This window comes from Pleuronectes platessa, chromosome 19, assembly GCF_947347685.1.
Source record: "Pleuronectes platessa chromosome 19, fPlePla1.1, whole genome shotgun sequence".
Taxonomy (NCBI): Eukaryota; Metazoa; Chordata; class Actinopteri; order Pleuronectiformes; family Pleuronectidae; genus Pleuronectes; species Pleuronectes platessa.
The window spans coordinates 8,778,593-8,839,540 of record NC_070644.1 but is presented as its reverse complement, the minus strand read 5'-3'; the positions used below and the strand labels follow the sequence as shown (position 1 = coordinate 8,839,540).

Sequence of the window (60,948 nt, the reverse complement as noted above, 5' to 3'; positions counted from 1 at the left end):
CGTTTTTCTTCTTTACGTGATAGTACTTTAGCTGATTTAATCACTGAAAAGGATCAATATTTGGATTGATTATCTGTAATCCTATCCCTGATATTGCATAGTACCAGATTCTAAGCAAATTGAATGGTGTGACCTCTTTACATACAGTCTATGTCCCTGCAGAATGATCTGTTGCAGATTTTCATTTTAATTCCTCCATGAGACCCATCGTGTGTGTGACATAATCGTGGCAGAGCTGAATAATCAGTGTGAATGAAAGCTAACGAGGGGCCATGTTTACTTGAGGAGGCAGCAGCACCTCCTCTGGGCTGCAGGCTTCAGTGTGGACGGAGGGGGCGGACAGTCCCCGCCCCCGCGCGGCTCCCATTGGCGGAGCTGTCTGCCACAGCCGGAGGCTCCTGCTCGGGGGGCTCCGCTGATTGGCTGCGCGGGTGTGCGTGTGCAGCCAGCGCAGCCTGTGCGTTTGAACGCGCCGAGCACCGGAGGGGATCATTTCCATGGACCATCTGTCTCGCTGCGGCCGCTGCACAACAAAGAAGGACCCAGGATGGTGTTAGTACATGTTGGATATCTGGTTCTCCCCGTCTTCGGCTCAGTTAGAAATAGAGGTATTTACGAGCTTTTCTATTTCACGTCCTAACCCCGTTAAACCCCGCCGCGTCTCTTCTTCTCTTTCTAAATGTCCTCATGATGTAAACAGAGCTGACACCTGCTAGCGACGAGCGACGAATAATATTAGCCGCGCTGCTAACGGTGGCATCGCGTGTGCGTAGCCGCTTTAAAACGCTCAGACATCTTGTCTGGACCGTGAGTATCGGTGTGTTGCGGTGTTTCGGGGCCTGTTTTCTGGCACCGAATGACCGCAGCTGTCAAACGGCAGCCCCCCGCTTGCTCCGTTTTTTTTAACCCTCCGCTGCCAGCGCGGTCTCCCCCGTGTGCTTCGGGTTCGTGTGTTTACTCGGGACGACACCCGGAGCTCGACACCGCCACATTTACTAGCACCGCTTCATTTGCTATTAAGACCCGCGACTGTGTGTATTTGTGTGTAATCTGGCCGTGCACGCTGCTGACAACATGACAAGGGTTGTTTGCCCCTTTGTGTGGCATCCAGTGTGTTGTTCCCCCCCCCCCCCCCCCCCTCCTCCTCTCCTCCTCTCCTCGTAGTTCTCATGTTAACACGTTTTAACATGATTCTTTTCTATTAACTCATCCTTTTACTCCAGTTTAGTGTCGCAGTGTGCCTCAGGTTTAATACAGAGAGGTTATAAAATGGTGGCAGTTTGCCTCCGATCCTAAAAATACACAATGAAAAACGCTGCAGCAGCGAGAACAGCCTAACGGTAGAACAACCACAGTCGTTCGATTGGACATAACAGCATTAATATCATCCTCCATCGCAGCACTAGGCTATCTGTGTTGATTATGTAATAATAGCAGTAAGAACAAGAATAGACTGATTGTTAAAACTACATGCAGTAGCACCAATGATTTCATTGTGCTTTTATTTGTGTTCTTTTTTCCTGTTCCATAGTATCGAGGCTGGCTCTACATTCCGCATTTCTCAGACCTTTGTCCCCCTCCATTGTGTAGCTAACGATCATCTGCTGCTGTCTGCCGTAGCCTCTGCCTGTTCTCTGCATCTAGCTGTATTGTGAACCCCCTTCTTCCTCATTTCCTCTTTTCCATCTGAAGACGACATTGGCATTAAAACAAACCAAACCGAGTTCCCACTCATACCGTATCCTTCTGTGTAACCGACTAAAGAATAACACCTTCTGTAGTAAGCAGTTTGTCTCTATTTAAACTGTCATGTTGCTCTTTAGTGAATAACCCATTGTAGCGTTTAGACTTTTTACTACAGACTGTCATTGTGATTCTCCCATTCAGTGTGGATAGACTACATTCTGCTGTAAATTTCTGTAAAGTGGATACATTTTGATCCCCCCCCCTCCCTTATTTGATCACAGCCAGGCTTGATCAAACCCTTTGGATATTTGTGTCCATCCCCTGTTTTGCCAAGTACCAGCTTTTGTCATCTACAAAATTGCTCGTATGATCACCTACTCTAAACCAATTTTTTACCGATAATCCCGCTTTTTTCTAACATTCACCAATTGGCTTGTTCTCGCAGCGCTGAAATTACAGTGATTTGTGTGGTGTTATTTTCACCTCTGATGGTCCACTGCACCTGCTGTAGTGCAAAGCGTCCAAACGGCTGGTCACCATCCTATCCATGTGTGAAAGCCTTTGTTCATGCGAGCTGAATTGATTCTGTCAGTCACAATAAATTGGCGAGACTCAGGTCTAACTCATCTTGCCATTTTGAAACCCCCCCCCCCCCTCACCACTATCATTCACAGCCCCCTCTTAAGTCTTCTCCTCAGACACTTCCAGAATGCTATCCATTTTACAGGGATGTGTATATCCTGCACTTCTGTAGAACTCCTTTTAGAATCAAAATGTCTTTTTATTCTTTGGTTGTGGTTCTTTCTATCTTATGTTCTTGTATTAGATCCTAATGCATGGTCATTTTATACTTTTGTTTTTCCACATTGAACAGCAGATTCCAATGTAATCTTTGTGTAGAGATGCCCCTGCTGTACTGAAATGTGCTGTAAGCATACACATCTACTCATTGGATGCTGCTTCTGTTCTGTTAACCCTACAGAGAGCATGGTCGGGCCTTGCCTTTGGTCTTTATTTGCATGATATTATTCTGGTTATATTACTCTTATTATTACTATTATCACACAGTGCCACACATACTAATATTTTCCAATAAAGACTGTAGTTTTCTTCCTAACCTTCAGTGTGCTTTTTGCTGATTTCCATGTGTTCCTCCCTTCCTCCTTCCACACCGTGCTGTCACTGAGACGGTCCCCTCACTCTCTATGTGCTCTCATTCTCTCAGCTGTCTTTGACAGAGTTTCTTCAAGTTGCTGCTCTGCTTACTTTGGAGTTGGGGCAACCAAATTTTCTGTCCATTCAACAACAAAAAAAGAAAAGCATGTTTATACTGAAACACATCGGCATTGATATTTAATGTTACACGCTTTCATTCCCTCTTATTCCATACACTATTATTTATAAAACTCAACAAAGCCTCCCTCACATCCACTCATTGGTGTTTATTGGTGTTGAGTTAACATTGGAACCACTTTGGGCAAAATGGATAACCTTCTTCAACATGGTAATCTTATATTGGGTAAGATATATTCGGTCATATTATTTACTATTGTCAGTTTTCTGCAAAAGTTGCTTAGAGGAATGTCTGATTTCTAAATAAGATCAAATCAAGGTTAACATGTTGAATACGCTGCTTTGTAATTTATAGCATTGCCTAAATGGAATAATAAAACCAAAGATGTTAAAGGTTTATAAGCCACGGTATATAAATAGCTTGGCAAATGAATCGTCTGAAGGTATATATCAACAATTTGAGGTACTGACTGATTAATAGCTGATTTCAAACAACCCTGGAAGTCTGTCTACCGTTAACACCAGGCTACCTTCTTCAGTAGCTTGTGCAGTTCTTTCTTAATGTGTTATTAAAGGAATAGTTCTACATTTTGGGAACTTTGCTTATTTGCTGTCTGGCAAAGAGACGAAAAGGTTGATACTTCTCTTGTATCTCTATTGTAAATGAGAAGCTATACAGTCCATTAGTTTAGCTTAAACAACTTGATAAGTCATTTGTCCATAGAGAAGGGATAACACATTTATTGCTGAGCTTTGGTGATGCTGATAGGTGGATTTAGTTAGTTTGAAAGATCTAGAGCAGCTCTTTCTTTACTTATATTTATCTGACAGATATCACAACTGACAACCTTTTCATCTGATAACATCTGACAGCAAATATGCAAAATCCCCCAATATGTCCAACTTTTCCTTTCAGAGTCTTCAAATGTGTTGCGTAATGACAAATCCGCTCGGTTCAATCGGTACATTGCAAGTTGTTTGTATGTGAAGCTTTATATCTGTGTAAACTGGTCTGTTTCATCCACTTCCTCTCTCGTTCATGTCGCACAACAGACAACATTAACACACAATCTTAAATCACAGGAAGAAGCAGCCAGGTTGATAATGTGAGATTAAATTCCTATAGTCAAAACTGTGGTGTGTCTGTACCTGGTGACAACAAAAACCTAATGGGACTCGTATTAGATTACAAGTGCAGATAAGACCTAGATAAGACCTGATTATTTATCCCAGGGAGTTAACTGAAAGTGTCAACATAGTGTTTACGGTAGGATCAATGCGCTGTAAAAAAAAGTACTGAATTTTTATGCTAGTCAACAAAATGATTCAGTGTACAAGTTCCATATTTTCCTATATGTTAAGTTTGATCTCTTGGGTTAAGGGGTTTGCGCTCACTGTAAACAAAGCCTTTGCTTCATTGACAAGTGTTAAATCTGGGCAGTACGCGCAGCACAGGCTCGGGTGTTATTCATTTGGACTATTTCACTGCACATTTTAAATTTGAGACTCAGCACTTTGAGGCGTTTTAAAGCGGGGGACTCCTTACTGGCCCGCTCCAGCCACATGAGCCATACATCTGTTCACAATGTCTGAAATAGTCCTGAGTTATTTATGTGCAGAGTCTGGAGACACAAGGTGTGGCTGAGAAGTAGCCATATGTTGCTCTACAACTTCTTGCCAGCGACTGCAGCAACAGACTTTTAAAATAACCCAGCAGCTGTAATACATATGTTAATCCACAGTAGCTGCACGGCTACAGACCTTGTTAGCATCAGATTTTTTGTCTTCCTCCCACCATGCCCTTATGTGACCCATGCACTGTAGAATCAAGGTCAGCGAGTGCAGACATTAGCCAATATGTGTGCATGTTTTCAGTCCAGCTGTACATCGCAGAGGCCGATTCCTTTTAGTACCACTCTGTAATGGTTTGTGTGCGGGGCCGTGATATCAGCAGGTGTGGGGACGGGTTTCAATGAAAAACAGCTAGCACACAGCTCGGAGCATTCCATGATGGAGGACAACCAGACTAGGAAGAAGACAGGATTATGTTTAGAAAAGGAGGTGTGATTGTAAAGCTGCAGCGATGGCAGCGGGAGGGAGGGAGGGTGGGAGGGAGAGGGAGACAGGTTTAATGTCAGACTGCTGCAGTCGCTGGTGGGCGGTGCTTCCGGGCTGTCACTCACACAGGGGACGCCATGCTGCAGCCACACCGTGGGGGAGGGGCTGCCTGTGCAGCAGCTCAGGGGTGAGGAGAGGTGGATGAGAGCATGTGTGTGTCTGTGCAAGGGGTGGGGGTCCGTCCTGCACCAACCAGGCATTTTGTGTCTGTCCGTCAAAGTGAAAGCAGGGACGTATAAAGAGTAAGAGCCCCAGTGCTGCTGGGAGCCCTGCAGTATGTCAAACATTAATGTCAGCGGCTGATTCTGCAGAGGAGCCCACAGACAAATAATTTGACATTTACTTTAAGCTCCACACAGCATCCAGTGTTACCAGGTCACAAGTTTCATACAATAGTGACGCACAGCCTTTTTACCAAATCAAACCAACAGTCTGCCATTTCTGCTCTACTTCCTCAGCCAAATGTTTTCAGTCTGCCAGTGGCTCTCAAGCTTCATTGGCTTCACATGTCCTGAGGCGAAATGTCAACGAAGCAAAACAACAATCATGCATATACAGTATGCCATATTAGGAATAACTGAAGAATAAATGTATAGCGAGACATTTGGGGAAATCGGCTTATTCTCTATTTGTGGGAGAACGAGAGAACATTTGGAAGATCCAATGTTAAATACGAAGCTGCAACCAGAGGCTACTTAGAACAAATACTGGAGCCCGGAGGAAACGGCTCACCCAGCTCACAAAAAAGCTCACAAAATGATATGTATTATTATATTGTTTTTGTTTGATTTATACAAACCCTGGAGTGCACAGCTATTTCTTTGGTGAAAAACAGAGCACCACGTTATCCCCATAAAACAACCAATTGTTGCGTTGTCACTTTGGATTTTGTATGAATTAAATAATACATACTCTGGAGATGCTACGCTGTAGAGAGCAAGGCCTTCTGTTTACCCCTGTTTCCAGTCTTTGTGCTAAGCTAAGCTTTATATTATATATACATATTTATATTAATCATAAGAGTGGTATCAGTGTTCTGATATCGTTCCCTGACAGAATAAATATATAGTCAAAAAGGCAAACTATTCCTATCAATAAATAAAAATAAATAAACATATAATCACTTGTATGTAAGAGATGAGGGATTTTGTTGAGTAACGATTATAATGATTACAGATGGTAATTTGCAAATGTGATCTGAAGCCTGTGAACTAGCTTTAGTTAATGACATTTGTCAGCAAGTGCTTAATTTATCACAAACCATTAGGTAATAACTTAATCCTCCCACTTACTCATATTAGACACAGTGTCATTAGTATGACTGTTAGAAAGTCCACATTTAATCTAACAGACCTTTTTCACAGCAGCCATCTTGACATGAAATAGCAGGTAAACGCAGGTGTCGTATTAAATTAGGCTCGACCTGAACAGATTGTACTTTCATGTGGTGTCTAATTCTAACATAATTCTTCAGTCAACTCTAAATAAGCTATTAATTTGAGCTTGTTAAATGTTACACCTCACAGGCTCGTTTCAGACAATACAGATGTTTTTATGATTCATTTATTCGCTCTAAACAAACATACACAACATTTTTTGTTTACAGCGTCCATATGTTTTCCACATTTAGACGGAACAGCAATGCCACAACTGGAGAAAATGAGACCTTCTGCACAACACAAAAATGACCGTCTGTCATAATAATCGTCTTTTTAAGATGTCAACACAAAATCCTCGTCTTTATCATCTTAATTTAAAGGAAAAGTTCACTATTTTGGCCGATGCTTTTGTTTGCTTTCCAGCAGGGAGCTTGGTGAGTAGATTGATACGACTCTAATGTTGGATTGTTAAACAGAAAGCCACAGTCAGACGCTGATTAGCTTAGCACAAAGACTGGAAACAAGGAGAAATAGTTTATTTGTGCAAAATCTGCCTTTAACACCTCTAAAGAACGATTATTGTATTTATACAAAACCTTGTAGGACCTTAATATAAACCATGTTTACCTCCTACTCCGCTTGAAACAACAACAACAACATGATAGATAGATAGATAGATTACTTTATTCATCCCAGAGGGGAAATTAAGTCGTCATAGCAGCCGGTACATTTGAATACAATAAAATACAATACAATACAATACAATAGAATAAAATATAAAATATAAAATATAAAATATTGCGGTAGAAAGAATAAAAACAGAAACACAAGATAAAATATATACATATAGTAGATTTCCTCCAAAATATTCAACTCAAAGTGATTGGATCTATTTCCAGGCCTTTGAAAAGGCACAACACAGTGGTATTGTAACATCCACTCTGTACAGTCCATCCTCCACACCCTGTGGTCGGCGTCCTGCTTCAGAAACCCAGTAATGTGAAAGCTCGTAATTGGAAGTTGAAGTATGAACTGTGTGTCCCCACCGCACCCTCCTCCCAACCCGCCTCTCGCCGAACTCGGAGTAATTTGCATCGATTGTTCTGTGCAGGGGGGGGAGACTCAGTCTGGACCGCGCTGCACAATCTCACGTCGCCTCCACCTCTGATAGGAGGCTTGATGGGGGAGGGTGAAACCGGAGGCAAGATAATCTCTTGAGCCCACCTCGGTTGTTGTGGTTATCAGACTCAGCGAGGGTTTCAATCAGAACGAGACAGTTTAATCTATGATCCACCAAACTGCAGATATAATATAGAAACTACATGTAATAAAGTGACTGGAGATCACAGGCTGCAGACGACCCCTTCGGTGTTGTAGATCTCAGAACCACCCCGGGCTCTTAGTGAAACTCCCTCCTCCCTGCTGGCTGAATCCTGGGGAGCGGACAGACAGGCCACTGGGTACAATCTGTCCGTGGGTTTAGAAGGTGCTCCACAGGGGTCTTAGTGTGTGTGTGTGTGTGTGTGTGTGTGTGTGTGTGTGTGTGTGTGTGTGTGTGTGTGTGTGTGTGTGTGTGTGTGTGTGTGTGTGTGTGTGTGTGTGTGTGTGTGTGTGTGTGTGTGTGTGTGTGTGTGTGTGTGTGTGTGTGTGCGTGTGTCATCCATCTGTTGGTTTGTCTGCTTTGTCTCTTCCTGTGTCTGTATGTTCTCTCTGTGGGATAAGTTGTATGTTTTTAAATGTATTTGTGTGTGTGTGTGAGAGAGAGGCAGAAATCAAGTGTGTGTGCATGTATTTATGTGTTCTTCATTTGTTCGTCTGCATCTCTGTGTGTTGTTTGTATGGTTGGGAGTAATCTCTGGCTCAATTCTCATCACTCGGATCTATTCCCCACAGGAGCACACTTCACCAGGCATCACAATAGCCATGCTACCTCCTGCCGACACTTTCACCTGGGCGCTCCCCAGGCGCCCATCTCAGCCGAGTTCCCTCTGGGACACACCAGCCAGCCCCCTCAGACGGGCCTGGCCACCCACCTGCCCCCGGCGCACCATCCGCCCCTCACTGCCCTGCCCGCACCCCCCCAGTTCCAGGATGTGCCGGGGCCTCCATTCCTACCTCAGGCCTTACACCAGCAATACCTCATCCAGCAGCAGCTTCTTGAAGCGCAGCACCGCAGGATCCTCCCGCACTCCAGGTAAAACTAGTCTACATGCAAATAACACACACTCACACATTCTGTCTACTCATAGAACCAAGTCTAACGTATCTGTGTTATTCTAGAAGAACCCAGGAGCGTATTCCCCTGAACCCTCACCGACTGCGTTCAGGCTACGAGTTCTCCCCTCCCCTCCATGTTCCACAGCCAATGACACAGCAGCCGCGGTACCTGGCCGAAGGCACTGACTGGTGAGTCCCCGCCGGAGATAAACGAGTGTGAATTATCTTGATGCCTTTGTCTCGGCACCCTTCTGTCTGTCTGTCACATCACCCTAGCATGGGTGACAGTGTTGATTTAGCCGCCTGTCTGTCTGCCCTGCAGGGACCTGAGTGTGGACGCGGGCATCTCTCACCACCAGTACCAGCTCCAGCAGCTCCCTCAGCACTATCAGCATTACCTGGCCTCCCCTCGCATGCACCACTTCCCCAGGAACACATCCTCCGCACAAGTGGTAGGTGGTATTCTGCCCTGCTATCATTTATTTCAAATGTTCTATTTGCTAGTTAGAGCTTTCTCCATTGAGCTGATGCTTTCAAACAAGGATGGTAAATGAACTGTAGAGCTTTAAGGGTCTTGTCAATCAGGAGAAGGTTTGAGGTATCTTTATTATCCCTGAGGGGCAATTAAATGTTTAGCCAACATGAACCATATACTTCAAAGCATATAATAACAAGAAATACATCAAAAATACAAGTACATCACAGTGAGACATTTGAAAGGCTGATGGCCGCAGGGATAAATTACCTTTTAAATCTGTTAGTTCTGCATCTTGGCAGATTGAATCTACGGCCAGATGGAAGAATAAAAACTCAATATGAAATGTTTAAGATTGTTCGGGCCTTCCTTTAAATCTCGACCTTGCTCAGTTGATGAAGGTCATTTAGGGTCGCGTCGCATTTGCAGCACCTAGCGGCAGTTTCTTACTTTTTAGGGTTTTACAAACAGAGGTGCTTGTGTCACACTTTGCATTCTCCAAAACAAGGCAGATACATTCAAAGAACAGCGAGGACCTGTTTTCCTCTGCAGGATTATCAGTGCTGTTAAATGACGAGGAGCTCTCTTTTGCCAGGTCGTGCATGAAATCAGAAACTACCCGTACCCCCAGCTGCACCTGTTGGCCCTGCAAAGTCTGAATCCCTCGAGGCACGCCACTGCTGTGCGAGAGAGTTACGAGGTAAATTTATCCCTGAATACGCTCCGTACACTTTCCTCCCTCGGTCGATCCAAACCAGAACATCCTTGTTACTTGAAAACAAACTTTGAAACTCTCGAACCAACATTTTTATTTAGTCTATCAGAGATTTGTACCTTTTTATCTTTTTGTTTTATTGCTTTTGTTGTTTGCATTTATTTGCTCTCACGTAGTGTCATCCATTTCTTTTTATTGTTCTATCCCTTTTATTTGTGTTGTCTGCCTTCACTTGATGCTGTCTTTTTATTACTTTTATGTGAATGCATTTTTGCGATTGAGTTTGTGTGTCTGCTTTGTCTGTCAAAGCACTTTGTAAACCCTGCTTTTAAAGGTGCTATATAAATGAAGTTATTATTATCGATAACAATAAAATGATTATAGAGAAATTCATCGCTCCATACTGTTTTACTCCTGCTGATGAGTAATCTCCCTTAAAGTTCCCTTAGGAAATGAGGTCTAACTCATTTCTAGTGTTTTTAAGCACTTTTAGGGGTGTTGACAAAAACACGGTCCATTTAGTATCGGTTATTTGATTGTAATGTTTTCCCCCAGGAGCTGTTGCAGCTTGAAGACCGGCTGGGGAGTGTAAGCAGAGGAGCTGTTCAGACGACCATCGAGAGATTCACCTTTCCACACAAATACAAGAAGGTTGGACAGATAATAACAGACATGGACATTACTGAATGTTTTCTCATTGGCTTGAATGGCTCCCATTGACTGTTTGTCTCTATATTGTGACCTGATCACAGAGAAAGCCCCTGCATCTGAAGATCGGGGAGGAGGAGGAAACCGATGTGGATGAGAAGTGTACGATCTGTCTGTCTATGCTGGAGGACGCCGAGGACGTCAGGTCAGAAACGTTTTCACGGAAACAACAGTTTTCTTTCAAACTTAAAATGATGCTTGCATTTTGTTTCTCGTGCAGAGATAGATTGCAGAATTGATACTTGGGATGTTAAAGCCAAAGTGTACAAATCTAAATTTTCAGGGGATTATATCTGGAGACTATTTCTTATTTCTGAGCCGTTGTCAGGCAACCAGTCTATGTTGCAGCCAAGAAACAGTCTCGCACAGATAAACTCCCTCCAGTACATTTACACTTCTGTCTTTCTATGGATTAAACAAACACACATCTAAATCGATGAGCTCTACTGGTGCTAGTGGGCATTTTTACAGAGCCAGGCTTGTTTCTCCAGTTTTGGATCTAAACTGATTGCGTCTTTTTCGGTCACTGATTTGTCAGGCTCCTCTCACATGTCCCCCATCCTGAAGCAAACAACCAGCATTTGCCTCAGCTACCTGTGTAGAACGTGACACAATATATTACAAGCACTGCTGTTGTCTTTAACAGCTATCAGCTGTTGTGCAGTTAAATTCAGCGTTTTACAATGATATAACTGCTGAAATGTGTAAGAGACCAGATTTCAAACTCTGGTGTGGACAGAGGTCGTTTCAGTCCAAATAAACAGTTTTCATACGTAATCGAAATGGTATGTATGTATGTAGCATAAGTCACCTCCAAACGATGGCCCTTTTTACAAGCACTGACTAGAGCACATGGATTTACACAGGCAGTTAAACCCGAGCTGGGGTGGGAGAATGTAGGGGATAGAGAAAAGTGCTGTGGGACGAGGAGAGAGTCGGTTTACAACATACGGATCCTCAGCTGTCCGAGAGGCGTGTGGGACTCAGGCCGGACCGAAGTCCTCTCTGCGTGCCTGAAGGAACTAAATTAACTCCCTGCAGGTTTAAGAAGTTCCGTTGCAGAAGCACATAGTTGTCTGCACCGCTGAGACTCATGCTTGTCCCTGTGAATCAACGTTGACCCTGTCTCTTTCTCTTCTCCGTCCTGCAGGAGACTGCCCTGCATGCACCTCTTCCACCAGGGCTGCGTGGACCAATGGCTGGCCACCAGCAGGAAGTGTCCAATCTGCCGCGTTGACATCGAAACACAGCTGAACCCTGAGAGCTGATGAGATTCAGACAGCGCACGCACACACACCCCCCTCCACACACTTGTCAATCACCGTCGTGTGGTTCCACGCTTTCTTCCACCCCATCCCCCCCCACACCCAACTGTCGGGTGCTTTGCCAAATGTCTCCAGACGTCATGTGACATCACCACCCTCCTTCTGACTCATGCTTTACTGAGCCAAGCCAGGATAACTAACTGCACGAGAGGCTGCGACAGAGTCTCTTTTATATAGAAGCACATCCTTCTGGAAGCAAAAGACATGCAAACACACACACACTCACACACACACACAGACACACACAGTCATGTACACAGGGTTTACTTGTAGCTTGCTGCTTGTCAGTTGGGTGTTGTTGCTGTGGTAGTGTTGTACTGTAGGTAGCCCCGGGCTGTGTAGCATGTCCTTAAAGCCATGACTTAATGTCCCGAGAGTGGAATCATAACCCCACAGTGAGCTGGCTACTTTCTCCCTCTCTCATACATGTATTATGAGAGAGTGTATTATACATATACATATATGTATAATACACACACATTTATATATATATATATATATATATATGTATATATATATATATTTCTCTCTTTTCACACACACTTCAACATGAATATTCTGCCACACAAGAAAGCTTACCAGAAACTAAATGCTCTGATGCCATGTTTACCTAAAGATCATTTGTGGTCGTAGTAGAGTAGCAGTAACCAACAAGTGATATCTGGTGCACAGACGCCCTCCTGGTGGGCGAGCGCCAGCCTAGCTGAGTGTTTTACTTCTATCATGCAGCTTTGACATTTTTGCAATACAGTCGTACATTTACCTTTGGGTTGGTGTCATGTGAGATGGTGTCGTGTGAGTAGGTCTCTCTGTCACTGCCGCATAAAACCCAGCCCGGTGACTTGAGTCGTTGCGTGTGTTTTTAACATTTAAAAAAAAAAAGAAAAAATAGGTAGAGAGTATTTTACCAAAATGAATTTTTGTTTTCACAGTGTAGCTTCAACCTGACGACACGTCTGTGCTCGGCCCTGCTGTGAGTGTGTGGATGTGGCAAACTAAAAGTGTGGGTGTTGGAAAAAGTACAAATGTGAGTGTGTGAGTTTAAGGGTTTCAGGCAACAGGTAGACTCACTGTAGGTTAATGGCCACTGGAGCGCTTATACAACACGAAGCCCAAAAAAAAAAAAAAAAACAGGGGGATGAATAAAAGAAAGTATCGTGCACTGCCGAGCGAGGTGGGAGGAAGATTGAGCCGCTTTGGTACCTGCACCTTCATCTTGGCGCCGGGCCAGTGGCAGAACGTCGTGAGCTAAAAAAAATGCATGTTTCATCGTCGAGTCGGGCTGTGAGCTTTGCAAGTGTTACTCCATTTTAAGGGTGCAGAGACGGCTGTGCATGACTTAGTGATTACTTCTCGATACTAACGAAGAAACAAAAAAAAAAACGAACACGGCGTCAGATCCCCTGACTTGTAGCGTGCGTGCATCTCGTCCCCCTTTGGGCGGCGAAACATCGGGATCCTCTTTCGATGGGAACCTTTTGGCCTAAAGAACAAACACATGTGACAGTAGTTACGGTGACAAGTAGTTCTGTTCACTCGGTATTGCATTTGGTTCATATTTAGGTATAGATTCATGCAGTGTTTTCAGCAGAGAGAAGAGCTTGTGTATTGATCTCGTGTATTTGTGTGACAGACCTCCCCTCGTGGTTGCTATGCTGGTTGCTATGCTGTATTGCTAGAACATGTAGAACGTGGTGTGACGGAGGCAGCCTCCCTCTCCCAGTGCACACAGACGTGAGACGACACGGCAGCAGGGGGAACACTCAGGCTGCTCGATCCAGTCTCGCCTGCTTTCACTTCGGTTCACAGGTCCCTGCGTGTTAATTGCTGCTCTGAGGACCCTCGCCGTCCTACGCACTGTGATGATTAAGAATAAGACTTGGCCCAGAGTCTCTTTCAGGCCAAGGACCAATCAAAACAGGATCCACTTCTCCCTGTCTTGTGCACTGCCAGTGTCGACACTGCCTCCTCCTGTAGTGGAGTCATCCGTGATGAAGTTTTCATAGTTTACACAGGGTGTTGTCAGTTGAGATGCCTTAAGTATTTAACAATCATAATTTATTACTAACTGTAGATATTGTGGGTATGTATTTAATTTTGTATAGTTTTTTTTTTCTGGGGGGGGCGACGGAATCATAATTTATTTATTTAGAAATAACACAAAAAATGCTATGAAAAAAAAACAATTACCTCATTTTTGCATTGTTTTAAATAGGAATGCTTTGCATGCAGTTGTACTTTTTGGAACACTGAAACGAAAACAACAAAAAAAACACGATTCACCCTGCTGTTTGACCTCCACAAGCTGGCTGCGCGATGTTTACTGTCCAAGGCTGAGCTACTGAGCCCGCTCTCCCTCTCTCTCGCTCTCTCTCTCTCTGTCTCTCTCTCTCTCGCTCTCTCTATCGCTCTCTCTCTCGCTCTCTCTGTCTCTCTCTCATGTGGTGCTGTGGATCTTGGTTACATTCCATTCAATGCAATTTCTCAGATCCCCCATGCTGTGATGTAGTGGACAAACTGCAATGAAGTGAATTGGTTTTAGTTTGTGACTTCTCTTTTCTTTTGTTTTGCACTCACTTGTTTAAATATGGGAACCCTCTCACTGGCAAAAAGGTAGTTTCGATAATTTCAAATTATCACTAAGAACTCTGGCTTTTTTTTAATTTTATTTTAAATTTTCATTTTTAATGCTCTGCTTCTCACAATGCACTATGGGTCTTAATGATGATCACCTGTGAAGCATGTTCCTTCGCTTTAACACTTTTGTGTCGATCTCGTTTCATTTGAATTTCTCTGGTGTTTCTCTTCAGTTTGTTTTTTCCAGACTAGTTTGTAGACTTACGCATAACAAGTGCCTCGCTCTAAGTGTTAGGAGATATTTCCATATGACTGAAACCATTAACAATCAATCCACGAAGCCACCATGCCTTATTGGTCGCCCGGTTAATTGAAAGAATGGGTCACGAAGGAGCTACGACAACATTTGACAGGTGTCTACAAAAGCCATTTTCCTCAAAAACTTCCAGTCAAAATGTCCAAAATAGCTGTGGGGAAATAGTTTTAAAAAGGCATCTTTCACTGTGGACTTTACAAAAACTCCACTCACCTTTCGCTCCTTCATTTCTCCCTATCTCCCATCTCCTATTCTCTCCATTACTTCTTTTGATTTCACCGTCCATCCCTCCTCTCTGGATCTATCCTCTGTTTCCTTTCACAGTCTAAAAGGAAGGCAAGGATTTTAAAGCACAACCTTTTTCTAAAAATGCATGTTTTCTCAGGTTTCAATATAGTCTCAATGGTTTAATAGTATATGGTGAAAATATATACAAAGAATATAACAGAAAAAAAAACTATTAATTTTGTTGCTGCTTGAATCTGAAAAACAACACTGAAGAGAAAAATCCCAAAAAGTGCCAGTGAAAGGGCTGCCGCCATCCTCGTATGAAAATCTGCTGTTTAGCTGTGACTGCGCAATGTTTTTCAATATAGGATATTTTATCTGAAAATAGAACTATTTATCATTAATATTAAAGCAATAGCGCATTAGTGGTGATGAGTGTGTTAATGAAGAAATGGATGAGCATATTATGGGTAAATGTTAGATTCACATTTGGTGGAATTTTGTACTTTATTTATTATTACTAATAATAATAATAACGGTGATGATTTCAAAAGTTGCATTGCTAAACCCAAACTGTTCTGTTTTTTTAATTTGAATTTAATTTCATGGCTTGTATATTATCCTTTTGTATGTGCTCTTTTTGTAATAAATTGGATAAAATGGACTTGTTTTCGACTCTTTTGTAATGGACTCAACTTCCCCCTAAGATGTGGATGTAATGGGAGCCTTTGATACCTAAGAGGCTACTGATTGGTTGGTGAGAAAAAAGCAAAATGCTAAATTTACGACTTTAACATCACGTTTCTAAGGACGTTTAAACAAAAAAACAACAGGTGTAAAAGTCTCCTCTGACCTATGGACCAAAACTTAGTATGACCACATTAGGTGGTCTCGGTCCAGATCAAAGTGAACCTTGGTTCTGTTCGTTTACTTTGAATAGTTCGGACTTTCGGACAAAGTGCAGGAAGTTGAAACTCAATTAAACAACAGAAGAAAAAGATGGGGGAGAGGCTCAAAGGTTTCCTTGTAGTCCTCACATTCAATGAGATAATGTTTGATGTAATAATTTGGTGAATTCAAACTCGTGCTGCATCTGAAGCTGGTAAAGCTGGTAGTGAAACCATAATGACATTACAGCAGCAACATATTGACAACATGCTGACGCCGGACACACACCCGTCTACAAAACAGTGTCAAGTATAGGTCGACACAACCCATAGGTGATGACAACAGGACGTACATGTGTCACACAAAAGATTGGAGTCCACTCTCTTATTGGAAAAGCAGAACAGGCCGGATCAAATGTGAACAATGTAACAAAAACATGAACCTTGGATTAGACTTTCAGGTTAAAACACTTTTCTAGTTCCAGGGACATAAAGTAACTTTCAGCTGATTATTTTGTTTATTATTGTTTTTCAATTGGTTCACTCTTACCAATCTTAGCTCATGATGTAAATATTTGCCTCAAGGGTTGAGATAACCCCCCGAAATGATTGATATGAATTAAGTTTTAGAAATTTCAAAACTGAAACGGTTGTACTGTCCATTCATTTTCCACTGCTCCCAAGTGGCTTGATAAAAAATCCATAATTGTCGGTTTAAAGCAGCAGGGAAATGCGTCATGAAAGTCTTCTGTGACCACTTTCATGATCTACTGTATATGCAAATTAACAAATACTTCATTTGTGTTAGTTGAGACCAAACAATGTTGTTTTGGACCAGTTTGACTCTAGAGATGTGTCCGATGTCACTGTTTGTGTGTGTGTGTGTGTGTGTGTGTGTGTGTGTGTGTGTGTGTGTGTGTGTGTGTGTGTGTGTGTGTGTGTGTGTGTGTGTGTGTGTGTGTGTGTGTCTCAGTACGAGCGAGCGAGAGAGACGAGTCAGAACTCTCGTGCAGCTGTGAAGAAAGATTTGACCAATTTAAGGAAAGTGTTGATCATTATGATGTTGATATTGTAGCAGTGGAAACAAACAAATCAAAAAGAAGAGAAAATCTACGTTTGATTAGTAGTGAAACTGCAGCGGCTCAGAGGACATCAGCTGAGTCCTTCACATGTGGCCCAGGACGGATTTGTGTTTACACTGTTAAAAGAATGTGGACACACGTGAGTATTACAAAAGAGTTGAATCTTTTATAAAAATCTCTATTGTGACAAAGCAGCTGAGCAAACCATCCCTGAATATCTAAAGAATGGCACTTTCACTTTTCTGACCAAGGGCTATATTTCCATGTATTAAACATCTGACCATAAAAAAGCATGGATGTAAAAATCTGTCTCACTTCCTGAAATATAAAACATTCCAGAGAAAAATCTCTTAAAGTCCTTAAATTTAAACATGAGTGTCGCTCTCTCTGCTGTTGGAGTCTTTGCAAATAATAAATTGTTTTAATATTTCGGGTAGATCACCCTAGTGATTTTTCCATCGGCCCTCTTCGTGTCCAGCCACTTCCCACAGAGGAAGATGGTGGTGACACCGTTGGCCGTGTTGGTGACTTCCACGCGGTCCAGCTGCCAGCCGGGGCTCAAACCAGAGTTGTCGTGCGCCACCCGCACTTTCTGCAGCTCTCCCATGTCCAACATTTCCAACAGGAAGCGGTCCGTGTGCCCTCGTTCAAAAAGGTTGCGAAACTTCTGCCGCAGCTGCCGGCAGCCTGAATCTCCATTGGAGCCGTACACGGTGATGAAGACGTTGGCATCTGTACCTGCTCCTTTCTCGTCGCCTGTGATGACGATGATCTCGTACTTGACTGGGACCAGGCTTCGAGCTTTACTGGCGAAGCTCTCCATTGTCTTTGAGCACTCAAAGGTCAAGAAATCATCCCTTTTTGCAGAGAGAGGGATGAGGGCTTTGCAATTGAAGATGTACCTGAAGGTGAGGAGATAGAAAGAAATAGAATATTATCTGATACCCCCAAACTGTATAAGTAATAACTAGAATTGCACTCAGTAGAGCACATACCTGCACCAAGGCCCAACAGTCCTAACTTCAATCAAGCTGCTCTAATTTTGACACACTTTGAGACATTAGTCCTCTTAATATGCCTTATTTACACAGGGGTGGAAATATAACCTCCCTTGTGGAGATAAAATGTATGACTCTGGCATTAATGAAGACAGTGGATGCTTATATGTCTTACTTGTTTCCCAGTTCTCTTTCAGTGACGACGACGGACACGACATGCCAGTAAAATTCCCCCTTTACTTTCTTTCCATCCTTGGGTGAGTGGCCCAGGCAGATTCCTGCGATATCACCCAGGTTCTTGGACGAAAACTCAAATCTGTCGACATTTCCCCTAAAAAGTGAAGAACATGAGCAGGTTGGGTCAATGAGCAGCTGGTGTCTCACATTGGATTTGCAGAAGTGGGACAATTGCAGGGAGAGAAAGTGCCGGTCTGGGTAATTTCATGCAACAGTTACAGCTCACTGAGTTCCTCTTGCAGCAAGAACCTACCGCAAGAACCTCTTCTTCTTTGACGAGTTCTCCATGACCATCTCTTTGGACCGACCCTTCCTCCCCTCGAGAATAATCCAGGCGTTTTCTTTGGTTTCAGCCTCAGCTGTGTCTCCAGTCGTGACAACAATTTCATATTCTTGAGAGAAAACATGGACGCAGCTACAGTCAATTGTTTCAGACAGGGTATCCTTGGCACAGAAATATACAGGAGGATTTAGACTATATAAATAGTATTTTAAGTTACAATCTATTTGATTTACATGAAATCAGTCCCAATTTGTTTGCCATTTAATATATTATTTCCATTATTGGTGAGTTTCATCACTGGAAACGATGCAGTGTTTTTTTTTTTTTGTCTCATTCATGTTTGCCTCTTTGCTCACAGCTCTCTCTCTTTACATTGAATCAGAGCTGCTTTATGTTTGTGCAACTACTTGACTACAACACTGTGATTGTTTGGCTGCTCCATAAACTGATACACCACCTGCTTCTCTGTTGTATTTCTGACAAATTAGTTTAATAGCTGTATGATATAATGTGTAATCGCAGGTACTATCCTTACTGGTCTTCTCATTGAGGTCTAAGTAGTCGTTGTTAGCACAAGCCAGTTCTCTCATTATCTGTCCATCGTCGTCGTTCTTGGCGAGCCAGCGGTCACACGGGAAACGAAAGGTTTTGTCCATGATCTCATCCTTCACATCGATGTACTCCAAATGCCATCCTGGAGCAGGACCTGGGTGGAGTGACACCGGCATACAAAGGAGATACACTAAGTTAAGATGTCGTTAAGACTGATAAACCAAGAGCAATGCAGGAATCGTTTGGGCAAATCAGTTGTGTCCCTCCTCCGGGCTTTCAAAGAACCAGAGCAGTCCTGAGTAGTTATTGTTGGACAGCTGCTACAATAACCATCAATCGTCCAGGTTTCTTCAAAAGCAAGACAGATGTTACCTCAGACATTAGGACAGGGGGGGGCATATATCTTACGAAGTGTGACTGTTTATGTTTAAGTGGCTGACCTGCGTTGTCGTGCCACACCCGCACTTTGGAGAGCTCTCCCAGGCTGAGGATTTCTGAGAAGCGAAACGTGTCCATCTGTTTGCGCTCGAACTTGTTGGACTTGTTGCATTCTTTCAGCGCCAGCGTCCCCGTGTCTCCGTTCTCTCCAAAAATGATGACCCACACATTAGCATCAGTGCCCGCTCCTGAAAAGATAGAAGAGAGTTGTCCATTTAGAAAATGTACTATTTCTGTCTGACTGGAAGGGTGAGCTTAACTGTGCTTTATTCTTTGTATGACTGAGTACTTTAGATTGATGAAAATAGAAACCTCATTGAATGGACTCGACCTCTCCTCTGTGATTAAAGTGTGGGGATGATAAATTGGCAAAACTCTGCTTCTTGTTGCAGATCGTCTTGAACCACAGGGCATCTCTGCTTTTTCATAGTTGTGTTGAATTCCTGATAAGCCCAAAGGAAACTAAGAAGCTAACAAGCAACCACACAATGTGAAAAGAAAAATGAGGAGTAGAGAGAACTGAACTCCGAGAGCACATGTATGATCCCTCTGTGGTTAATAATTTCATTACAACATCTTTTCTGTGTCTTGGTGTCTGTGCAACATGATATAAAGCCAACACTTTAAGAAAACTTGTAACAACCTTACGTACTTGACATCCAGTGGCTCTTCACACCACTCTGGCTGCATTTTCCCATTTAACTGGACAATGCTATTTTATCGACCAGGTTCTCAGGTCATAGGTGCAGCTGTGTTAAATCAGACCAATAAGTCAAGCCTGAACCTTCCAAACAGCCATTTGCAAATCATTTTAGCAACCAACATGCTAAATCCTCTAAAGAAGGTGACCTAACCTGTCCGCGCAATATGCTCCATGAACTTTGTGTTTATCGCTTGAGGCTTTGATTGTGAACATAGAATGTAATCATGCTTGGTTTAATAATTAGGTTAAACACTTTTAATATTCTGCAAATCCTAGTTTTATGTTTGTTTACATTTAATTTAGAGCAGAGGTCACTGATCGGTTGACCGCAGCTCACATCCAGACCCAGATGCCATCCTATCCAGACCTAGACCTGTATGAGGATTGTCACATTTTGACTGGTTTAGTGGCCCAGGTACCTTTAAAACCAATTGCATGCATTTTAAATCATCTCCTGAGATGCCACTCAGCCAATCCAACACACCGTGAACAGACAAGAGAAGAGAGAATGGACAGTCAGAGGTGAGTCAGCGAAAATACCGAAACTACTGCGTGCTGAAAAAAACAGAAGAGTAGGCTTTGTTTTAAGTGAATACCCCTGATAGCGGTTAATTACCCTAACACATCATAGAGGGTACCTGTGGCTGACATAACCATCAGATTTGTTTTCCTCACCACCAACACAAGAGCAGGTACAATTTGAGTCGCTTACGAGTTTCTTTGGTTGACTACAACCCTACATATACAGATCACTCCTTAAAGATCCCCAGGGAGGCCATTAGCGTTTGCACAGCCTCACCTATGTAATGCATGTCTGCCTGTCTGTTGTGTACGTGTGTCTGTCAGCCTGGCTCATTATTCTTCACAGAGTCTGAGCAGTGGTGCAGAGCTACATCTCAGCCTCCAGAGAGCGGCCCCTTTGAAGTCGGCTCAGACTTCTCGTCTTGCTATCGTGTTGATCAGCGGCTCGACTGAGCTATAGAAAATCCTGTAGGAGGAACAGAGGGAGCGAGGGCTGCATGGAAGGTCTCTGAAGAGGATCGCTTCCTTTACCACGTTGGTCTCAAACAGAAATGATTCCACTCTCTCTCCTCATGGGAAACACAACCCTCTGCACAAGGACAAGTCAAGAGAGGATGAACATCTATGTGTAATAACCGAATTAACGTGGAGAGTGAAGTAATGATATTACAGACAGAGTGGACCTTATTTGTTATTACATGGGTAAGGAATTCACATTGGAGAGGAGAGCACCTGCAGGATGAACCTCAGGTACATCCCTTTGAAAGTGATTCAAAAACAAACAGCTCGGAGGTGATGGAAAGGTGCAGCCAGGAAACTAAACACAGATGACATGTTGCTGTTGAGGTCATTGAGGATCCCCCAGGAAGAGCTGGAGGATGATACTGATGAGAGACAACTCCTGTTCTCCACATCCCTGTACCTGACGCTGACCCAGAGATGGAAGGATGACTAGATTGTGTCTGTATTTTTCTTAGAGCCGGCATCTTTTGTTTTCTTGCCTACTCCACTTTTGTTCAATCACAGTATGTTTGGAACGGATGTGAAAATGTATTTTCAGCCAACAACATATTACCTGCAATGTCACTGGTCTTGACCTGGATGATGTAGGTGGTGAGCTCCACCATCATCTCCTCGTCCACCACAGCGCCCATCTCGCAGATCATCGTCCTCTTTGGTCCATGTGTCCTGGACAGCCAATCCTCATATGTGAACACAGACACCTCCTCTGTGGTCAGGTTACGCATGATCACCTGAATGAACAGAGTCAGTTGTATAGATATAATATTATACTTATTGTAAATATCAGTCAGAATCCTGTCATTGATGTTGGTGAAACTAAAGTCTCATAAAAAGTGTGACACCAAAGGTCCTTATTCAAAACTTATAGGTTTAAAAATATTAGTTTGTTACTATAATGTATTGCAAAGATTAAAAATGATTGCCTCTGCAGTGCAATTTCAGTTCTTATTCCAGACATATTGCATTCACAACAATGTGAGGTCTGTGACCTTTGACCTTTGACCACTGCAATCTTATTAGTTCTTCTTTGAGTCCAAGTGACAACTGGTCAAAATCACTTGTATGGCAAAAAGCAATCTCCTCTGAGTATATTAAAAAGTGTTAGTGTCACATTTTGACATGCACACAAATCCTCGTTTCTCTTAAGATGTGTCACCACTTATTCTGGGAAGCGTCCATTAATATAGACTGGGCTCAGGCACAGTAACTCTGCACTGCATATTCATTTGGGCAGATTAGTATGCTGGCAGTTCGCCTGGTGCACTGTTGTGTCGATTTCAATACACAGACCCAGAAATCCATAAAGACAGCACATCTGCTTGTGATGCTGGACACACATGGCTCTGCCCAGGGTCAAGTCAAGGAGATGTTCACAGCCGCTGAGTCCCAGGCACGGACAGACAGGGCTAGGTATTGTTCCTGACTGCTCTGCAGCTCTGCAGGCTTCCTGCCTTTACCAGAGAGGACATTTGCATAGGAAATACGCTCTGTTTCATCAGAGCGGTTCGCCTGGGACATCGGACTGAATTTGGAGGTGAGCAGGCGATGCCAGAGGAAGCTCATGGGGACACCGTTTTGGGAAACTATTAATACAGTGGATTATATTTTAGGACTACACATAAACAAATTGTGATATATGCACTATCACACATCAGTTCACACTAAAATCTCTCCCTCTCCTGAAAGCAAAGTGCTCTTTACCAAGTCTGTTTGTGTGTATTGTAGACGTGTGGGTGTCTGTGATGCCAGCAACAACAGCATGGTAAAAAAAAGAATGAGTCAATATGATCACTCCAGGGACACTGGGCCCTGCAGTGTGTGTGTGTGTGTGTGTGTGTGTGTGTGTGTGTGTGTCTGTATCTTTGTGGATGGTTGAATTATTGACTATTTTCCTGCAGGCATGGAGAGATGTGTATTTGTCGGTGTGACATAACTAAATGTTCCTGTGACCTACAGCATCAGGACACAAACACAAAACCTGTGACTGCTTTTAACCAGCGATCTGGAGGAAGTTACTGGTGTGCCATTTATGCTCCTGGTTTTATGTTTTATAGAAGAGATCAGTTTTAAACCCGCAGCAACGTCTGTACTTCTTTACATTGACAATTACAAAAGTATCTTCTGTATATTACATCATCAGACGATTCTGCTAAGTTTATCTGCTTAGGGCTTTCCCTTCCCTGTAATCCTTGACACTTTATAGCATGTAAACATCTCCTGAACACACATATGTCTGTCTGCCTCTGCAGCAGGTTGGTTCAGGTGAGCTGACCTTGTCCACGAACCAGTCAGGTCGACTGCCGGAGCCATCGATACGAAGCCTCATCTTCTTCAGCGGGGCAATGTCTTCGATCTCCATGTTGAAAGTGTCGTCCTGACCACGCTCAAACCTGTTGCACAGCACATACATTACACAGTGCATCCTCCTTGATCAAATGAAATTGTCTTTTCATTGATATTGTTTCTGATGATGTCCAGTATTTGGTCACCTGTCCTCGTTCTTCTGTAGCAGCATCTCCTCTGTGCTACCGTTGGCCCCAAACACAGACATGAAGATCTGTGTGTCTGACCCTGCGTTCTGCACGTCCCCCGTCACCACCGTCACCTCATAAATAATCTGATGTGAAAATGGAGAAACTTTATTTTCTCAAACATCCGTCTCCCACAAGCAATTTTACCTTTGAAACATCAGAGAGAGAAAGATGTATTTTTGCAGCTGATAAATATTTATATAAAAATTCGTTTACAATTAAGGAATTATAAGGTTGATGGCAACAAACATACATAGAATAATAATGGACAATATATGGAAAAATGAACTTTTACTGTAACAATGACACGTCCCTTCATTGCTATTTTTTATCTATTTGTAGTTATAAGGCCCATTTAGAAATCCATCAATGTGGGGAGGTATCATTTATAAATAGCCAAAGATGTAAACCAATAAGATTGTGATGTGGTGACTCTCTTATTTGAAATATTATAGAATTCCATTAACATGTTTTTTTCAAGATAATCCACATCAAACCGTTCATTTGAATTAGCATGACTTCTTTCCTACAGAACTAAAAAAAATCATCATCGATAACTTGACCCTCAATACATTAGTCGCCTTTCTGATCAATGACATTATGACCATCATTTTGAATAAAACACAAATATATTTAGCTACAATTCTGGTGTTACAGCCAAATAATAGCAAGTAATACAAGTCATTATTTAATCTAAACAGTCAGAAAGGGGAGGCACATCTGTTCGATCTTAATCCCATTAGAATAATATCACCAATTCAAAATGATCGATTTACTAGATTTTAGAGGTACCAACCGGAAGTTTTAACTTGAGAGTTTGGATGGAAGTTAAATGTTAGTACATCATTTTGTTTCATGTAAATTGTCCCAGAGGTTTCAACAGAGACATGAACTGTGTTCGGTTTATGCTTACACACCTTCTGGGAGATGGAAATGGCCTCTGCATCCAACACGTTGAATATTCTAGCAGTCAACCCATCCCCCCTGTCTTTGGCAAGCCAGCACTTGCAAGCGAATATATATTTGACCCCTTTGGTTGGTACGGCAACAGCCAGCTCATCAACCAGCCAGCAGCTCTCCGGAGTGGCTCCATCGTGGCCGAGCTGCGGGGAGGAGGAGAAACAATCACGTCGAGCAACATGGGTGTATTTTGCTGTGTGTTCGTGTGTGTTTGAGTGTGTGGACCCATGATCCTCGGCGAATCTCTTATAGCAAGCCCCCCCCTCCTCACCTCAACCTTTTTGATCTCGCCCACGTCTAAACCGTGGGACTCAAGGTTCTCCAGAGAGCCGGCCTCAAAGCCCTTCCTCCCATCTGCCAGGTCCAGCCACAACCTCTCTGTCTGGGCGTGATTGGCCCCGACGATGATCACATAAGCCCTGCTGGTGGTGCTCGCATCCCGCTCCAGTCCCGTACAGATGGTGATGTGGTATGGTATGACTGCACAGTAAAAAGGCACATTCACGAGATCAAGAAATGATGTAATAATGTCTGTGCCCGATTTTTAATAAGAGGCATTTTACAGAGCAGATGAAGCAGACATGCAGAGCTGTGGATTCTTGATCTTCCTTACTCGGGAGCTCAACTTCCTCCTCCTTCTTCTTCTTGTTCTTTTTGTTCATGTTACTGTCGACACTCTTCACTGTCAGAGCAGAGTTCTTCTTCTTACTGTTGATGCTCTCTCTTACTCCTTCAAAACCCTAAAAGATACATAACACATACACACAGTGATACAGACAAATCCAAAAACACACACACACATATACATATACAAACACAAATATATATATATATATGTATATAAATGTATGGATATAAACTTATAAAATAAGCTTAAAATTGAATAGGTTTTTCCCTGACCCACATATCCTGCCACTAAGTTTCGTGGTAATCCATCGGCTAGTTTTGGGGTAACCCTGCTAACTAACAATCGAACACACTTCCTTGGTTGAGGTAATAAAATGTAATAAACATGACCTTACTCCTCATATTCTGCATTCTAGTATTAAGTTTTAATATCTTCTTTACCAATTCTACTATGTGTTTATAAAGGCACCTCCAGTCATTTCATTTCATTCATGTTACCTTGACGTAGAAGACTCTCTTGATGCGTCTGTCCTCCCTCTTCCGAGACAGCCAACGCTCACACAGGAAGAGGAAGACCTCCTCCGTGTCCACGTCAACAATCTCCACCTGGTCCAAGTACCAGTCAGCGCTCATCATGCTGTTGTCGTGGCGGATTTTTATCTTGAAAACCTGTCCAAGGTCAACTGCCTCAATAGTAAACTTATCCACCTGAGGAGGGGAAACAGTCGGTGGAATAGCATGCACATCATGATGTTGTTTGTATCTGAGGAGTTTGATAGAATTATTAAAATGTTATAAGTAATAAAGACAGGTTGTGGGTCTTTCTTACACATCCTCGCTCAAACTTGTTGCTGTTTGTCTCAGACTTGCTGAGCTTCCTCTCCCCGGTGTCGCCCAGGTCCCCGTAAATTGTGAGGAAGACGTCGGCGTCGGTGCCGGCTCCGTACACATCGCCTGTCATCACTGACACGTTGTATGTGTGAGCTGTAGTGGAAACAATGAGCAGAGACAAGAACACAGGGGAAATGTTGGAGGAAACTTTCGAAAATAGACATGTCATGAAAGAAACTCATTTCAGGACAGACAGAACCTGAAAGAAAGTTTGTCTCTACCTTTTCTAACTAGAAGGTTGAGACGGGACAACAGAAAACACAGCATTGTGTATTTGTTATTTTATAAATCAAGTTGAATATGATTGTTTTCTGGCGTGCCAGCTTGTTCACATACTCTCTAGAGCTTCCTCCACCTCGACTTCAGTGACTTTCAGGTTTCCGTCTCGTGAAAGCTTCTCAGTAATGATGTCAGAGGGCACCAGCTCTCTCACCGTCTCTCCATCATCCTCCGACTTGGCGAGCCAGCGCTCACATGGGAAGATGACAGTCTCTGAACCCTACAGTGAAACAGAGGGACAGGCTTAAAACTCAACTACCAATTTCATTTGTGTGTTTGTGGCTTAGATTGAAATCTGTGAACAGTGTTGTGTTTTTATCTGAGCCCCTGGGTGAGTGTATGAGAGTCAGAGTGCCGGATTAAACTCATCTATCTGTGAGGAGAACATCTCCACCTACTGACCAAAAGTAGACCCTGTTACCAACGGCTGTAAAGAGGAAGGTGCTGACAGATAAATAAGTCATTCACATCAAATACTTAATGTTAATTATGAGTTAGGTTGCAAGTATTGAGACCAATCAGGGCCTGGAGCTTTTGGGAAGGAGTGATCTTTATATACATTTTTGTATATAGGTGCAAATTTAAGATACTTGTACTTTTTTAATTTGTATTTAGAGCTTATTTATTCAGCAGATCATAGGCAAATATGCATAGGCACGGCGTTGGTTGCTTTAAGGTTTAAGATTTAATAAGATCTTTAAAAATAACGAGCATTATCAAAAGTATATAAAGTTATTCAAATTAGTTGATTTACTACAAAAATGCAAAATGCAATTTTAACATTAATGTTTCAGTGAATAATATATATATATATAAGTATTATTATATAGCACCATATGTTATATAATAGTATTACATCTCTAAGGCAAAATTTCTCAATGTTCACATGTACACATTGTTCTTTTCCGTAATGTAAGGGGATGAGTAGTCCCTCCTCTGTGGACGTTACCTTTCCCTTTCTGAGCAGACGTCTGATCTCCACCCTGTCCAGGTGCCAGCCTGGGTTAACCCCACGGTTGTCATGACCGATACGGATCTTCTCAATTACGTCCCCCACGTCTTCTAGCTGCACAGAAACAAGGAAACGCTACTGAATTATTCATTGTGGAATTTACGAGAGTAAATACAAAAACTGCACTTATGACCTTGGAGTGCACCGATTCAACTTGTTACATGAAAATATGTACTGATACCTCTACAATAAACATTTCCTCAGCTCCTCTCTCAAAGTACATCCTCCTCTCCCTCTTGTTGACACACAGACACTTCTGCTGTGTGCACACTGCATCTCTCCCGTACAGGACGATGAAGACGTCTGCATCTGTGCCAGCTCCAAACACGTCACTCGTGAAGGTTTTGATCTCATAAGGAACAACTACAAAATAAAAATAAAGTAATATCATAAACAATTAAGTGCATCAAATCACACATTTTTCTTAATGTTTGAAATTGTGATATAGACTTCTGTGATTTACATGGTGTGTAAAGCTCTGTCTGAAGATTATTGGGGAAGAGATCCCTGAAAATGGCACCATCATCCTCCCCTTTATCCAGCCAACGGCCGCAGGGGAAGCGTAGTTTCTGTCCCAGAGACGGGGCGTCGATCTCCACCCAGTCAAGGAACCAACCTGCTGATCCTCCTCCTTAAACAGTGACACGAGTGAGTATATTCATCATCATGTGTTAATAACGTGCTAGAGTCGGTCCTACTGTACCACGGTTGTCGTGTCCTATACGCAGCTTCTTCAGCTGTCCGATGTCCACGGCTTCCACGGTGAACTCATCTATCATACCCCGTTCAAACTTATTCTTATGGGTCTTTGATGCCTTTAGGTTTATTATCCCTGTGGATTATCCAATCACAAAGTATTTTAGTTATTTAAATACACAGATATAATTCATTACCATAGTGTAAAGTATTACCTGTGTCGTCCTTGCTGCCGTACAGGATCATATAGACATTGGCGTCTGTTCCAGCGTATTTCTTGTCACCAGTTTTAATCCGTATTGTGTATGTGGTTGACATGGCTGTCATACAAGAAAATAAGAATGAATGAGTCTTTGAACAACCATTGATCAACTGTGGTGATTACCATCCTTATTCATTTCAATTAAAAAAGCTTCCCCCCCTTTCCAGAGGTCAGATTATCTGTGCTAGAATGTTGCTCTAACCTTTCTGTTCCAGACCGAGTGTGGCTTCAGAGTCTTCCTCATCATCATCGCCCTTCTTCATGAAGGCCTCGTCCACAGGAACGAGCTCCCGGGCGAGCTGTCCATCATCCTCATCGGTAGCCAGCCAACGCTTACAAGGAAAAAAGTACCTAAAACACACCATTTCTAATTTATTATAAGCTCCCAGTTTACATAGAGATTAAACCACAACCAGGGCCCCAACTGAAGATTGTTAAATGTTCCTGTGTCCAAAAATACCAAAACTGAAAGAACTTTGAACTGATCGCAAGTCTCATCTGAGGAGCTCTTCTAACCCAGAGTATTTACTACCTACACAGTATGTTGTACCATTTTACACCTTACAGTGGCGCTCTAAGATATTTTATGTGCAAAGGTTATGTCTGCTATATGTTGAAGACGCTGTAAAGTGATGGTGCAGTGCTGCTCTCTTAAAATCATCATGACATACGTGGTGTCATCTTTGTTGTCTACAATCTCCACTCTATCCAGAAACCAGCCGGCACTGGCCTGGCTGTTGTCATGCCGGATTCTCAGCTTCTTCAGGACTCCCAGGTCGACCGCTGCGATGTCAAAAATGTCCTCCTGGGTCACACATGCACAAAACGAGGACAAAGGGTCACAGGTCTTAGGGTAGCAGAGCGTGAGAACCTCATTTTTTTATTATTTGATCTTTATTTATCCTGCAAGGCTCCAAAGATCCAATATCTGTTGGATCATCTTGGATTGATGATAACTTTGTGTTTAATGCTTGAGGCTTTCTGAGTGAACATGACAGAAGTTGTTTGGTCTAAAAAATTGGGTGACATTTTTTTACTATGCTCTAAGTACTCACTTTAGATTTTTTTTTTATTATTCAATTAGACTTACAAGCCTACCAGGTACAGTGCATTCAGTGCATGCATATTGTCACAAACATATTTCACCCTCCAATCGATTGGTTGGAGACTCAGATGATGTCAATCAAAAAAGATTTTCATTGGTTGGCCAGTCCTGATAAGCAAACTGTCTCCTCACTGCAGCTTTAGATGTTCTGCACCAACAGAAACAAAACTGACCTTGTTTTTCTCAAATTTGTTCAGGTTGTTGGACTTCCTGAGCCGTCGCTCCCCTGTGTCACCAGTCTCTCCGTAGATGTTGATGTAAACGTTGGAGTCAGTCCCCGCCCCCCACATGGCCCCAGTGAACAAGTGAACGTCGTATGAGTTCACTGAGAGGAAAAACATTAATCAAAGCAGCAACAATCTCATTTAAACCAATATATATGTGCTGTGAACTGCTACAAGTGGGTCAACACATCACCATTCATGCTCTACTTACTCTCCAGGTCTTCATTGTCCTCTGTTAGCAGCTCAACCACGATCTCTCCATCCTCCTCATCCCTGGCCAGCCAGCGGCCACAAGGGAAGGAAAATGTGTCCACTACTTCCTGCAGCTGCTCAACCATCTCCACCTCCTCCTCCTCTTCTTTCTTCTTCTTTTTCTTGTCCTTCTTCTTGTCCTTCTTGGGCTCCTCCTTCTTCACCTCAACCTGCACCATAGCCATCGTCAGCTGCTTTATGTCCACTTTCTCCAGGAACCAACCATCGCCGATACCCTTCCCATCGTGGTAGATGCGAATCTTGTGGATCTTGCCAACATCATGAGCCTCAATCTGGGTGGGATGAAGCAGTGATCAAACCGGGACCTTAAATCTCCATGGGACATTGACATGATGCCACAGAGGTGCAACACAGACCTTAAAGATTTCAGTAGTGTTACGTTCAAAGTTGTTTGAGCGACTCTTGAGAGTGAGGACTTCAGTTTTTCCCTCATCTCCATAGATCTGACAGAAAACATTGGCGTTGGTGCCACCTGCACGCACGTCCCCTGTGACCACTGTGACTTCATAGTTGATCACTGTTAATGAGGGGGTACAATGTTATGACCAGAAGAAAGACTATGTAGAGAAGAGCAATATACTTCAACTCATAATCAGTTAGTGATTAAAATGATGAAGTCTGACTGTATGTTATGTTTTAAGTTCCCGTTATTTACATTGTTCGATCTCCAGGATCTCGCTGGGATAGATCTCAACCTCCACTTTCCCATCAGCCTCATCTTTGCACAGCCAGCGGTCGCTCGGGAACATGTACTGCTTCCCGTGAACTTGCACTGAGATCTGCACGCTGTCCAGAAACCATCCGGCCCGCAGGCCCTCGTTGGTGTGACCGATCAGGAGACGGTTGATCTGTGAGTAGAGAGGACGTGGACAAATGGATTATAACAGAATTAGGAAACAGAAAATAAATGTCTGAATCACGTGTATTTGTGTCAGAAGAACTTGCCTGTCCAATGTCAAAGGTTTCAATGGTGAAGATGTCAGTACGCCCTGTCTCAAAGTAGTTCCTGAGGTCATTGTCAGAAACCGCCAGTGTCATCTTGTTAGTGTCCCCCTTCTCCCCATAAAGCTTCACAAACACCCTGGAGTCAGAGCTGGCTCCATTCACGTTTCCTGTCTTGATTGCAATATGGTAGCTGACATCTGATGAAGGAGAAATTGGGGGCATGGATGAAATGTATCAAAGCATTAAACGAATGCTGTCCTTTTTTTTAATATTTAACCTCTCTATTAAGACTCACTGAAGAGACGTAGGCCATCTCCATCTGGAACTAACTCACGGACAATTTGTCCATCATCCTCATTACGGTCCAACCACCTGAAGGGAGACACAAAGAAAACAGACAAACATATTTATATATGAGAGTGAAACACAGGATGAGCTTTAGATTGCGTTCAGTCTCTGTCTCTTTAAACAGGACAAACAAACAGGAAGAGTCTCTTTCCAGAAGTAACTCTGCACCTCAGCCTTGTGGTCTGGCTCCAGTTACTAAAGGAGAGAGCTGTCCAGCCACATGCATTTAGTGTCCATTTGTAAGGTCAAACTCATCCATTAGCTGCCTAATGACCTAAGCGCACACCACCGGAGAACTAGGAAACGTAAACATGGCCAATTCTCATAGGCTCTGAAAACCGTTTGGACAATTTTGGTCGGTGTTTTGGCGGTTGACTAAAACATTGAGAGAAATTCAACATTAAATTATACGTAATTGTAATACATATGAAACAATATCTGTTACAGCCACAACGGTATGAATATATATTAAATATTTTGGATATTTTGGAAGATAACCAATCATCCATTCCTGCTGAGAATCCCAACGTGTTGAAACATTTCTTGAAGTCATGTGAAAAGTGTTGTTGCCTTGCCTGAAACAAGGGAATACAATGGCCATAGTCTCCGGCTGGCCCTCCTCCCTAACCATGACTTTATCAAGGAACCAACCACAGCCTCCTCCGCGGCCGTCATGTCCAACACGCACCCTGTGCACTCGACCCAAGATCACGGACTCAATGAGGAACTCGTCGTGCTGAGGGGAGTCAGGGAGAAAACAGATTCAAAATGCAAATGATATCCACGCATCTCCTGTGCTCATCGTTTAATTAATAACACACTCACGTTTCCCTTTTCAAATTTGTTGACATTGTTTTTACTCATAATCATGAGCCGCTCCCCCGTGTCGCCCAGGTCACCGATAATATTGAGGAAGACGCTGGCATCTGTGCCGCTGCCGCTGACGTTGCCGGTGCAGATGGTGACGCGATATTTAATCACTGGAGGTAAACAAGAGAGCAATCCCAGGACATCAAGCACCCACTGTACATTCAGTGCAATCTCATACATGTTACACTACAGGCTGTCAACATGGAGGTTGTGATTATTTAGGATGATGATATGTGCGTCTCTCACAGGGCAGAGGCTCGTTGATGAGAGCTCCTGTGGCCGAAAGCTCTCTGACGATCTCATTGTCGTCTTCGTTGACGTCCAACCAGCGGCCACACTCAAAAGAATATTTCTCCATCGTCAGGGTCTTAAGCACAGTGACCTGAAAACAAATACCAGGGTCAAGTATCATCATACTGTAGTAAGTCTTTATCGGAAAACGTTTTTAATGGACTGCACTTGTCTATTAGCCACTTCCATTTCAATCCTGATTTGCACATAAGTCTTATTTCTGGGGGGAAATAACCTCTAATCCAGTGTCTGACTAAGTGCTTAGAAGTGACACTGTAGAACAGTTTTAACAGTTTACACTGACAGCTCAAGCCGAATAGAGTAATGGGTCTCACCTTTGCTAAATGCCAGCCAGAAAATGGATGTCTCTTTTCGTGCCAGATGCGCAATTTCCGCAGCCGTCCTGTGTCTGGCATTTCAACCTACAGTGTCACAACAGGCGACACATGAAATACAACATGTCAGTGGAAAGCCTCACAGTGTGAAAAAGAACTGCGATGTGCACAGCAGATGGAGCCAGGGCTTACAATGAACTTATCAAGCTGGCCCTGCTCAAAACTGTCCGATTTGTTTTCCAGTTTGATCTCATCGGACTTTCCCTTCTCTCCGTAGATCTGCAGAAACACCTGAGCATCCGTCCCTGCCCCCTTCACATCGGAGGTCCAAATCCAAAGGGACCATGGGAACTCTGGGGAAGATTCAATTTGACATTATATTAAAAGATTTACAAATTCGAAATACTCCTAATTGGAACACGTTCATTTTCGATACCAAACATGAATCGGGGAAAACGTAACTTTAAATGTTGTTCTGAAAATAGAAAATGTGTGTTTTACGTTTTTGTTTTTTTTGAGTAGATATCTGTGAGTAGAACGAGGAGACCTACTCTTCTGTTTCTTCTGCCTGAGAGAGACCATCTCATACAGCTCCCTCTCAATCAGTCCATCCCCCTCGTCCTCGTCCAACCACATTCCGCACGCAAAGGTCTGCTCAATACCCGTGAAAGGACAGTATATGACAACCTGTAGGGAAAATGGATACTCGGTGAGTGTCAATCACTTTGCGAATGTGTACCGGATGAAATATGTCAGGTACCTTTTCACAGTACCACCCGGCACCAACAGCCCCGTTGTCGTGCCCAATGGAGACCCTGCTGAGCGGGCTGATGAGTTCACAAATCTCCACGTTGAAAATGTCGATGAGACCGCGCTCGAAAGCCCCGCCCTCCAGGAACACTTTGCCGCTGTTCTTTAAGCCCTTGGAGCCGTGCATAACCATGTGGATCTTAGAGTTGGTGCCTGCACCCCTCACATTTCCAGTCATCACTTGTACATTATACACGATTCCTATGCGATGCAAGAAAAGGCACAGAAAAACTCAAATTTTTCGTGAATTCATAAATCATATATGGCTATTGTCTACATCTATATATTAGATATACTGAAAAAGGATTTGTGTTGTTCTCACCCATTGGTTGCATTGATCCAACCAACACATCTTTCTGTATTTTGCCATCACCTTCATCTAAGGCGAACCAGCGATTAACAGGGAACTCATACACTTCTTTATTCCCCATGTCATCGATTACCACCTGCAGAGGCATTAAGCGCTATCATGTTTTCTGTGTATTGCATGTGTACACAAAGATTATGTATGCATGTGCAGGTTGTTCATGCCTTATCTAGAAACCATCCAGCCGAAGAACCTCTGTTGTTGTGCCCGATGGTGATTTTCCTCAGCCTTCCCAGGTTTGGAGCCTCTATGGTGAACTTGTCCTCTGAGCCCCGTTCAAAGTTGTCTTTGTCACTGTCCAGTCGTCTCTCTCCTTTCATAATAAACAAAGTTTAGGAATCCCAATAAGGATGTTTATTTATGTGATTGTTCAAGGAATGATATCGCCAAACATAACATTTGTTTTCAGCCTCTCAAATGTGCGGACTGACCACTTTTCTCTGTTAATATCATTTTTTTATTTCATCTATTGGCTGTCGCTGTATCAGACATGATAAGCAAATTCAAGATATCACCTTGTGGCTACGGGATAATGTGATAAGCATATTTTCATTATGTGGTAATCAATTAGTCAATGAAAAGATAATGTGAAGGTCTACCTGTGTCACCGATCTCTCCAAAAATATTCAGGAAGACATCAGCATCCGTTCCACTTCCCTTAATATCAGGAGTGAACACACTCACTATGTATTTATTCACTGTAGATGGAAAACAACACAGAAAACAGTGATTTATATGATCAATGATTATGACTTACTGAAATGCTAATAGTGTAGAAAATGCTGAGGATCAGGTTCTTTTAGAAAATAATAAATATCTATACAAGTTCACCATTAATAGCAGTATGTAAAATTAATAAGTATAATAAGACTTTTTTTGTTGTCGTGAGGCTGGTTCTTTGCTAATCCACAATGAGATGATTTCTCAGTTAAATATTCTTATCATTGTGTGCGTCTGTGTGTGTGTTTGCATGTGTGTGTGTGTCTGTGTCCATAATGCTCCGACCGCTCCCTCACACTGTCTCCTGTGTTTATCTCAGTCTGGGCTTCCTGACGCTCTGCTTGACTGACTGCATGTTAGCTCACATTGCAACAGAGGAAACATGGGCTACACTCTGATGGAAATCAATTACAACCTGAAACAGTAGGAAGGTGTGTAAGCCCACCGGGCGACTTTAACTATATAACTGGTGAGGCACATTGTACTGATATTATCAAGTGTCATTTCTAGTGGACACTTTCTTTTTTACTGTTATTATTTTCAACTCATTATTTAATAGTATATTTTGCAGTCTTTCCAGTAATATTTTCAAACCAATTAGTCTCTCTTGGGGTATTGGTAATTTCCATCAATTGTTAATTAGTTTCGACCTCCCTGAGCCTTTGTGTATTCTGCCTCAGAGTGACCTACATTTTGGAACGTCCATGGGGTTGAGGCTGCCCAGCAGGTCCCTGACAAACAGGTTGTCGGCCTCCTCCCGACTCAGCCAGTTGTTGCAGGCGAAATAGAAGCGCAGATGGGGCCGGTTCATGTCGGTCACCACCACCCTGTCCAAGAACCAGCTGCCGTTCATCCCTGTATTGTCGTGCTCGATCCTAGAGAAACAATTAACAGTCATGGTGTGATATGAACTCACTGTACAGGTAAGGAGACGCTTGTCATATCGGATTCACCAGTGCCATTGTTTTTAAGTGTGTTAAGTGTATTTCTGCATTCATAAAAAACAGAGAGTGTTTCAGACATATCACAAATATCATAAGGACTGAATGAGTATAATGTCACGAAAAATAATAAAAGTAAATTCAAGAATTTGTGCCTGATCATGTGTACATTTCTAAAGGCTTTAACAAACTCAAAAACTTCTGGTAGAGTTGTTAAAGAATCATCCACTACAGTTTAAAAAAAAGAAGAAACGTCTGTCCTGTCCAATACATTTCTAGGTTATTAATCTGGACTGCATTTGGGGAAGGCATAACCCAAGTTGAATAGAATTGGAGTAGTTGAGTCCATATTGGATAAAGTATAACATGAAATCACAGCACATGACAAGGTTTACAAGAAGCAGAAAAGCTTTTTGACCTTTTTGACCTTGAAAAAATAATGTTTTAGAAAACTAAGAACAGGTCCACTTTCTAGCTATTTCCAGAGCTTTCAACATAGTCCTTATCTATAGATGGAGTTGATCTGTTATAATGTAGGTTCATCTGATCTGCAAGATCAATAGATGCTATAATGTCATCCATAGTAGAAATTCCCATTCTTCAAACTTAAGATTAAAAAAGTATTTGAAAGCTCTGGAAAAATTGGTACATGAACTTTGTTGTTTTCAGGTTATATCCTACTATTTATCAAGTCAAAATGGTCAAGTACACCTGTTCAGTATGCATGTCAACAAGTAAATATCCATGATGAACAATGTGGCTAAATTGTTGTGCTTGTTCTGTTCAAAATTGTATAACATGCAAAAAAGTTGCACTTCCATGGGTAAAAATGACTTGAGCCGTAGTAACTCCGCCTCCTCTGGAGTAAGACATTATTGACTCCAAACAACAGATGGGGCTTAACCCTCTAAAGCTGGATGAAATCCTTTGATGGCCGATGGCAGAGCTGGAAAATAAGCGAGAAATGTTCCTGTGGGATGTGCCCTGTAAGCCGCTGTTATCCGAACTGTGAAGCCTCAACTGTGATGTGTCAGTCGACTGTAGCTGTGCATTCTGTCGACTTAGAAGAAGATTATATTTCTGCGACACCAAACACCATTGTATAACACATGTTGGTTTATATATGTCAGGTCACTCTCAGCACGGTGGAATATACCTCAGCTTCTTCAGAGGCCCCACGTTGTGTGTTTTGACGCGGAAAACGTCAGTCTTGTTCTTTTCAAATGCAGTTCTGCTTCTGTAGAATGAAGAAGCGATGAAAATGTCAGAACTTGGGAGACACAACGAGTTATCTGAGATAAAGTTTGAGTGTGATTGAGAGTGTGTGTATGAGAGAGAGAGAGAGAGAGAGAGAGAGAGAGAAAGAGAAAGAGAGAGAGAGAGAGAGACTCTATTTAATTGGAAGAAAGTGGGTAAAGAGATATAGCTCCGCCAGACAAGTGAATAGAAAGGTAAATTACATCTCCTGACTGATCCAGTTTAAGGTGTACGCTGGTGGGCTCATGGCAGTGGTATAATCTGAGACCTCTTCCGGCTCGGCCACTTCATCGCTCCCTCCTCCTTTTCCACATGTACTATTTTACCCCTCACAGAGACGAAACTGGGCCTATACACCCAGCGCAGCCCCTCTGCCAACCGCAGTGAATCAGACACCCTCTTTTTCATTAACAAAGAAAGCCTCACTTTGTCTGACCCACACCTCCATCTGCTTCCCTCTCCCTGCAATATTCAACCTGTGCACAATGCCAAGGCTCGAATAATTAAGGTGCACGGTGTCGTATGCTATAAATCAACTGCCAAGAATGAAATACTGTACAGCACACATGAATACATGACCTTGTTCGGTCACACCTGTGGGAGAATGATGGGGAGACACTGGTTATGACAAAAACAAACCCAGAGCAAACTTTGGAATTCATGCAATTCATATGAATAATAATCACAGTGAATTTCCAAAGAGTTACAAGTTTAGTCGGCCTTGATCGTTCAATCATAGCAGCCCTCCCTCACCTGTATCATGTTATAACGTTTTAATCAATCATTACACAATACAGGCAGGGCCTAATATATATACCGGAGTAAGGCGAAACTCCTTACTATATAATATGTTTATAATATGACCAAAATGACTCCATCAACATCCACGCATGGTATTTCATCAGCTGAGCAACACAGCAGTTGCACAGCATGGAGATACTGAATGCATGGCATGTTGGTGCCATCTGAAACAGATGAATGAGAACACCACAGGGTGTGTGTGACACGGTCCAGAGTGGCTCACAATAAGTTGGTATATCCTATACGCTGCACAGGTAACCCAATCTGTTAATCGATGTGTGCAGAGATAAAGAGCCTGATGCTGATAAGGTCCCCCTGAGAGTCATTTGATCATCCACAGAAATGACATCGTGGTCTTCTTTCATTTGCATCTCAAATGAAAAAGAAGACCGGCCATGTCACATAGTTCCTCCTTACTCCAGATATTCTGTGTCCGACATTTTGATTTGACTGTATAGAGGAGAGATTCCTGCATCACAACAAAACTTGTTGTTGTAAACACGCTCTGCTTCTCTGATATCAGAGTGTTCCTCGTTTCCATGTCAATGTTAAACAGGAATGCTCCCTCATACAGTGTAACATGCACAATACAACTCAACACAAGGACAGAATCATGATCATCCTTTAGCAGATGGATAAAAAAAATACCTCTTTTCTGTGCTGAAGGGTCAGAGAAGAATAGAAAAGGTTAAAAGTTAACAGTGGACATTGAAAGGTTACAAACTAGCTAAACTTATTTTATCTGTTATGAACTCCCTCTGACTCAAGGTTAACAGTCTTACACATTAAGCCAGAGTACGTGTAAACAAATCAAAGCAGAGTGACTCACTGAGACCTGGTTTAGAATCTTAAAGACAATTTACAGACTGTAGAAAAGTAAACTATAATTATGGGACTTCAATTTAAACCCCTTTGAATAACTCACTTGCTTGCCAGGTGAACCTTGGGCGTGACGCCAAACTCTCCAAAAAGGGTAACAAACACATTGGCGTCAGTCCCCGCTCCTTTTACATCACCAGTGACAGTGACCACCTCATACACTGAAAAAGAGGAGATGGAGATTAGAAAGATGAGGGAAAATTCAGCTGTTTGCAGTGTTGTCCAGTTTGGGAATAAACGACAGGGGATTAAAAACTAAAAAACAAAAGTCACAAGCCAAAAGTCACATCACACAGTGTCCAATAATCTATAAACATTAAGGAGCATTATGTTTCTTTCCATACACGGCTGCCAGGGAATTCAATGCGGCGAATCTGCAGCGAATCCATGTCTGGTGTGATTCATCAGCCAAGCCTCTCTCACATTTCACAAATGTGTCTCTTCGTCCGACCAAGCCACCGAGTTGATGAGAAGGTAAAAAGGAAGACAACTCAGCACTTTGTAAAACAGCTGCCTCAGTTTGAAGGTGTTTATATCTATCCATGATGGTTTTTGGTTAGGGGTCAAACATCTTAACTACTATTGAATGAATCTTAATAAAGTTGGGAAACAAAGTTTACAATGGCTTTATTTGGAAGCACAGGGGCTTTGCTCTCTGGTGCCTCAGGTCCCATATGCTTGTTCATATTTGCTCTCTTCCAAACATGCTTCTCCTTCCTCTTGCATAAGTCTTGTTTTTGATTTTGTTACCATGAATCTAATGATTATAATGACTCTTTAGATTATTGGAATTTGACACACCTGAGCATCCGCCCTTGTTTGAGTAACAGTATACAGTGGTAATTCTATAGTCCGGCTGCCTTACTGTGTATATGAACTCCTCCTTCTCTCTTGATTATGCAGCATCTTTTGTTATTATGTGAAATGAATATAGTGTGGCCTTAAAGGTATTGAAAAATATTCTTCTGACAGACCTAATGGAAAATAATTATATGTTTTGTGCAGTATGTATGGTATTAGACCGTTTGTAAGGCCTGGTAAAGGTGCTTCTATGTCAGGTATCCATTGTTTTGGGTGAATGTAAAAAAAAAAGCATCGTGGACTGAAGAGAATAATTGTCTGAATAATTGTAGATTCAGCCACACACCATCCAAGAACAGAGAGTAGAGAACAAAGTCAGGTAAAGACAAATGCTCAGGAAGGCTAAGGACAGAGAGAGAACACAAGCAGATAACCTTAAAATATCCAGGAGAGGAGGAAAGCCCTGAAGAGCTATTTGACCAGAGTCGATAAGAAGGAGACGTTGATACCTAATTAACAGTGAGCAGGGCTATTAAAAGCAGATTAAGGAGAAAGAGATACACCTGATACAATCAGATAGACCGTGGCCTGGTACAACTGAGCCTTGATAAACTCTGTGGAGTGTCAGAGAGCTAATGACGACTAAACAAGAACACTTAGGTTCTGCTCCTCATGTAATCTGCATGACAAACAAGAGCTAAAACTCTACTGGCTTTCATTTATGGCAGCTTTTATTCAGCCAGAGAGTGCATTGGCATACAGTATCACCTTTTCATCACTCTTTGTCCACTTGATTGGAAAAAAGAGACAAAGTGCTTTTAAGTCTAGACATTTTTGGTGTTTATGTACAATTTCCTCACATGAAACATATTTGAATACTGCAAGTGTCATGTTTCTTCTACAAATTAAATTTGTATATCAGCAATTTGTTTTGAAGGAAAGAATCAAGATACTTAAGAGCAGATTTTGTCCTGTGCCTGGTTGGTTTAGGCAACAAAAACACATTGGTAGTTTGTTTCACTTTGATGTTAAATTAACCATATTTAATGTATTTAGATTCAAATCAATGTCCACTTTCTTAATATTAAACCAAGATCATAAACATGACTGAGTGCTGTGTGTGCCTCAATATATATCATAAATATTTAAAAAAACAATATCACAGTTTTGTTGCTACGAGTGGAGCAGATTTAGAAAAACAGATCAGATACATAATGGTAACTTTACTCCATTTATATAGCACTTGTCTTGTCTAACCAGCAACCAGTCAAACTCACACTGTCAGGGACTATTTGGTGTTCAGTGTCTTGCCCAAGGACATTTCAACTTGTGGACAGTAGGAGCTCTGGATCAAACCACTCTCTGTTGACCTGTTATTCCTCCTGAGCAATGATTGTTATGTCTAAAACTATGTGCAGATACATTCATTATTAGTATAATGATGTATTCTTTAAGAGACAGTGTTGTTTTGGGCCATCTGCAATAACTAATTTGTACTATTTGTTTCTTTGACATTTTAGTATATTTTTAGCATGGGCATTCATTATTTACCTGGAGAGGAAAATTATAACAGATATGTCCTATATTCAAAGACCTTCTTAGTGTCTTTTTACTGGGTCTGAAAACGGAAAAAAACAGGTCAATGAAAGATCTTAATTAAACCATTGGTGTGAGAATTTTCAAATGCATTCACTCGAGTCATTCATTCACTTATGATGATGGTCTAACTCAGAGCTGCACAGAGTTGCATTGCTCTTATTGCAGTCTGTGTCATTGAAGGTGTTTATATTCGAGAAAGGGCACCGGGTGTTGGTTAAAGGTCAAACATCTGCACTACTATTGAATGGGTCTTAAGCAAGTTGGGACCTACTGAAAACAAAGTTTACAATGGATTTATTTGGAAGCACAGGGGCTTGACTCTCAGGTCCCTCAGGTCCCATTTGCTTTGTCATATTTACTCTCTTCCAAACATGCTTCTCCTTCCTCTTGCAAGTCTTGTAATTGATTGTGTTGCCATGAGTCTACTGATAATAATGACTCTTTAGATTATTGGAATTTGACACTGCCTTTGTTTGAGTGACAGTATCAACATTAAATCTTCATCAGGGGATTAGTCAGAGTGTGGCTATTACCTGTGACTCAATACTGTTGCCTTTACAGTGGTAATTCTATAGTCCGGCTGCCTTACTGGATTCATATAACTCCTCTCTCTCCTGGTGCATCTTTTATTATTATATAACTTACAGTGTGAAATTAAAAGTGATGAAAAAAAGTTTCAGACAATTTGAAATATTTTTGGGAATATTATTTACCTGGTTAGGAATAGTTTATCAGAGATAAATCGAAATTAATTAATTAAAAGACCTACTTGGCTTATAACTGATCCTTATAACGGCAAAAAGAAGCAGGTCAATAAAAGGTATTAATAAACCATTGGTTTGAGATCATGATTCATATAATCAGATAATTAATTCACAGAGTTTCATCGCTCTTATTGCATTATGAGCTGACCTGTCCTGCTTATCGAAGACTTATCGTTGTAACGTTAAGGGTTGCGATACGCTTGTTACAAAAACATCATTTAGATTTTACAAGCCATCACAAAGGCGAGATGCTTCTTCAGCTTATTGTATCTGAGCTTTTTAGAATAGTTTAAGAAATAAATATGTAGTAATCTAGAGAAATGTGTCTTGTATTTAAATTTGTGTCACAAAAATATAGGCTGATTTCATTCCCCCCCACTAAACAAAAGCACAAAGCAATCTTGTGCCTCCTATTCGCCAACCTTTCATCGGCTTAAAGAAAACTCATTTGGCTGCCAGCCCTGCCGCTGGCCCCGGTGTCGCTCCCAGCCCCTGCGACTGGGATGGCACCCAGCACCTGTCTGCCCCTGAGCCTCTATTTAGTACCATTCATGTGGAACATAACTGAGCGTTCACCCAAGAACAATCACAGAGGGATTCCCTTGTGTGCCCTGTTCAGAGCTGCGGGGAACAAGAGGAAATCTGTGGTCAGTGTTTGACCAGTTGATTCACTCCTGCAGGTTCGTACATCTTAGACTCACCTAAAGAGCAGCATGTGCGGTTTCTCTGTTGGTGCTGCAGTCCCAAATACTGACCTTTCTTTTTGTAGTACTCATCCTCGTATCCATCCGATGAGTCCGTGTGGTAGTTCAGCAGCTCGTTCTGGTAGATCACTGCATAGTCCACCTGTTTATTTTTGGACTTTTTCCCCTTTTTCTTTTTATCTTCATCGCTGTCAGCAGATCCCTTCTTTGCCTTCTTCTTTTTCTTCTTCTTTGAGTCCTCCTCTTCTTCCTGCTCCTCAATCAAGGGCTCCTCGTCATCATTGTTGTGGGATTTCTTTTTCTTCTTGCCGTCTTTGGACTTTTTATCCTTGGAGCCCATCTCCTCGTCTCCCTGTGGACTTTCAGAAGAGGGTTTCTTTTTCTTTTTCTTCTTTTCCTCCTTGACCCCCTCAGTCACTTCCTCTTTGAGCTTCTCTGATTTCTCCTTTTTGGAATTGCTTGTGGGGTCATTGTTGTTCTGCTCGTCGTCTTCAGCTTCATTTTCAATCACAGCACCATCCTCAGAGTCATCCTTTGCTTTCTTTTTCCGCTTTTTCTCCTTTACGTGTTCACCCTCTTTTCTCTTCTCTTTCTCTGAGGCCTCCTGAGTCTCAGAGCTCTCTGCGCTCTTGTGTTTCCTCCGACTCCTCTCTCCTTTTGTGGAGTTCCCACGGGTCACTCCTTTGCTCCTCTCCTTTAACTTTGGCTCTGTCTCCTCAACTTCGTCATCGACTTCTTCAGTTTCTTCTGAAGCTGTGGATTGTTTCTGTTTCGACGGCATCTTTAATTCATCCACTTCCCTGGCTATTAGTTTCGTAAGTGCTGCCTTGAGTTTCTAATGTTGTAAGACAATTCATTTGACCCTCGGCTGTGGGGCGGCTCTGGGATCGCGGGGTTCAGAGCAGCCCGGGTGTTAGCGGTGGTAGGTATAACAACTCAGGACACGCAAAGGGACGGATGGCTGCATGGACGTCTCCAGCCCGGGCAGTATATGGCCATACAACCAACACACACTACTCATGAAAGATTACTGTCACCTCAGCATGCACGTGACCCATGGGAGAAAGCCCTGTGAAAAAGGAGCCTTGCACAGAGAACTTATCCTCTCTGCCACGGCACGCTCCATTATTCATGGTGTCAGGATCGCTTTACGGGCCCGGGACGTCTCGCTTTGACATGCAGTCACACGTACATAGACGGACAGACAGACAAACACACACAGACACACACACACACAAACATACACCGACACGCATACACACAAACTCTCAGTTACTACAACTCTTCTTCTGAGTCTGATTAAATAAAAAAAGTGTATCCCGATAAAAGTCTCCAAAGAGCAGATATATCGATTTTTGATTTGTTTTCTTTGTTAGATATCAGCGAAGGGAATAGGTTCATATTTTAGCTTTATTTTCCAAAGTAAGATGAGAGGATTGATAGCACTATTATATCTATACTCCAATTTTTAAGCACAAAGTCATATACAGGCAAATCTACTTCAACCACAATTTGTTCTTGTACTTACTAAGCATTACGTAAATAAAATACAACATGTTGATACATTTTTCTAGAAGTTCGATTTGTGCTATTACCATGATCGAGGATTTTCCTCCATCTCCATTCATACTGTAGATTTTCAAGCCCATTCAAATGTGAGAACCATCAGTGTGTAAAATAATATTTAATACTTTTTCTTCATTTCATTTCTTTTTGTTAATTCTTTTTTTTTTAGCAATTCTGTGTTTTCTAGAAAAACCTGTATACAAATGTGCTCTGTACTCCTCTGGCCTTTACTGGTTCACGGTTGTACACATCTGCACCTGGCTATGAGCCAGACCATCCCATTAGCGTTATTGCTGCTACCTGATGAGACAGACATCAACAAAATCTTACAAAGTACTGTTCTTGATACCTGCTTAAGTACTATCAATAACTGCAGTAATATTGTTATATTATCCATATGTCTTAGTTTTTTAATGCTGAAACTAATATCGCTTTCATCTTATTATGGGATTTGATATCTTCCAGCACTCATCAATTAGGCTACATTAAAATAATCAAACTCTTTTAAATCCTTAAGTTTTTCAAAAACACTTTCAACCATTTATCCTCCTTTACTGTTAATGTCAAATAGCACAGTACTTTAAATGTCAACTGACGAGGGACAGATGAAGCTGAAATGTATGATTGCAAAAGGCAGACTTATGACATTGAAGGAAGACAGATGGCGCTAACGCACCTTCATGATGGTTGCCACCTGGCAATAAACCAACCAAAGAAAGAAAAAGAAAGAAAGAGGCATAGGTGTAAAAGTCAGGTGACTGGAGACGAGGAACAGGTGAGCAAGTGGCATATTAGACATGAAGAAAGTCCAGGGACATCTAGTGGTTGGATGAAGAATGACAGGCCAGACAGAGAAAACTGTTGACTGTAAATAAAGATGGACGACATGACTGCTCCCCAGAAGTGAAGCCATAACGTCTTGTTGATGGCTGGCTGCAGAATAGGTCATAAATCCCACCTCCTCCATGTTAATTAATGGGAGGGGGGGGCTACGTACACATCAAATGATAGTTGTTCTCAAACATGGTTTCTGTCATTTAAGGTGGTTCTTGCACCAATGTTTGTTTAAGTGCTCTTTTGTCCGGTAAGATTGGTTTCAATTAGTTATTTGATGCAGTCAAACGAGGTGAGACGTCTTGGTTGAAAGCTGGGACTGACTCCTGATTGGTCGAGCACTTCGACGGGTCCTTGCTTCTGCGACTACATCCCTGGATGCTGCCAGGCAGGCTCAGAATTTTGTATTGGGTATCCAGGGTTAATCCGGATAATTATGGGTGAGTGGAAATGCGTTTTCTATCTTATATACAGTCTGTGTAGAGAACATGAATAGTGATGGAAACAGCCAGATCGAATCGATTCATCATTTACTGACAGCGGATATTTTTTTGGAGGGGCTGGTTACACATCCTCACAGACTGGCATCACTGCAGATGTCAAGAGAAGCAGATGTGGTATGTCCAAGCTTTCTAAGAGAAACAATTGTTGTTTATTGAAAGTAGGAAAATGCCTGTTCACTTCTATTCTATTCTATTATTATTAATATAAGATCAGATACTAGTATGTGCGTATGTATGTAAGTATAGTGCTGGAGACTCATACACAATAATAACGATCATACATGTGAGAAAATCCAAACAAGTTTATTTACAAACACTATACCAGTATAAAGAAATATCCAGAGTCAGTTGAGAAGCACTGTGTTATATATATATTACCTTCATCCTGCACAAACACCAGGGTTCCTTTCCTTAACCGATCTTGATTCACTTGTGTCTGACAACAATTTGTGGTCAATCCAAAATATTTTTGGTGTTCATATTTGCTAAACTCATATCGCTTGAGTTAAAAAATGGAACGACAAGTTTCAATATTATTAGCAATATTTTTTAAATACAAATGGTTTGAATATGACAAGTGCTCAGCCAAGCATGAACTTATGAACAACAAAAATTTGATTCACAGTCTCTAAAAAACTTGTGCTGTGTACAACAAAATAAACAGTGAAAACCCACGATGCGTTCAAGTGCACAAGTTAAATGCACAATGCTTTCTTGAGTGCAAATAGACCACAGTTCAAAGGGGAAATAACTTAACACAGAATACATAAAAGTGTTGTACCGCTTCACAAAAGGGCGTCAACCATCTTCATTCTTGCATCTTTAATCAATAGGAACCGCATCCATTATTATACAATTCACTTCAACAAATCCGTTTGTGTTTCCGTGACAAAGTTCATGTACATATCTCCAAGCACTGTGAGATTCAGTAGAGGCTTAAGTGTAAACATATTGTAGTGATCATTGAAGCAGGCACACACAAAGCCAAGTACAGAGTAAAGTCATGCAGAGCATTACATGATTATGAACGGTGTTCAGACTTCACTAATTCCAATAGAATATAAGTTGCACATCAACGTCGACACCTCAACGAGTCTTAAAACGTCTTTTTCATTCCAGAAACCAGCTACGCTTTAGGTCGATGTTGATGCATTTGAAGACAAGCGAAACGCATGGGTGCACTGCATAACAAAGAGAAGGGTTTGATATCTCCTAAGGCAGCATGGCTTAAGACAAGGATGACGGCGAGAGGCTGGGTCACTCAACAGTGCTCTGTTTCTTTACAAATCGGGTGAAGTCAAACGTTTTGCTGCACTAGGTGTCGCTGCAAAATATATGTCTGGCTTTTGTCCAAAATCATGACAAAGCCAAAAGGAAAATGAAGAAAAATCATTGCCTCTTCTCATGTGCCACATTTTTCAAACCGGAAACATCCGAGGTAATTCTAAAGGGGAGGCCACAGAAAACAGGCCATTTTAGCAATGTTTTAAAATATTCACCAAATCAATCGGGTGAATAAGAAATAGATCTAAAAAGTAGACAGTTGGATGTTACAATTTTATCATTTTCTTTTAAATGCTAGCTTGATATCAAGGTTCAAGCTGCCACACCCACAGAGTGTCCGAGATAAAGAGAGGAGAAGAGGAAATAGAAGAAGAAGAAGAAGAAGAAGAGAGGGGGCAATGAGGCAGCACAAAGAAACCGAGGCTGCCCCATGTCAGCATAAATATTCTGTGCAATGTCGAGTATAAAACAATAACTCTGTACAGCAGAGCCACTAGAAAACTTCACAAAACAACATCACTAAGTAGACCACTTTTCACATTAAAAACAAGCATCCTATGGTCCGACAGTCAAAGAGAACCAGAGTGATTTGATTGGCTACATAGACGACCTCAGGTATGCATCTAAAAGAGAAGTATGTCGTTCGGTAAAGCAAGCAACCTTCAATGTGTGGTTGACTCTCGTTTTAAACACGGAGAAAAATGGTGAAGTGTCTCATTCACTGACAGAAAACGTGACAGGTCAAATAAAAAAGATATCAACGGTGCTTCGACATCGAAGCAGGGGAGTGGGGGATCACGTGCACTGCCCCGTGTGCACGTGGAGGATCCCGCGAGTATGCATGTGAATGAAGTTGAAAATTTCGTGAGGCATGGCGTGGAAGCCCGGCCGTGGCTTGACGTTGTCGTAGTAGTGGTGGGTGATGAAGATGCCGGAGGGGTTCATGGGGAACGCCCAGAAGCCGTAGAGGTGAACCTCCTCGCACATCTCCAAGGCGGCGGTCACGAGCATCAGGCCGCTGCTCAGCCTCTTGGCCCGGACGCCCTGCACCGCCCAGAAGCGCTGCACGTTGAGCAAGTACTGCGGGTGGAAGAAAAACACGCCTCGCTGCTGGTCGAAGTCGTCCAGCATGTATTTGACCCTGAAAGAGACGTCTGTGTTGCGGGTGTTGTAGAAGGCTGGAAGCACCACCGAGGAGTTCTCGTAGTTCTGGAGGACTTCGTAAAACGGACGTCGCCATTTCTCCAGCTTCTGAAATCTGCAGAGAAGGCATAATGTGAATTGACCAAAGCCAAAGGAGGAGAAGACAAAGACACACACACACACAGAGTGAGTGAGAGATCTGAATCCCCACTCTGACTCATATCTACAGTACCTCTCAGTAATAATGCTCGGATTTATTGTCACCAGATCTGTTTTGGAGCCAACATCCGCTGAGTACTTCTCAGTAATGGGCGGGATGTTGCACCTGGAGAAAAAGAAAAAAGAAGTCCACTGATAAACGAGTTCAAAGGTATTCAAGTTGACTTGATTCATTGATTCATTTAAAACTAAGCAAATATATACAGAGTTGCACAATTTAATTCAAAATAGCTGTGATCAGGATTGTTACTTTTTTTAAGTCCATGTTTTATTCCGTTATGAATGTTACAGTTAGAATGTGAAACTACAGGTATATTTTAAAAGAATTTTAATTTCCAATCCCAATCACATTGCTATTAAATAGCAAAAATAAATGTGTTTATCATACTGCAGCTCTTACATAAATACTGGTTGTTTAATCTTGTTGGGGTTAAAGTAATCAGAAACTGCTGTTAAAGGACAGGGTCTAATTCAGACTATGGTCCAAGTCGAAGGATTATATGCTGCGTACCTAAATACAAAATCTGCTGAATCGATTTCCTTTCCACACTTGCTGTTCTTGATGATGCCGCCATTTCCAATGACAGCACATTTCTTGTACTGCGATTTGGAATACGGCATATCCTGCAGGAAGCAGACCGGTTGTGTTAAGGTCAGACAAGAGGGCACTTCAAAATCAAACAGATCGTAGCACCAGGTAAGTAGGTGTAATAGAAACGATAGGTTATATACACCTAAACCGCTCATATGGGATTGTACAGTATATCACGCAGGTTATTAACTCACATCTGGGAACATCTTAAAGACCTCTGTGGTGATGGGGAGGATACCACTGGTGTCCACCTCGTACCTCAGCTTGGTGCCTGAAGGTGTGTTCCTCTTGGTGGTGAACAGGAAGGAAGGAGCGTTACAGCAGCGAGACAGAGACATCCTACAGGGAGACACCAGAGGAAAGTCAGAGTTAGTTTCATCTCCGGTGACTGAGGGGCAGTATCACAATGTCAGCTTTACCTTCTCATTAAGATCATACAGACACCAACACTATGTGCATTTTTTTTATTATATACAGTCTATATTAAATAAATAACAACTAATCAAATTATTGAGATGGTAAAGCTCATTTTTGTCTCAGATATGGTTTCCACATTTAAATGGGGGCATTAAAAAAAGCATACAGCAATCAACAGAAAGCATTATTAAAACCAAATGAGAAATTATTTTTAAATATATTCACTTTGTTTGCTGAAAAGTCATTTACAGGCAAAAACATGTGCAGAAGTCTGTCCTACATAGAGACTTCAATTATGTTTGGGATTAATTAAGCCCCAGTTAAACCCTTCTTATAAAACTGCAACAGCATCAAATCCAAACAGGCTGATTTGGGATTTGTGACGTGTAATGCTCCATAATAATTACTTTAGAAACCAATCACACGTAGACAAAATAAGAAAATCATTTGTCTTTAACCATGTTTTATAACTAGAGACTTTGAAACCCTAACAGGAGTAGCAATCATCAGTAATTTCATTATTTCAAAGTAATATTAATTAACAATTTGCTTTTAATAAACCAGTAAATGTGAAACGACTGTAAATAGAAATGTTTTCGAGCGATATGTGAACCCAAACACACAACAGAAAAATCAAAGAAATGTGTGCAGTAAACAAACTGAGGTATTTTAATAATATTTATATTAATAAACTAAGAATTAAGAGAACAAATAACATTGAAAAAGTATGGGATTGATTGAATGAGACACTCAGATACAGGCTTTACTTCTGTGTGGTTCTTACTTGAAGTTGCTGGCCTCCTCCTTGTTCTGCTCCCACTTACACACCTGCAGGTTCCGCCACCTCTCAAACAGGTCAGAGGTTTTCACCCTGGCAGACAGGCAGAGAGACTTGTGGAATGAGGAACGATACCCATGGCCATGAATTATCCGTTTACCCATGTCTCTACAGGGGTAGTAAATTGAAGAAGCATCAAGGAAACAACACGAGAAGACAAACAAGGGGACAGAACACTTGGAGGGATAACTGTGGGCATGGCGGCACCACTGGATCTAGACTCATTAACACAAAGGCAGTGGCTCCATCGTCGTCCTTAAATAGCTTGTCCTTGAGATGTCATTCCTCTTGAGATGACTGGGAGTTGGGATTCGCTCTGAGCGGCTGAGTGGCACCATTAGTTCGGTCGCTCTGGCAGAGGGACAGCGGCTGTTGTCTGCCGCGGCCAGTGTGGCTCACAGCCGTTCATCGGGCGCCCAGAATGTGTCTGATAAAAAACTTTGACCGCCTGAGGGACATGCGTAAAAGGTCACTGGACAATGATCATATTCATACCAGAGGAAATATGCTGCTCAGAGTGCCGTGAGCATGACTGGCTGTTTGAGGAGTGCAATGAATCGGGCCATTAATCTACTGCATGATGTAGAAATGTTATTTATAGTGTGATGCCGTTAAAGTTTCAAGTGTGTGGGCCTTTAACTTGTTGTTTGCTGTTTATCACCTCCGCCGTGGAGGTTATGTTTTCCACTGGGTTTGCTTGTTTGTCAGCAGGATAACACAAAAACTACTCAACTGATCTTCATGTAATTTTGTAGGAGGGGTGGGGGATATCTATCGGGTGAGATAGGGTGTTAACCCCGATGGAGATATTTGCTCTCTACTGGACGAATTTTGGTACGTACGGCAATCGGTGGCAAATTCAGGAATCGTTTTTCACTTTATTTGACATTTTTAGTTTCCCAGGAAATAATTCATGGATCTTAATTGAAAAAATAGAGTGCTATTTATTATATATTATATATATATATATATAATCTCTGCCACTTTATCACTCAATAATTATTGAATCGTGAGAGTGGGGAATTTTAAATTTAATTTAAAGGTACCCGAGACTTCTATTTAAATTTAGGATTTATAACAAAATCAATATTTGCTTCATGAAATATATTTGATATTTATTTCATTTGGGAAATGAGGTTTATTCACATATCGTACTAGCTGCGGGGAAACAATTTCTCTTTACCTACCTGATGGGATCACCTCCGGAAAAAATAAACATTCATTCTAAATGAATAAAAAAAGGTTTTCCACCATTGTCTACATCACAGGTGCAAACTCACATTGTCAGGACTTTGACGTCCATAATCTCCTGCCTGAGCTCCCTGCATGCAGTGGAGTTGTACTCAAAGGAGCCATCATAGTTATCCAGATACCTGGTGGGATAGACACAGTCATCGCCTGCCTAAACCTCTCCTCAGACACAAGAGAATCTAACAAAATTAACAACAAACCACAGAGATAAGATGCAATATATTACAAATTATGTGCTTAAAGTACATAATAAAGCAAAACATTATTTCTGTTTAATAAAAAAATATATCTATAGAGTGACTTAATGAAATAGAAGAATATCAGAGTAGCACTGTGGGATGACAAATGACACAAGTGATGCAAAGGATGCAACAGGAGAGAAGGAAACGGTTTAGTTGACACTTGCACCAGATTATTTTACATCTTAGTCTAAACCAATGTTAAACTGGATGTAGAGAAACAATACCTCTCATATTTTACCTTATCTTAAAGGTCATGATGAGAACTTACAGGATTTAACACCATTATTCCATGATTCATATGTGATGTGTATTAATTTAAAAGGCAAGCTTGTTAAAATGGTGGATTAGATGTGTAGTATCTGGTGGATATGAGTATGAGAGGGTCTGTGATTTATTGTCAGGCAGAATGTTATAATTAATATTTTAAATGTACAAATCTGTATAGCTAATTGCACAAAGGTATTATTGTATATACATTGTGCTGCAGAGTGACTCAATGGCTGATTACCTGATATTTTGATACGTAAACATGTACACAGATGGCCATGCAAACAGGTAATCAGAGAAGAGGCAAGACTTTTGGAATTTTATATAACGTTGAAGTGGTTGGGACGAAGTTGGAAAGAAGAGAGGAAGGAATCAATTTTGATGCGTCAAAGGTGTCGTCAGTGGGAAGGAGTTTCTCATAAGGCTGGGAAATTTGCATGGTTCCAGTTTCAATTCGAAATGTGTTTCTTAATGAATGATACCAACTAAAAGGTTATTTGATTTTGAGTTCATTTGATGTAAAAGACTATCAAAAGAAAAAGTAGAACATAAACATTTGAGAAAAATGGGAATTAATGCCAAAATGGCGGCAACTGTGGGATGAACTTGTCAGAACAAATGTCGGTATTTGTCAGAGAGATTAAAGGCAGTGTGGTGTTTTCAAAAATGAATAAAACTGAAACATATTACCTGTGGCTGTGGAGGTAAATGAGGCGAGTTTGAAAATAAATAATGATGATGAAAGAACGAGTAATACAATGGAGGGATGCAATAAAAGGAAGAAGTTGCTGGGATGAAATTATACAAATAAAGAGCGATGAAACTGGTTGTCTACATCCACCTGATGATGCAGTTTATTTCTGAGGTTTTACTGTGAGCAGCCTCGGTCCTACATAATTATATCAGACACTTTGAATGACGACTATGAATGCTTTTTTTAGCTAAGATGACGAAACCTTTGCAAGTGTTCTGTGTTTGCTTCAGTAAGAGATGGATTTCATCTCTAATGGCAGCCAGGGTGAACCATTTAATGCTGGTTCCAAACCAATCTGGGATGAGAAAGAACTAATCCTGCATCTTTTCCATTTTTTTGCCATAGTGACATCCTCGATGAGGATTTGGAACTTTGGGGGGGAGGGAGGGGGTTCAATCTGGCACCTTCCTGTCTTCTTGTAACAAGGAAAGTCAAGTGGGAAAAAAGGGGGTAGATCCAGGTCACAGGGAGAGACAATGCAGATGTGAGAAGGGGAGAAAAAGGGGGGAGCAGAGAGTAGTGTCCACACTATGTACATGGCATACACACAGAGCTGTGCAGAACACATGAAACACAGGTTGAGGGGAACAAGGCATTTGGAAATGGGTGCTGGATGGTACACAGAGGTAACGAGGAGAAGCCAGTGCAGCGACAGACCGTGGCTCAACCAGCTTCTGGCGGGGGGGGGGGGGGGGGGGGGGGGGGGGGGGGGGAGTGGGTGGGTGGTGGGGTTCGGGGGAAACTGGGGTTTCGAGGTGGACGGGATCAGACAACATGCAAGGGCAAACCTGAAGTGCAACCACCACTGAACAAAATATGAGAGTTTATACCTTTCAGACTAATGAAAAAGAAAGAGGCATTCTTGGGTTTCTGTGAGAAAAAAGACTACAAAAGAAAACCTTCAAACTGGCCTACCTTTGAGAGCGTTTTTTTTTCTTCTTAACACCGGCTACGCAGGGTGTGACTACTACGGAGATCTTTGAATCTGGCTGAATATTCTGACGGAAACATCTGTCAACATGCAGACAGGTTAAGTTAGAGTTAAATGGGTAATGTGGCCCTCACTTCCTCAACCTGCAGAATTCAAAGTAAGTCAAGAAATGAAGAGAAGAGTTGTGTTGGCCTAGATGTGCTGGTCCAAATGTGTTGCAGTGTGTGTCTTACAGCATTTACACAGGAGAATGATGGGCACTAAACAGCGGCCCAGTCCACGCATGCAGGGCTGGGCCGTCACTAGGATGGATCTAAAACTTGTGTTTTTTCAATCTGTCTGTCTGTCTGTCTGCTTCTCACACTCCCTTCTCTCAGATGTGTTGTGTAGTCAGTCACGCTGGAAAGGTACCTTTTCCTTCCATTTCTGGCAGGCTTCAGCGGTCTGTCATCCGAGAAATTGACGGGACCGGTCCAATTTCCTGTCTCGTCCCCTTTGAGTCGGCTAAACTGTTGCGCACTAGTAAGAAAATGAATCAGTTTATTTGGGGTTTATTGTCCTTTTGGTGCAAATGTCAAACACATATAACCAAGCCCATGTGTCCACTCTCAGAACTCACAGCTTAAACACAGGCACACACCCACACACACACACACACATATATATATATATATATACATTAAGGGGGACCAACTTTTTTGGCTGGAGAGAAACATTCATAATGTGACATCAAACATGCTTGGAATGGATTTAGAATGACACTGGGGTTTGAATTGTTGAATTTATGATCTGCAGGGCTTTCGCCATCGTCCTGTGTGTTATTCAAACAATCGCACTCTGCAGTATTGTCCTCCGGGAGTGTTACACTTGTACTTCAATATATTATCGTTGCTGCGATTTAATGGGCGGAACGATAATCGCTGCCAATGTTTCTGCAAATGTCAAGTCGCTTCTGAGGAGATGCCAACCGATCGCCAAGGGTAGATGCTATAAAGTGGACAATTTAGACCATCACTTCAGCCATATTTAACCGATTGGAGGCTTTTACACAGAAAGATCCTTTTATTTATCCTGTTAGTTGCTTATCAGACAAAAAAGTTGTTATATGTTGTCCTTGGCTCTTTGTCGAAACAGGTGATGGGATATCTCAACTTGGACCTGGACACCACAGGCCCGGTTACACATACATGAATATATCAGTGGCGGCTATATACTGCTTTGCTAAACTTTGGGCCACGATATTCGCTTCGCATTCGAGTGTGTGTGACAAAAAACATTGGGCCAAACTCCACAGAAAAAAAATGTTCAGGTTGTATTAATGGGAATAGGATCCACTGGAGCTTGACCTATATAATAATATGGTTAAAGTCAGGATATCTTTGACAGAGGAGATCATTTGGTGCAGGTGCATCTTAAACTCACATTCTTCTGAGTAAAGAAACTAATTCCAGAGAGATGAGGCGCCCCAGTTTATGTTTGCATCCTGTTTTCAAGTTCTTATTGATGTTTAGTCTCCTCCGGGAGGAGAACAACACATAGGCGACACAATAAAAAGCAATGTGAAATATTTATTCTGGAGCGGCTGGTAATAATCTACAGTTTTGTTACCGTCAACAAATCCTAATAAAGCACCAAAATCAACAATGCCCTTGAAATAACCGGTGACAAACACCATTCCTTTTTTTTAAGGCTCAGTCATTTCCCAAAGCAGCTGAGCTCTGCAAGTTGTTACAAACATTACTCAAATAGTCTATTTGCTGGGGACTATATTCTGCTGCTGACTAAGCTTTTAGTTACAGAATTGAGACAGTGTAGGTTAGGTTGGACTCAAAATAGGGTTAATGTGACTGTGTAATAATATATAGAAGGGTATAAATGTATCATTGGTCTTCATTTTCAATTTCATTGGATTTGTAAAAAGAATAAGACAAATGTATTACACAACCGGACAACTCTTCCTATTATGTGACTGATTACTATGCAGCTATTCATGTGTGACTCATAATTGTGAGTACTCTGTAGGCGTCGTGCTAAATTTAGCAGAGAGATCAAACCCAAAGAGCCTCTCTGGGTGCATAATGTGGTCGAGCATTCATCACCGAGAGCATGTCTACGCTGATCTGCAGGCCCACTTGGCTTCTCTGGAGCCGCTCCATCTTCCCTGTAACAAGCGGGAGCAAACCAGAACAGGACAGAAAAGGCTCATGCTGAGAGACATCTGTCCATCGCTTTAGGCTACGTGCCTGAAATAGCACAGAAAAGAGAATCACAGTAACATAATGTGGTCACTTATGATATAAAATAGATAATCACCAACAAATTGCTGTGCCTCCGGGCTGATTAATAACGGATATTTTCCAATAACGTGGCCTCCAATAAAAGTGTAATCAATCTCATGGTACTGCATCTGATTTTGCATACAAGCATTAAGAGCCCATTTATATCCCATTGACTCGATTACGAGGTCCGTAATCTCAGCATTAGATTGGATGAACAACAGACACAAAGTTGCTCTGAAGCATTAACGATCTTTGATTCTACCCTGGAGCGCTGTTAATGGGACTTGAAAGCAGGCAGGACTTTTGTTATATTGGATTCTGGGGCTCTGGTTTTTATAAGGGTATAGGCCAGGCCCATTGATCCAGATGACCACTTAGTACTTATTGTATGTCCAGAGGTATTTCCTGTTACCATCAAGGACTTCCTGTCCTTATCAAAACAGGAAATTAACAGACGTTATCTCCTCACCGACTCTATCTTGTTTCTGATTTGCATGGACTTTTAGCAGGGAATCACTTTGGTAAATGGCGCAGTCGCTTATAAATTATGAAATATGCACTTTTATGGACGAAAAATCTATATGTTTGTATACAGCTCAGTTAACAGCATGTTGGAGAAGAGCACTGAGCTGCTCAGGAGATACAGTTCACTAACATAAGGCACCAAGAACGGCTTGTGTATAAATTAGGTGATTGATAGAGATGCCAAGATTTTTTGATTTAGGACGAGGACATTTTTTATTTTTGAGGTTTTATAGAGTTACACGATAAATCATAACGATAATGAATTGATAATGACTCATCCACATGCACTTAATTGCAAAGCCGCTATTTTCTGGATAATGGCTCCCACCCTGAGGCCCTTGGCATTCCTCCCTCTATTTTTAGATCTCACCCTCTTCAGGTCATTACAGCTGAAAGTGAATATGTCTGCCAGCACAGAAGAAGTGTGCCACTCATTGTTATCCTTTAATAAGCTCCCTGCTTGTTCCTGCAGGTGCAACCTTACAATCCGACAGAAGTTCACCATGATGTCAGCACAGAGGGGCAGGGAAACTGATTTTTTCACACTCAACGGCCAGATTCATGGTCAAATCTATCACGTGCAACGGGACCCTCATGCATTTAGAGGAGGGACCTTTGCCATCTCCTGCTCATCTGGGGTGAGCGGATGAGATTTATGACAAATTAAGCCCGAAATATGACTCCCTGAGCTTTCTCTCAATTACAGCACCCAAATGTCTCCTCATTTGCAAGTCCAGTCAAGATGTCTCTGTTAACTTAAGTTAAGATAAATGTATTTTTATGCCTGCATGTGCCAACATGGTCCCAGGCCTGAGGAAGAATCAGGGTGCGGCCGAACCCATGTGGCATCGACTTCTGATTGTTTACGCTTGGAGAGATGTTGTAAGATGACATATTTTCTCCCTCTCACTCTGCTTCATACACACACATACACACGCACACACACACACACAAAAAAAAAAAGCATGAAAGCACACTCATCACCCCCTCTTCTCTCTCTCTCTCTCTCTCTCTCTCTCTCTCTCTCTCCCCCACTTGCACTGGGGTGTGTGTGCAGACAGACTGTAGCAAAATGGCTGCCGCTGAGCTCAGTGGTTTTGTCGCGTGGCTTGTTCCCCCCCAATCGCTCCAAGGCCGAGCACCAGGAGCGAGTAAGAGCACAGAGCATATAGGTGTGTGTGCCTGTGTGTGTGCCTGTGTGTGTGCCTGTGTGTGTGCCTGTGTGTGTGCATGTGTGTCTGGGCTGGATTCATCCATCTCACCGCAAAGGTCAGGATGCCATGAATCCACTTTGAGCATCCAGACCAGCCCAGCAAGGTGGGAGAAGGGGGGGAGGGTTTCGCTGTGGGGGAGCTGTTCAGATTGCAGCACATGTATGTTTGCTTTGGAGGAAGCATATATGTGCTGAGTGTCAGATATCTGGACGTGTGTGTGTGTGTGGGATGGGGGGGGGGGGGAGTTCTTCTTTGTTGTTTCTTTCGTTTGAGGTGAGATTTAGGTGTGTTCTATATAAACCACCTAAAGATCAGACATCCCGGCTTCTCAGCATCTGCTCGTCTCACACTGAAATTTTCTCAGAAGGTGTAATAAAAGAAATATGACATGGGCCTTTAATTTTAAACTGGTTCAAATGGTTGGGAAATATCAAGCAGGATTCAGCTCGAGAGCCATGCATCCGGGAGTTAAATACTACTACTGTTGCAGAGCTGTTATAAAACTTGGCTCTGCAGTGGCTGTGTGTGCAGCAGCCTGGTAGAGGGAAATGATTTATTTATCAGGGGATGTAGGGGGGGGTGAATAAGAAACACACATCATCTTAACCATATCTGTCATCATCATCAGTTCCAGGAGCTTTCAGTTGCAGTATGATTGTCTGATGCTCTGTCAGATGTAGGCTACTACCAGTCAAGAAAGGCTGAAACGTAAAAATATAAAATAAAAATCTTTGAGGGAAAAGAAAGGGGGGGAAACCATTACCATACACGAGCTGGAGCACTGTGTATGGTATGAATGTGATGCCTTGCTTTCAGAAAATATCAAAAAAAGAAATCCGATGGAAACTGTTTCTACTGGGAAAGAAAGATGGATGGTTAATTGCTTTTGTTCTTTTCAGCCATAAGAGCTTGTCTCCCCCTCATGCGTCCCCCACATGTAGACTGAACACCATCAGCTTATCAATCACTGGCCTACAACATTCGGTTATTCATTGGGATCAATGGAAGCTATGAAAACATGCTTTTTCAAATCTGGTTATTATCATTACAGCGTGGATAACTCTGAACAGCAAGGCCTGCATGCATGCGCTCTAATTGCCTGTGTTTAGTCAATGGCCGCTGCACGGAAACAACACTTACTTCTTGATGTAGTTCTTCCCGTAGAGAATCTGCTGCAGTAACGTGACGAGGCCGAAGGCGCAAATGAATATGAAACAAAGGGAGCGATTGCCGAGAATGTCTTTACCCGACGAGGGGTCGGCGTATCCCATCCTGCGGCGCAGCATCCAGGGCTGAAGGTGAGGACACCCGCTAAGGTGTCTCTCTCCGATGCATTCAGGGCCGGGGTAGCAGGTGTCCTGCGTCCGCTGCACCGGGCATCGTCCCTCACCTCCTCACTGGGCTTCAGCTCACTGCCCCTCACGCCATCACATCACCGCTGCTGCAGGAGAAGCATCGCAATGTATCAGCAGCCGCCAACGGCTCCGATCCTGCCTAGAAGAAACCCTGGATGTGTGTGTGTGTGTGTGTGTGTGTGTGTGTGTGTGTGTGTGTGTGTGTGTGTGTGTGTGTGTGTGTGTGTGTGTGTGTGTGTGTGTGTGTGTGTGTGTGTGTGTGTGTGATATAGCCTGCTGCAGATGTTGTAAACAGCTGGACGGGGGGGGAAACGACGCGGAGGTGCAGTGGCAAACAATCCAGGTTGTTATTGTCCAGAATAAATCCTGAATTACTTAATCAGATAAAGAAGATGCATCCAGGTTTTTTTCCTTTCTCTATCTCTAAATAGCGGATGCGAGCTGCGAGAGAGAGAGGAGACACACGGATCCCGCATGCTCCATCTCCAATGTGAGCAAAGCTGCGTGACTGAAATGTAAATGGAGGAGGATGCGCCTTTTCTCCGCCTGGCAAATGGGGACGCGCACTCAGTCAGATGCTCCGTTATAATACAGCCAGAGGACAAGGTCACGCTCTCCTTCACCTGCACAATCACTACATCCCCAAATCTGAGATTGCAATGGGGGGCACAAAAAAAAGACTGTCACGATGAGATGACATGGTGTAAACAGAGGTTATAAAAATCCTCCGCTCAGCAATTGTTGTGTCCCATTATTTGTTTTTGCATTTTTTGCATTATTGAACAGTTTTCAGCAGTGTGGCAAATCAAAAAAATACACAACAGCAAATCAAAAAATACGCAACAGCAAATCAAAAATCCCAACAAAAAATAAGAAAGAACACTGGCAAAACACAAAGGCAAATCTAAACATCGGCAAACAAGTAAACACAACAGCAAATCAAAAGACACAAAACACTACTGCAAGTACAACCCATCATTACACAGTTTAATCAGCGATCAGCCTCGTCATTAACAGTCATCTAGCTTTTTTGTAAGTTAATGCCGCTGTATTTTTTGATTTGCCATGTATTCTGTGATTTGGTGTTGTGTTTTCCTTTTTGTTGTTGTGTTCTGTGATTTGTTATTTGCTGCTGTGTTCTCTGATTTGCTGCTATGTTTTGTGATTTGCTGTTGTGTTATGCTCTTCGGGACCTCTGTATATTACCTTGCCAGAGCTGATCCACTGACAGGAACCAGTGGGTCTTTAAGTGCTGCAGAAAACTGTTTCAGTTTCGTTGTCCACTTTGATAGTTTGTGTGATGTCATGGGTGGGTGTGACAGTCTTTAGATTATTGAGGTGTTTACTGATGTTGCTCTGTGGGTCGTCTCATTAATGTAACTTTTAATGACAGCTCTACACACAGTTTCAATGGTGTTTTATAAAAGATCTGCATGGTGGAATGTAAATGTTTTGTCTTTTCTTTATTGACCCACCCATAATAATTTGACATTACTGTCTTGAAACATTTATCTAGCCCAACCTGCTGTGGGCCTCTATGTAAATCTGTTAATCTATTCTTTGGTTGACAAATATTTTAGAAGGGACACACATAGTAATTTAAAACTGAAGCAAGTCAGACAGAAACACTGATAGTTAAATTCCTGCAAAAATCTATTCTCCATAACGACCTATTTTTTCTAATTTGGCCTGCAAGGTGAGAACATTAGCCCAGACATCTTTCTCTCGGGCCGCAACCCTGAGGACCTGACTCACTCCCAGACCAGATGGGACATGAAGCTCCGCCAGCATGTTCGGGGTCTTTCCTGGGGCACCTCCCAGTTGGATGTACACAGATTATTTGCACCAAAAATATGTCTTGCAACAAACTTCTCTGACTACAACAGAGTTGTTGAGCTCTTCATCCTCATAGGGTGAGACCAGGCCTGCGAAGAAAGCCCCTTTGTGTTTTATATCCGCAGTGTTACTTTCTGTCATCATGGTTAATCCAGCCATGGATCAACCATGAATACATTAACCACAAATACATTAACCCTGAATAGATTAACCATGAATTGAGAGTTTATGTGAAGTTATAAATTATCTCCCTCCTCTCTGTGCTCTATGTTTTCCCCAAAAGGCACAAACGTAGTTTCCTGATACAAGCACAGTATCAACAGCAAAACTCTAAATGTTGAAACA

The 60,948-nt window shown here is 42.1% G+C and overlaps 4 protein-coding genes across 6 annotated transcripts; 1 reads left to right on the top strand and 3 right to left on the bottom strand.

The window, feature by feature from the left end:
- Positions 1-475: 475 nt before the first annotated feature.
- ark2ca (arkadia (RNF111) C-terminal like ring finger ubiquitin ligase 2Ca) lies at positions 476-15,701 on the top strand. Of its 2 annotated transcripts, none has more exons than XM_053411803.1 (8): positions 476-608; positions 8,370-8,670; positions 8,757-8,882; positions 9,016-9,145; positions 9,764-9,868; positions 10,442-10,534; positions 10,636-10,736; positions 11,742-15,701. In XM_053411803.1, the coding sequence occupies exons 1-8, from the start codon at positions 548-550 to the stop codon at positions 11,857-11,859; spliced, it is 1,035 nt and encodes a 344-aa protein (XP_053267778.1). In that variant the 5' UTR covers positions 476-547; the 3' UTR covers positions 11,860-15,701. The 2 variants fall into 2 exon arrangements, with proteins under 2 accessions (XP_053267778.1, XP_053267777.1); XM_053411802.1 differs by having other exon boundaries at positions 10,439-10,534.
- A 1,388-nt stretch (positions 15,702-17,089) lies between these two features.
- LOC128425210 (lipoxygenase homology domain-containing protein 1) lies at positions 17,090-39,074 on the bottom strand. Its single transcript, XM_053411743.1, has 42 exons — positions 39,038-39,074; positions 38,732-38,846; positions 36,905-36,985; positions 35,498-35,682; positions 34,687-34,785; positions 34,252-34,400; positions 34,043-34,166; positions 33,671-33,921; positions 33,462-33,597; positions 33,103-33,263; positions 32,911-32,997; positions 32,531-32,666; positions 32,240-32,394; positions 31,990-32,150; positions 31,362-31,438; positions 31,067-31,263; positions 30,777-30,969; positions 30,478-30,638; positions 30,060-30,393; positions 29,798-29,949; positions 29,191-29,324; positions 28,722-28,870; positions 28,473-28,577; positions 28,265-28,393; positions 28,025-28,192; positions 27,743-27,924; positions 27,499-27,615; positions 26,607-26,769; positions 26,209-26,363; positions 25,878-26,087; positions 25,366-25,492; positions 25,024-25,232; positions 24,710-24,895; positions 23,751-23,878; positions 23,534-23,651; positions 21,815-21,992; positions 19,517-19,702; positions 19,060-19,230; positions 18,495-18,633; positions 18,180-18,335; positions 17,449-17,908; positions 17,090-17,122 (listed from the first exon to the last, which is right to left on the bottom strand). Exons 1-42 carry the CDS (start codon positions 39,072-39,074, stop codon positions 17,090-17,092), a joined length of 6,594 nt encoding a protein of 2,197 aa, XP_053267718.1.
- A 3,423-nt stretch (positions 39,075-42,497) lies between these two features.
- LOC128425209 (protein FAM133) lies at positions 42,498-43,334 on the bottom strand. The gene has a single exon (XM_053411742.1). The coding sequence runs from the start codon at positions 43,332-43,334 to the stop codon at positions 42,498-42,500; it is 837 nt and encodes a 278-aa protein (XP_053267717.1).
- A 4,201-nt stretch (positions 43,335-47,535) lies between these two features.
- st8sia5 (ST8 alpha-N-acetyl-neuraminide alpha-2,8-sialyltransferase 5) lies at positions 47,536-58,698 on the bottom strand. 2 transcript variants are annotated; one of them, XM_053411577.1, is made up of 9 exons: positions 58,553-58,698; positions 53,806-53,913; positions 53,379-53,474; positions 51,230-51,322; positions 49,896-49,982; positions 48,889-49,033; positions 48,614-48,726; positions 48,116-48,208; positions 47,536-47,998 (listed from the first exon to the last, which is right to left on the bottom strand). In XM_053411577.1, exons 1-9 carry the CDS (start codon positions 58,696-58,698, stop codon positions 47,536-47,538), a joined length of 1,344 nt encoding a protein of 447 aa, XP_053267552.1. The 2 variants fall into 2 exon arrangements, with proteins under 2 accessions (XP_053267552.1, XP_053267553.1); XM_053411578.1 differs by lacking the exons at positions 53,379-53,474; positions 53,806-53,913.
- Between the last annotated feature and the right edge of the window lie 2,250 nt (positions 58,699-60,948).

What these genes read in the sequence shown, in the direction of transcription:
- LOC128425210 (XM_053411743.1), bottom strand. Translation starts at nt 39,074, where the DNA reads ATGGATTCGCTGCAGATTCGCCGCATTGAATTCCCTG. An exon ending in GCCAGCTTGATAAGTTCATT is followed by an intron (nt 32,998 to 33,102) that starts GTAAGCCCTGGC and finishes GTGACACTGTAG; the next exon opens with GTTGAAATGCCAGACACAGG. An exon ending in ATTGTATTCCCTTGTTTCAG is followed by an intron (nt 31,439 to 31,989) that starts GCAAGGCAACAA and finishes GTCTCCCTTCAG; the next exon opens with GTGGTTGGACCGTAATGAGG.
- ark2ca (XM_053411802.1), top strand. Translation starts at nt 548, where the DNA reads ATGGTGTTAGTACATGTTGGATATCTGGTTCTCCCCGTCTTCGGCTCA. An exon ending in CGGCTCAGTTAGAAATAGAG is followed by an intron (nt 609 to 8,369) that starts GTATTTACGAGC and finishes TATTCCCCACAG; the next exon opens with GAGCACACTTCACCAGGCAT. An exon ending in GAGGACGCCGAGGACGTCAG is followed by an intron (nt 10,737 to 11,741) that starts GTCAGAAACGTT and finishes TCCGTCCTGCAG; the next exon opens with GAGACTGCCCTGCATGCACC.
- LOC128425209 (XM_053411742.1), bottom strand. Translation starts at nt 43,334, where the DNA reads ATGCCGTCGAAACAGAAACAATCCACAGCTTCAGAAGAAACTGAAGAA.
- st8sia5 (XM_053411577.1), bottom strand. Translation starts at nt 58,698, where the DNA reads ATGCTGCGCCGCAGGATGGGATACGCCGACCCCTCGTCGGGTAAAGAC. An exon ending in GGGAAGAACTACATCAAGAA is followed by an intron (nt 53,914 to 58,552) that starts GTAAGTGTTGTT and finishes TTTTCTTACTAG; the next exon opens with TGCGCAACAGTTTAGCCGAC. An exon ending in TCAGCAGATTTTGTATTTAG is followed by an intron (nt 48,209 to 48,613) that starts GTACGCAGCATA and finishes CTTTTTCTCCAG; the next exon opens with GTGCAACATCCCGCCCATTA.